This window comes from Dromaius novaehollandiae, chromosome 9 (assembly GCF_036370855.1).
Source record: "Dromaius novaehollandiae isolate bDroNov1 chromosome 9, bDroNov1.hap1, whole genome shotgun sequence".
NCBI lineage: Eukaryota > Metazoa > Chordata > Aves > Casuariiformes > Dromaiidae > Dromaius > Dromaius novaehollandiae.
This window is the reverse complement of record NC_088106.1, coordinates 13,506,221-13,575,718: the sequence shown is the minus strand read 5'-3', so window position 1 is coordinate 13,575,718 and position 69,498 is coordinate 13,506,221. Positions and strand designations below refer to the sequence as shown.

Genomic DNA, 69,498 nt, shown 5'->3' with positions numbered 1-69,498 from the left:
ATTTAATTTCTATAAGTACTCGTCTTCCAAGAATTTTTAAGACCTTGCAATAAACACAGCCAAAGCCATCATTCAACAGATTGAAATAACTGTTGTATTAATGGGGTTGCTATATTCAGATTAAATTTACCCCTCATGACTTTATCTTGTAATCCAGCAAAGTGAGCTGATCAACAGAGTTATGATCAGAGAGCTGAGTGGGCATTTCTTCCCTGACATTTCCTCCCCTGCTTCCTTGATTTAAAGCACTTCCTCCAGGACCCCCTCACCTGGGCCAAGGGCACTTGCTGTGAATGTTTTGCTTCCACTGAGAGAGTGCCTGCTGGCTTTCATGCATCACATTAATTCAATGTCATTTTCTAGGATCTGGTTATGGGCCTGTCCCTTTGCCACAGTGAGTGTCCTGAGAAGGGTGAACGTTCCACCTCATGCAAACAAGTCACAGTAGATGTCTTGGAAACAATGTGGCTATGGAAGTCACTTTTTTGCCATCCATGGTCCTGATTTTCTTCCATTGAAAAAGCATAACACAAGGTGCCCTCCGAGCAGCTCAAAGAGCTCTCAGTGCAGATAACTTGTAATGTGCATGCCATGCTCTAGTAGCTGAGCTCACACAAGGTGAAAAGGAGCAAGCTCCTACTATCAGAGACTGGGGGGGTTGAAAATAAATGGCAGGGTATTTCCTAGCTCCATGACATCTAGGCAACAGGCTTTTTTTTTTTTTTCCTTAAAATAACTTAAAATAAACTAGGGTCAACTCAGCTAAATACAATGACCAACAAACACTCGCTAGTCTAGGAAGGGGCAAGGTTTTCCAAAGGTTCAGCTCCCCTTTCAGGTACAGCTGCTCGGCAAAATGATGAAAGTGTTTAAGTCATCAGAAAAAGAAGGCAGTGACCTGCAGTATAATACATGGCCTGGTGAGATGCACAGCATCTTGTTGTACAATAGGTCCTCAGAGGCCCAGCAAGGACAATTTAAACCTTGGATAATAAGAGCCAGGAGCACTGATTCTTCAGAGATCCGCCCACAACTTGTCAAGAGCATAGTTCAAGAGAAATTCAGCGTTTGCTGTCTGTTGCCTCTGTTGAGTTGCTTATCCTTTCAGTCACCAGAAGGAAATAGAGGCATCAGTGAAAGGACTGAAATTATATGGACTTCTCGAAGTTGTAAAAAAAGCTTGGGATTTCGTTCAGTCAAAGATTTGAGCTAGGAGTTTGGGGACTGTTGTAAATTTTACCCCAACAAGCTCATCCCTTCTTTTGGACAAAGCTGGCAGTTTTCTGACCTTAGCACATGGCACTCCCTAATGAGGATACAGAACAGGCCAGACCAGAGCCAGCCTTATGCCTGGTCCAGGAATCATCTTCTGGCATGGAGAAAAATGGCTGAGAATTGATGGGTTGGGAACGTGGCGCCAGACACATCCTGCTGCTCCAGCTCCTTTCAGATCTGTCTGGATGCCCTTCCTCTCTGCCCAGCTGGCATACTGTATCGACTGCAACAAACCAAGCTGGGATAGGGCAGAGCGTGTTTCCCTTGCAGAATATGGGAGCTAATCTCACTTCCACAGAGAGTGAAATCTGGTTCCCAGGAGGCTTTTGTTTTAGGCCCATTAACCAGTACCCACTAAGAGGACAGTTTGGAAGTGGTCCAGAGCATTGCCAGGTCCGGTAAGCTTAGGTGACATGTAAGCGGCGGAGGCCTGACAGCCACCCAAAGGGGTGTCACTGGATCCTGAAGTCCTCCTGGGTGCCAGGCTGGGATTCAGAGTGGTTACCTTGAGGAGGGAGGCACCTAAGACATTTCTGCCCCCCCAACATATCTCTGCAGCACAAGTCTCAGTTTGGCACAGCACATATTGCTAAATCTACACACCTTGTAATCCTCACCTTCTCTGGAGAGAGAGAAAACACGATGCACGGCAGAGATGTGCCACGCACAGCCCTCCCCATCAACAACAGCCATCTCAGCTGTCTTAGCCAGGGTGCATCCTATCGCCCAGCAATACCCCCTCCAAAAAAATACCGAACTTTTAAACCTCAGGCCTTGGATAAGGGGTTGGGGGAGGGTTGGAAATGGCCCCATTGCTTCACGCTGCACATTAGCAGCCGAGTTCACTTCACAAACACAAGGTGCGCTGTCAGAACAGCCCGGGGCAAAGTTTGTACTTTGCTTGAATTCTAACTTTTGTTTACCAAGGTAATAAACGAGTCTTCTCTTCCAGGTGTAAATGCTATTATGAAAAGGCATATTTGTGTTTCATCTCACCTCAGATGTACAGTATGTGCTCACATCCTACACTGCGTGTACAGCCCACATTGCTCCAGAGCCAGGGAAAGAAAGGGAAAGGAGTAAAAATAAATACCCTACTCTTCCCACAGACACAGTGTCCCAGAGGATTTGGGAGTCCAACTGAATCTCTTTCCCTTCAGATTTTGTGTGCAGCCATGGCTGGACCCTGTGAAGGTTGGCTCAGACCTCTCTGGCATCTCTGGGGTCTTCCCCACTATCCATGGGGGAGCTCATGGAGACAGCCTGCTCACCTGCAGACAAGCTAGTCTCCAAACAGTTGAGTTTAGTTTCCACCACACTAGTTGGGTCGCCAGTCTGGCTCCCTTTCCCTAAAACTGCCTGCTTCCCCATCATGCCACGTGCATTCAGATGAGTTATATTTGGTGCAATCTCACTAAAACCGAGGAGAGAGGAGAAGGAGGTAAAAAAGAAAAACCTGGCAATGTTTTTTCTTACACTTCACCTCCTGTTCCTGGTGTCATGCCCACTTGGCAAGATTTAGAGATAGCAGACTCACTCTGGATAAAAATGACCTAAATGTTTCCTCATCCCTTCAAACCTGTTCGGTGGCCTTCTGTCTCCAACCCACTAGTAATTTGGCCTGGCCGCTGGGGCCAGCACCCGAGTTCTCGTGAAAAGAAACGCCACAGGATTTCCAGCGACTGAAGTGGTCAGGGCCCTGGTGCAGAGTGTGGCTCACATGGCACCACTCCACGGGCGCTGGGCACAGGCGCCCGCATGGAGGGAAGAGCACCGCCTGCTGAACGAGCGTGCCCGCTCGCAGCACGGCTCCCGGCGTTTCCTCGGTCGTCTCCCATTAAGGCACTGACCTCACCTGCTCCCACTGAGCTTATAAAATTTCATGAGATGACATCTTGAAAAGCTAAGTGTTAAATGCTGAGCTTGGATGGAGTCCTCACAGAAGCTGACCAGCTGCAGGTCAGCAATAATTTCCTCCCTCATCCATTGTAGCCCTTTATGAGCAGATTTAAGAGAGCAATAACTGTACAATAATTTTTTACATGGACTATTTATTCTATTAAAAGCCCCTGCCCATAACTCCATCTGTACAACAGAAAGCTGCAGGAGAGAGGCAAGGGAAGGGGTCAGGGATGACTGTGGTCTAAGAGGTTGCAAGCAATTGCTGCGGCATTCAGCATGTCCAGTATCGGTGCTTTCTCAGAATATCTTTGCTCCTGAAATCAGAAACCCCATGGATGCAGCCCGGCTGCCAGCGCAGCACAGGCCTGAGCCTGCCCGCCAGCCCAGATGAGCTCCCCACCCCGATGTTTACGCTGAAGCGCTCGCTCAGGTGCAGCCCGGATCAGCGCCCCGAAGCGCCTGTGTACCACACAGCCCAGCACACTCTGCTCCCCACCACAGCCCACACGCTCTCCAGGCACACCCCTGCCTGCTGCCCACCCTCCAGACCCCTGGCTGGCCACAGCACTGGACCCAAGTGCCAGCCAGATGAGCAGCCGTAGCATGGATGCAAGGGATGTGGATCCTGGGCTGCGCGTGTTCACGCCTCCTCCTTACTTCTAGAGCCCATAGCACTTGCCCTGAAGCTGATTTTAGTTCTTTCCAGTTTTGCTCAAAAAAATCATTAAAGGTTCTTAATAGTTTTTGCATGTTTTAATTTATTTTTCAGCTTCCACTATTCCTTTCTGCTTCCATAGCCTGGATAGAAGGGAAAACATCCATAGAAAAGCAGTCAAACTCAAGCTTTACCAGAAACTCTGGTATCCCTTCTCACCAGGTTCCCACATGACCTGTGCTCCAGAGCACCCTGCATGTGGACTGAGCAAGAACGTTCTCAGCAGCAGTGTGACTTAGAGCAGGGCCATTGGAGCAGCAGGATGAAGGGCCCAATTCTGGCATGTCTTTGCCCTGGGGGTGCAAAGTAAGGGGGAATCAGCACTGCTCAGGCAACTGTCCTGCACTCACGTCCTTGGCTCACAGGCAGGCAGCCAGGACTAACTGCAAATGAGCTGCTCACAAGGGTAGTGGAGGACTGAAACAGTGGCTGTTTCCCCACATGCCTGTGAGGCTGCAGGTTAATTCCTGCAATGGTGCCTTCTTCGATTCGCCCACCCTCTTAAGCCGGGTGACACAGAGGACACCACGTCTGGGTCCACACATGCACCTCCAAAGAAGGATCGATATGTCACCCGAGTTTGGTAACAGGTGTGTTCAGTAGTCAGATCAAGGTGCATTAAAAGGCCTAGAACTTGTCTGACATGGGCTATTATTTCATGGCATCTTGAGTATATTCCACATGTCCTTTAAATGCTCCAGCAAAGTAATGGCCCAAGCCAGCTTTTCCAATCATGTTCTTCTAACACGTCAGTTTGGTTCTTCCAGAACAGGGAGGGGGTGGCATTTTGCCAGGGTTATGTAAGAAGCAAAGTGATTGCATAAGTTCTGATGGTCGCAAAGGTATAAAATAGGCTTTATTGGTAGTTACTAGAGGTAGAAAATTTCCCATGGGAATCTGGGCATATTTTACACGGAATTTGTCCTTTTATGGATTTAGACTGCTTTGGGATCCTCTTTCTTCTGAAAAATTTTGCTATCACAAACCTTTGCTCAAAAGAAATGTTTACTTTTGTGCAGAAAACAGTAGAAGGACATTGTGTGAGTTTCATTGGAGCTACCTGAAGTGCTTGAGTTCTACTGATGTTCAATCCATGCAAAGTCAGAGGCAGACACTTGTTTTAAATCAGTCCCCAGATGCAAGTCTGGGACACTTGATGGGCTTGTCCAGGCCTCTTGGGAGGAGCAATTAAGCAACACTGCAACTAAGCAACACTGTGATCTTCCTAGAGAATCCAATAGTGAATAACATCTGAGGAAAACACTAGTTATCTGATACAATCTGACAAGCAGGAAAAAATCATTGCATTCCACATGTCCAGATGGGGTGGGATCTGGTGATTTTCAGGGAAGGGGAAGAATTGTACAGCATGTAAATGTGGTCAAAATGTGGCCCGCTGCAACTCCAGTGACACAAAGATGTATGGCAAACTTAGCCTTCTTCCTCTGAATTTCTCCTGCACACACACCATTAAACATATGGAAAAGGCTTTGCAAGACCAGAGTTTGATCAGTAGCTAATGCATTCCCAGGTTCAATAACAAGTACACTTTGTACACTGGCGGAATGGCAAGCTGCCCAGAGCTTTTGGGCAGATGCTGTTTCTAAAGAAATTAAATGCATGAATAGATAATAACCAAAGAAATCCCTGCTGGAATAGAGAATGGACAACCTCCTTCTGATAAAATCAAGTTCTTTCTCAATCACTCCCCACTTGAATATGAAGACCGAACAGAGTCAGTGCTGAAGGTCCTGGATTCTTCAAGCAAGCAGTTGGGCTTCTTTCCTGCTCATCACATTGTAGTTTGTCCTTGGAACTGGCAAAACACAGCAAAGATGACTCCTCTCTGTCCCTTCCTAAAAGAGGGTCATTACAGAAGGTCAGATGGCTCTGTTAGGCTAAAGAAAGAGCCACCTAGTTCCTCCCCAGCTCATTGTATCCTACTTGAAAAGGACAAGAGGGACAGACGGGAGGAAAGAGTGTCTAGCCTGTGTTCTTGCCATGCAATGCGGGAGGAATTGAGTGACGACTCAGCAAGGAAGACCTGCAGAACCGCAAGCGGGAGCAGGGGCCCAGTGGTGAGAAGATGTATGTGAGATTGGTGAGGACTGGCCGAGCTCTGACGTGAGAGTGAGGTGAGGATCAGGGTCAGAGAGTTCTGCAATTGAAGAGAGGGATAACCTCAAACCACCTAGATATTTCAAGAAGATTCCAGTCATGACGCAAGGTCCATTACTCAACTGGCCTCCCCCAGCTGCTGAATCTTCTTTCTAGACTGTTGCCAGACCCTGCCTTTGCTGTGTGCTCACTTCAGCCTGAAACGGTTCTCACCGATCCCTCTGGGAGCACTGTGGGAGCCAGACAGGTACTTGGCTATGCTGAACAGGCCTCCTGGCAGGGAGAGCAGCTGATACCTACAGCAAGTCTCAGAGAGAGGGTGATACAGGTAGAGTGTGCCTGGTGGAGCAAAATACAGCACCATGATGATGGGGTGTTGCTTTTGATATCAGTGCTGGCATTGGTGGGGGGGAGGTAGTCAAAGGCAACTATTTTACCAGGTTGTTATCTTCTCCCAGCAGTGCAGTGGACACTGCTGCTTAGGATGTGTACTGCCCTGGGGACATGTACTGTGTCCTCCTGTGCTGTGTCCTGGGGGCCAGGCTGCCAGCACCACACAAAGGTGCTGGAAAGTGCAGAGATGCTTGGCCAATCCTCTTCCAAGGAATAGGGTCCAAGTCTTGTTTCTCTAAGTCCTCTTGTCCCCCATGGCCCTGGGGGTCGGTGCAGCCCCATGAAATCTCCTCCAAGGCTGTGGGGCCTGACTGCAAAGGATGATGACTCTGGAAAGCAGGAGATGGAGCATGAGATACAACTCAGGAGTGGGACCCTAAAGCATAGCTGTAGCTAAGAGGCAGGCTGAGCTACCCTGAGCAATGGGTAAGACACCTTTGGATATCAGACAAGTGAGACAGGTACCCATCAAACCTGCAGGCCGATCCTTTGCCTTCTGGTGAAGGTGGCAAGCAGGGACTAATTGTAGTTTCGTTGCCAAGGCATAACCCTGGCATAGACGACAGTGTGAGGATGAGAGGGTGCTGTGCACAGGCTCGGCGCCCCATCCTGGGTTGGGCACTGCACGTGGCAGGGATTTGGCTCTTGGACTTTAGGACTGCTGGGGCCACCCAGATGATTCTGAAATGCCTCATGGTGAGAGCAAAGTTGGGCTGTAACCAGTCATCCAGAAGGACAGCTGCAATATCTAATGTACCTGGATCTCACTCAGCATCTCAAATACATTTCTGGTCTATGTGACAAGCGGTTTATTTTCAACACCTAGAGCACAGAAGGCAAGTGAGATGATGGGCTGTCATCTAGGGCACTTTATACTCCTTTCGTGCCAACTATGTTACAATATCATTTTGATGTCACCATTTCTTCCTGCTGAAATAAAAAAATTTCCATTGCCAGACAACATTTCTCAGCAGGGAGATCTCTGGGTTTGTTTTCTATTATACCTGCTTTTTATGACTTCATTGGCATGTTCAGAAGAGAAGGAGAAAGAAAGTGGAGGGAACAAAATTAATACTTTTATATATATTTATAAGTCCTTTTAATTAGAAAGGATCTGAACAATCCTTTAAAAAAATATCTGACTTTGGTGTGTCAACATTTAGTTGATGCCATGAAGTATTCATGGGGGTTGGGATTAAAGCTGACATTTTTTAGGAGTGATTAAATTTGAGAACCTGTTGACTAGAGCTGGGCTTTCATTATTCCTCTGACATGAGTGGAAAGTTTCAGAATTTGACAATTTCTAAGATTCCAGCATGTCTCTGTAGAGCCCAAACAAATGGGCTGGGAAAAGTAATAACAGGTAAAACCCAATGATGGGTACATGTTTTATTTTGCTGTATCTCTAAAACCCAGTTACTCAAATGCAGCATTTTTTTCTTGATCCGTTCCACAGATATGTTTTGCCAGGCCTTGCAAGCAAGCAATGGGCCCTCTGTTTCTAGATGTCTCTTGGGGAGCAGCTGCAGGTGCCAAAGCATTTGCCAGCTGTGGAGGGAGCAAGCAACGCCTCACTGGGCCAGCCTAACTGTAGCCAGCTCCCTGCTTTCTGCTCTGCGACTGGGGGACAGCCACTTTATACACAACAGACACATTTCTGAAAATCCTCTCTGGTTATTTGCACTGGATTTGCTATGGTTCTGCATGTGGGACTGGATGAAGGCTGCTACCGTGGAAGTAGCTGCCACGGGAGATGTGATGAACCCAGAGCCTGCATACCCTTTGGGAGGAGCTGCAAGACACACAGGAAGTCTGAGTCCTCTTAGAGGAAGATTTTTCCAGGCAAAATATTGTCCCTGCTTGAGTACAACAATCCAGTATGAGCTCAAGGTCCCTCTCGGGAGACCTACCCTCAGGAAGAGTTTCGTTCCCAAAAGAGAGAGCTCTGCAAAAGATATCTATGAAAAATAACCTATCATGAGGGCTTATCAGTGAGCTCTGCAAGGACCAACACCTCTATTGGGCAACACTGAGGAGTTCACAGAACGAAAAAGGCCCAAACTCCCTGCAGGGAAGGCTAGAGGTTAACTGTTGAATTGCTGAGCAGCTTTAGCCAAAACTCCCCCCTGATCTGACAGCAGGATTTGGATCTGACACTTCAGGAGCCCAGTGGCTTAGCACTGGTAGGGGCTTGCTGGCTTTTTCCAGGCAGTGGCAGAGAAGGCCAGGGCTGCTCCAGTACAACCTGGGAAGACAAGACATGAATTTCTGCATAGTTCTGAAGCAAAACTTAGATGATAAAAGCACCTGGGGGACAGGGGAGACTTTCAGGCCTCAAAAGGACAGCAACGGCCTTGCTTTTATCCACCCAAGCCTTCTCTGCCTTAGCCGCTCTGCCCTGCTGTCATGTGCCCATGTCCCCTTCCCTCTCTCAGGGCAAGGGGAGCTGAGCTGAGTTGCTGGGGGACACGTGGCATCGACCTGAGAGAAACTCCCCAAACTTCCCCACTCCTCCTCCTGGCAGCACTTCTCTGCAACGGCCGTGTACTGACAGTGCCTTGGCATTTGCCTAGCAGTGTTCCCGCAACTGGCGTTTCTGGGCACGGGCCTCATGAGTACGCCCATCCTAACTGACCCACATCTTTCCACAGGCTGTTTCTGGCACAGTGTCAGCATGTTTTGCTAGTGCTGCTCACATTGCCTCTGCCCTGCCAGGGCAGCTTTCCAGGCAGGGCAAACATTTCATCAAAATCTTCCTTGCATTATTTTCTCTTTCTTTCTCACTTCTCTTTGCCTCCCTGCCCACTTCCTTTTCCTTAAACATTGCCTTCTTCCCAGGCAGTGTGGTGAGCTCATCATGCCTGGTGCTGCATGCCAGCCTTGGGGGCCATGCAGAGCCAGAGCGGGCCCATGGGACCCACTGCAGGGTCCCTGCACCCCCAGACGCCATCTGCTTATCTGCCATCTGCCAGTTACTTATCTGCTGACGCTGCTGCACATCCAACCATGGCACTGGATGGAGGAAGCTGAGCCACTTCCACCAGCCTCCCTGACATGAAGGGACAGATCGCTAAAGAGCAAAGGAAAGGGTAAGCCCTGTTGTGGACCTCATCTGCTTTCAACCTTCAGAGCTACTGTGCAAGAGAGACCTCTTCAAAAAAGGCAGATTTTCTCACGTTCCCTTCTGTGGGAAGAGCGAAACAGCATTTCTACGGGGCTGGTCACCTGGGGATGGGTGAGGCAGAAAGCACACAAGAAAACCACGTGGTTACCCGGGGCAAGCCAATGGCTTCTTGCACCTTCTGAGCTTGCTTCTCCCAAGAGACAGAGCAGGAGCGCTCTGGTGACAGAGCTCATCAGGAAATGGTACTTTCTGCAGGAAAAAGCACGTTTTGGTTTCATTATTATTTTTTCTGCTCTTACTTTTTTTCAAGAGGGAGGGGAATTGAGCTGAGGGGTTGCACTAAAAGTATATATTACAGGGGGGAAAAACATTAGACATTTTCTGTCTAATCAGGAGGATTTTCGTGATGCAGACAAATATCTCTGCCCAGAGAGCTGAATTGCTTCTGTTTCCAGTTGCTAAGAACTACACTTTGTTAGATGGGATTTTGATGAAAATCTTAAGTGGTGGCGAAAATGGAAATCTGGCAAAGAGATAGCTGTTGGAATCCTCAGAAAGGTCTTATTTTGTTGCTGAAAAGACATTTTACACCTTTCTTTGGACCAGATCTATTAGCAGGATGGCTTTTCCAGAGAAGACAGTCATGGTTTAGGGAACAAGGGATGACACCACTTTCTGGGGGATGGATGCAGTGAGGAGAGATGGGGTAAGAAATGAAGGTGTTCAAGTGATACCGCACAGGCAAGAATGAAGACTCCTGTGACTGGTGGATGAGAGCCTGGCTGAGGTTTACCTGGAGACTTTTAGCCTCCTAATTCTAGGTCTGGTACCAGTAACTTGTGTTTTCTCCCCCAAAATATTGATATAGTAATTCAGAGTGTTACAAAGGTGATGCTATGCAAATTTCTGGTGGGAAATACAGCTATCTTAAAACACTGATAGTCTGTGGTTTCATTTATGTGGTAGATGTTAATGCATCTAATGGTTCTGAAAACAGCTGTATGAAAAAATGAATTTGGAGTTGTTTTCTTATAAATAGTTCTGAAAAGTCAGGAAGGAGGGTATTAGTTCAGATTGCAACTAGAAGTATTTATTTAAGTTACAGCAAATGTGAAAGGCAAGGACAAAATGTTGCACTTTGATTTGGAGCAATTTACAAGTAAAATGGAGGGGAACTTCAAGCTGAAATAAACACTGCAAATGTACTTTCTTGGAATGTTTTTCTCAGGACAAGCAATTTAGTAAAACCAGCAATAATGCTCAAAACTATTTGACAATAAATTTGCATTTTTCACACAGGGGAAGTTTCAGGTGAAAAAATGTCACCCATCCCCAGCTCTGAGCCTGGGATATCTTGCAGTCTGTTGCCATTTGGTGAACTGATTCAGCTGGACATTTGCATCCACATCCATCAGCTCACTGCTAAGGACACGTCTCCAACTCAGGCTCCACGTGTTTTATTTGGGCAAGTCTGCCCTTTTGATATTTGGCAAGGTTTGCCCCAGATCTGTTCTCATGTGGGGAGCTCTGAAGTGACACACAGAAGTCCTCCTCCTGGTGCAGCCCATGTGATGACGCTTCTTCCCATGATGGCAGAGGGTGCCAGTCACCAGTCCTGAGGCAAAGGAGCCCATCTCCAAGCCCTGGCTCTACATGAAAGGACCTGCTGCCACCATGCAATGACCACTTCAGGGATCCAGAGACAAAAACGTCACTCACAGGTGCCTGACGCAAGGTCAGCCCCGTGGGTGCTGTGCGGATTGGAGACTTCTGTTGCCCTCTCCTCGCCTTAGAAAGGTGGATGTGGGAGAGCCATGCTCTAATTCCTCATTCAGATCTGCTCTGATTTTGGCCCCCAGGTGGCTGCACCTCAGCTTATTTCCACCACAATATCCCTGTCTCAACAGGGCTTCCCAGCCTGCAGTGCTGAAACGTCCCGTTCTGGCCCCTGCTTGGATGTGCAGCTGCAGAGAATATCCAAGGACCTTTGGTGCTTTGTCCACCCCTGAAATTTGGCTCCTCTGATGTGGGATACAGCAGCCAGTCCCCAGCCCCACAGCAGGGCCACATCAGGGCACGAGGGGAAGGGCATCTTATAACTGGAAAACAGGAGGCAGTCAGACATGGACATCCTAGGTGGATCTGAACACCGCAGGTGGATCTCAGCCAGGCTCTGCCTTTTGAAGTCCCAGTGAAAATGACAGTGGTTAATAAAATCAGGCAGCCAAGGTTAGCAGCACCATTTTTCTCAGAGGTAAGTTAAGTAAGAGGAAATAGTTTTTTAGCCAAAATGACCTGAAAGTCTATTTTACAGCCATGTGCATTAACTCTTAAGTGGCAGCAAGGTTTGGAAGGGCCTCTAATGGCTTTTATGAAACTTTCAAAGTGGGCTGTAACAGAGCAGCTTTGGAAATGGCTCATATTTTCTGAAATGACTCAAAAAGGCACCATTAGAGTAGCCTGAATTTCCTATACTCCTGAAGCTAGGCAAAGAAACATTAAAAAATAGACATTTTTAAATCCAATCCTCCTTCTTTTCTGTAGTTTTAATCATTCCCTGCGGTACCTGCAACCCAAACAATGAAGCACTGTACTGTGGTTTGAGAACCGATCATTAATGTTTATGAGACACTGAGATAACAGGGGAAGAGAGGCATAGAAATAGTGCGTCTGAATAAATGAGAGAAGTAATATGTTCAGTCTCTGCAATTACTCATGTTCTCAGAGCCAAGGAGGTGCCCAAGTTTTGGTAGGTTTGGGCCTCGACCTGATCCAAAGATACTTTCAGATCAGCCTGTTTGCTACATGATCAGAGCACTTCCAGGATCCACTCTGCTTTTCTAGGTAGCAACGAGAGAAGCTGTTGGACACCAGGAATTTGGCATTATAACCACATTACTTCAGCTGCATTAGTGATACAGAGGAAGGCCAGTCATCAGAATGCTGTGTTGATAAATAACACAAAAATATGGAGCTAGGGAGGTCTGGAAGGATAAACAGCATTTAGGTTTAACAGTGCAAATTTCATTAGAAATGGATAAATGTGCTTCCATTTTCCTGATCCCGGACATTCCTGGGTGCATAGGCCATGGCTGTTCTATTTTTAAAATCAACAAGTTCTTCTGAGGAAAAGAAGGATCTTGATCTCGTGACTGCCACAGTAGACTGCCACAGCTGCCACTCCTGCAGCCAAGCGATATACTTTCTGCCAGCTGGACTTAATCTCTCCCTAAATTCTGTCCTCAAGATGCACAAGCTGTCTTTTATCTGGCACATCGGTCTAGACCAATGGCATTGAGATATTTCAAGATATCATCTGGGAGAGCAAGATAGATCAAGGTGAGTTGATTTGTCAGGTGTATCTTGCACACTGCAAGGCACATACCTGTGCATTGCCCTGGCAGCTTTGGCTGTGTGGTGCCTTGCTGTAACAGCTCCTTTGCAGCATGTTGGACCATTCACTGGCTGCAGGTCCCTGGACTCTTGGGGACCAAGGGGCTGCTCTGCGAGATCCAAGTGCTGGTAGATCCTTACCTAGCACTCATCACACACGCACACACACACGCACATGCATACACACTACTATGCATAGGAAAGGCTGAGGCAATCCTTTCTAACTGCTCTGCATTTGTATCCCTTGAGCAATCCTGAGGGCATTGTTCTTATTGGAGTAGTTGTATCAAAGCTGCATTTTGATGAGAAGAAACTTCTTTCCCTCATAAAGCTGGATCCACTGTGATGACAACTCTGCACATTGTTTTGCATGGGAAGGTGTTTCACCCCGAGAAACTGCAAAACTGTGATCCTGCTTCCTTTTCCTGACTGTGTGATTGTTCTCCCTTGTCTCTGCATTACAGCGTGGCACACCATGCCTGACAGCTGCAGCCCCATCACCAGGGCACACCACATAATAAATGCAACCTTCTATTATCTTTAGTCGAGTTTTAAGAGTGCTACTTTGTACCAGCTGAAATATCCTATATCTCCTTTGCTGGATCAAGGTCTCCCCTCTTTGTGTTGCCATTAAACAGCTTTTTGAAATCTCAAGTATCAGTTAACTCCAGCTATTCTGGGTCTCTGCCCTCAACACTGCGCATCCCTCTGACTTGATCACTTTACAGACTGGCTTAAGCCCCACTTATCTGAAATATGATTTCAGCACTTGCTTCTTGCTAAGCATCCATTCAAGCTCTGATGGGTAAGGGTGGAGTTATGCATGGGTTTCCCTGAATAAGGACCTAAGTGCAGAAATTCAGCTTGACTTGAGGGGCCAGGAGAAGTGACATTTGGAAAGCCCAAGGAGGCAGGAATAGCCTGGAGGCCTCATGCTGCCTCTGGGACATGGACAATTTCCACTCACAGGGGCAGAAATCCCTCCACTCCAGAGCCAGAGGGACACATGGACCAAGGCCTGGTCCCCAGCCTAAACAACAGAGAGGCACCTGAGAGAAGAAGGCAGAGTTAGATGGACAGAAAGCCCTGACATCCTGCTCTGGGTGAGCTGGACTTGCTGTAATCCACAGTTACTGCAAATCAGATCTAGCAGAGAGATCTTGGCTAAATGCAGCTGTGCCTGAGTGCCTGGATCCCAAGAAAACAACATTTGTGGAGGTGGGTTCAAAGGGGTTTTCTGCTCTGCTGCTAGACTGTACCATGCTGGCCCCAGTCCCCACAGCAGCATCTCTATAAGAGTAATGATATAGAACAAAGCAATGATCACTATAATAACAATACCATCCCTTGCAGTGGCCTCCATCTGGAGATCTCAAAGGGCCCTATGGCATTAATTAACCCGTCCATCCACCCTGGCTCATAAGAAACAGTTATCTATCTTCTGCTGCAAGGTCAACAAAAACAGGAGCTGAAGGCCCATATTTCCTAAACCTGTCCTGACTTCCTACAGTCCTGTTTAGCTCTGGACACAGAGGTGCTGAGTTGCCACCACTCTGCTGAGAGCCCAGGGCATGAAAAATGCCCTGAGCTGCTTGGCACGGGGCCCAGGCAGCAGCTGTCAGGATGAGGCGAAGGCACCTTTGGAGCACCTGGATTTCTCCACATATCACAAAAGCAGTGCAGCTAGCTGGCCCCCATGAAGATGTTCATGCCACAGGGGTCTGTCCCAGCTCACATCATGGCCTAACAGAAAGTGCAGAGGGGAACCAAACCATGCTGTCTCCCTGCTCCCCCTCTTTTCAGCCACTCATCACCCCAGCAACTCTCTGACAGTGAGAAATTGTTCAAGTCTCCAATTTAAATGCTCAGTATTATCATTATCACCACAGCATTTAGAGGGACCCAACCAAGACCAAAGGACTTGTTTTGCTAGATCCTACCACTGCATGGTAGGAGGGGGTTTCTCTGCCTAGTAATATACCAGCTAAGTTCCTGGTCTCACAAACTCCTATAGACATTAACATTAAACCTCCAGGTAACTACATGGAAAGGAAGATGACCAGGCCCTAAGGAAATTCTCTGTTTCTGTCCGTGACTTTAACCTGTCCACAGGCTCAAGCTGTTCTGTAACATCTTGTGGAAGACAAATGAAGGGCAGGGAGAGCTTTGAAGGAATTAATTACCAATGCAGAGCACTACTGAAACAGCACAGGGGCTCTGCCTGGTGTGGTCCCCTGGGCACACAGTGCTCTGGTGCCTTCACATGAGGCCAATGTCTCCGCTGAAAGATTCTCCTGTCATGGATGCACTGTTTCCTTGTTTTGCATTTTGCTGCTCATTGTGCAAAGATTTTCAATGTTCCTAAGAGCTGTCTTCTGTAGACCCAGACCCCTTCATAGAATGGCTGCCTTGATGAATCCTCCAAAGCAGGATTTGCAGAGGTGCTTGAAAGCCTGTGCACTCCCTCCTCTTAAATGCAGAGCTCAGCTCTAAGGGAACCCGCTGGGAGCCACCAGACCAGTGGTGCCTGTCCCACATCTACATGCTAAGAGGTTTCTCTAGCCAGTTCTCTAGATGACAAAGCTGGACCTAATCTGTATAATAGACCTGCTGCCTCCTGAGGGAAAGCTCTACATCTTCATCCTTACCTGGACAGACAGACTGATGAACTTTGTAAGACACTGGGAATGCTGGCTAACAAGGCTGGCCAATGTTTGGGATGTCTGGGGGCTGTAGACTGAGCTTTTCCTGCTCTTGAGAAGGCTAATTAATCAGCTCTGCTATTCTGGCATTACCCAAAAGTGAAAATACTTTCTGGCAGAGCAGCAGGCACAAAATTAGATGCTGCATTAAACTGCCAAATCTCCTTTACTCCTTTATTAGTTGCATTTGGTGATGATGAGGAGTGAGGCATTAACTGGTCCCTGATGGATAAAGGAACTATTACTCTGCTTTCTCTTTGCAGCAGGGAGGAGGAAATAGGTTTTATTACTGAGATTTCCTTGAAGACATTCACTTGACTTTGTGGCATGAGAGATGGAAGAGAAATGAAGAACACAGAAATCTTGGCTCAGCAGGAGAGATTGCACACAGATAATAAAAGAAAGAAGTACTGGGTCAATTGGGATCTGAAATATACTTAGGTGATTGAATCCTTGGGTTGGGTCAAAGCTGTGATGATCTGCTGGGCTCTACTGATTTCAGCATTAAAGTCAGGATCGCAGGGCTGGCACTGTGTGCATAAATCGTGAAACTTGCTGGGGACATACATTTGCGATTCACTGGAACGGAAGAGGATGGAATGGAGTGGAAAAGAATAGAGTATTAAGTCTTTTTTTCAAAATCAGGTCTTGAACATATTTACCCCCTTCTTAGTTTCATGCCTTGTTCCCTGTGTAATGCAGTATGAGGCCACTAAAGTTAGAAAAAGACTGGAAGAGCCCTTGAGTCATCATATCCAGGCCCTGAAATCTCAAAGGGTTAATTCCTGAGAGAACCGTGTACATACATCCACATGTATGTGCACATATATCCATGAGTCACATCTCAGATGGAACAGGAATCTCTTCAGCCACCACAGTGATATCCGGCAAGGGTCATGGACCAAAGCCCTGTGTATTAACTGCAGAAGGAGGTGATTACAGAGGAATACAGTAAGCTGCCAGTGTGGTAGCTGGGTTGCAGGATATGCAGTGCACTCTGCCACCTCTGCTCCAGGGACCAAGAAGGAGACAGGGACAGGTCAGTCAGAAATGGGCAGTAATCTTTTAAATCACTCCAGAATTAGATGCTGAATTTCCTAAGGCATAATCCCAATTTCTTGAGTTTTTCGCCCGTATCCCAGAAAGGCAAATGCAGGCTGGAAGCAAGTGTCCAAAAGGCCTACAGCAGACAGGAACAGGAAGGGCACAGCTGGCTAGGTCTGCTGCCTACAACCCCTGTGCAGTGGGCTGACAGGTAGGAGTGGGAACTGCCTCATGTCTGCCACAGGGCTGACTTGCTGGGGCATCAATGAATACATGTAGGGTGGAAATTGGAAGAAGGACTCTAATCACAAGAGAAAAGAGCTCCTGCATCAGACAGCCAGAAGGATGGTGAGTTGTAGCAGCAGAGCAGGATGTGGTTGCCCAGAGCAGCAGGGACCATGCACCAGGTCTCCTTAACTGAGGGGCGTCCTCACCTCATGGAATCTTGTGTGTGGAGACGGGCTTGTATGAGGAGGGCTTGGAGGGGGAACAGCACAAAACTATCCTGCCTTGTCACTTCTGACACTAAGGGGAGACCACACAGGCTGTAAAGCTAAAGAAAACCCTCCTGGTCAGGTGGATTTGAACCTCCTGAGTGGAAAAGCAGCAGTGGGGGACCCAGCCCAACGCCTGTGGCAAGCGAAGGGAAAAGTCACACTGAGTGACGCAGCACCATCAAGCAAGGAGGCCGGTTCATCCTGGAGGCACCCTGAGGTCTGCGCAGCTCTCCCCTGCACTCATCCCAAAGGACCCAGGGCAAGGAGAAGCAGAAAGGGCATCTGAATCTGCCCATAATGCTGCACGCAAGGTGAGCACCACCTTGGCTTAGGAGGTGGCCCTAATATCAGCACAGTCTAGTGAGACGAGTTTGCCTTGCAGGACACATCCTCCTAGGAGACCAGACGTGGCTGGAGCTTTCCTTCTGGCAGGCCTTGCTGGTCAGTGCTTGAATCTCAGGCTCTGGGATCATTCCCACCTCTGCTATGGCCTCCAGTGCCAGTCCCCTTCTTTGGCCTCACTTTCCACATCTACAACGTAGAGATAAAGGTAATTACAGCCCCTAGAGCAGAACTGCACAGCTTGGCTTTGTTCACGTGTCTAAAATGCTTGGAGATGAAAGGTGTTCGACAGAGCAGAGTATTGTTTTTAGTAATAATTACAAAAGCTAATCAAATATTTGTCTAGCAGCATCCATCCCTGCTGCTGTCTTTTTTACTTCAACTACACATATGCCCTGACTGCCAAACCAAAGCCCCAGATTCACTACATTAGCCCTACAGTAAAAAGAAGGGGGGCAAAAAGCGCCTTGGGTCTAAAAAGGGTTGTCTGTTCCAGCAATTAATTTAATTGGCCTAAAAATAACCCAGGTATACTGCAGTTCCAAATTGCTCACTGACAACAAACCCAAACAGGGCCCACGGGCTGCAAGGTAGCAGGTTAAACGCTGCCTCTGAAGCTATCGGGCTGATCCCGGCACTCTAGTATTTTTTCTCCTGGTATTAGCCACTGCTTGCTTCTGTGGAGTCGGGCTCTTGTAAAATGTTTATCAATGCCTGGGCATCTTCCAAACTGGGAAAGGGTGCATGCAGAGAGAAATCTCCCCTTGCAGTCAGCCGGGACTGGATTTCATCACTCATTTTAATTCACGTCTTTATAATTTTATTGCCTTTTTTTCCCTGTTTTCTAATAAGCTCCTCTAACACCTAATAAAATCAGTCCTTTTCCCTTCTACTTACCTCCCCCTGCTGCCATTGCGATTACCTAGACAAGAAAAATACAGAGCACAGGGTCCTGTGGGCTGAGGTTTTAGTGACTGATTTCAACCGACGTGAGCAGAATCGGGAATAAACTTCAATGTCATGGTATTTTGATTCCTCCTTCTTCTGTATTGCATGAAATATCTGAAGGGGACAAATGCCAAGAAGTGAGAAGAATTCTTTCGGGTCGTATAGCCAAAACTGAAACTAAGAAAGGAGCCATTTCCAGAGAAGGAGATGCAGTCAGCTGTGCAGTAGTTATCTGTAATAGATGGCATCTCTCCGACGTGATCTTTATGATCCTTGTATTGCAGCATCGCACGGTCTTTAATGGATTATTCCTTCCAGTGCCTTTGCAAAACCATGCCATCCTCTTATACACATTTTACCAGTTGGGACTGGAGGCACAAACAGGCCACGATCCAACTTCCCTAACCTCCTTCGGCACCAAATTCCTACTGGTCATAGTTTAAAAACCCATTTGTAATCTGGTCACTATACTGTCTAACCATGGGTTTATTGGAGAAGGTAGATAAAATGCTCTGTGACCACAGAGGCAAACAAAGCTCAGTAAAATCAAGTTTGTTATTTCCTGCACTGCTTTCAAAACAAAACACAATAATTTTAGGAGACAATTAGGCTCCCTGACTTCCACGGGAGGAAGGCTCACAAATACTTCTGAGGATCTGAGCCCACATGGTTACGTAAGGCATTAACAGGAGGGAACCAACCCAATTGCTAGACCATCCTTGCAGAAGGGATCTCATTGCCCCCTCAGGGCTGCTCTACAGGAACGCAAAATCTAAATCCCAGAAACATCTAAAATTTGAACCAGAAATTTCGAATTCGTCTGACCTGGCCCCTCTCTATCCTCTGCCTGGCGACCCACTGCTGCCCGCGCTCCCCAAGCCCGCAGCCGGCACGACCCTCGCAGGTCACAGGTGCCCCTGCCGAGCGCGGGGACCCCACAGAGGGCAGCCAGTCCCCCGGCGCTCGCAGGCAGCACTGCGAGCGGAGCGCCATCGTGAATCTCCGGAGCTGCTCCCAGCCGGGCGAGCGCAGGGACGAAGCAGCAGCACAGCAGGATTTCCACGTCTCGGCAAGGAGTGCGCATTCCTCCCTCCACCCCGGGGCTGCTTGCTAAATATGCTGCCATAATAAAAAAAAAACTACATGCAAAAAAAAAAAAAAAGTAGAAGCGAGCAGGATTCGGAGGCGCAACAGGGAAGGTTGTGGGCCTAATCCTGCTCTCCCTCACTCCGGTGAATCAGGGGTGGTTTGGGTGAAGCCTCAGGCAAGTAGAGTGAGGCAGGTTCGAGTCGGGCTCCCTCACTCTGGCTTGGGGGGGATAGAGAGGAAATCTGGCCACTTTCCCACATTTAATGCTGTCACAGTGAAATTTATTGCCCTCAAACTGGTGGAATTGTTTGTCTGAACGAGGGTTGTACTGACAGCCCTGGAAATGCAAAAATCAGCCGGAGGAATAAACCCTTCTGCCTGGGATGGATGCAGCTCCGAGAGCGGAGCCGGCAATAAAAGCCTACCTTTCCCGGGCAAGCAAAGTCTGTCTGAACTGTCACTTTAATTGAAACCTTCTGCAGTCATATACTTCACCTTATGTTTAATGATTCACCTCCTAAGCAGCCCACTTGTGCCTTTGTAATCTTTTTGAAGGTTAACTTGTTGATCCTAGAAACTTGTCTTGAGAGAGAGATGGGCAATTTTCAGAGAGGTTCGGAAGAAAAAGTATCATGTTTTCTGATGAAAAGTGCTTTTCTTGAGGGAGAAGGAAGGAGAAATAAATTGCAAAATTTGGAGGAGCTGGTGAGACTTTGGAATAAATAAAGAAAAGAAGAAAAAAATTAGAGAGAAATGTCCATAAAAAAAAAGGAAGGGGGAAGCAGTTGGATTTAGTTTCCAGCTCCCAGGAGACGTCTTATTTCTGCTGAAGAGGAATTAAAATACATTTGTCATTTACTAGATTAAATAAAAATAATCTTAGAGTTAAATTATTTTTAGGACATTAAGAGTTACATTCTTATGGGTAATAATCTATTTGTAATACTTTAATGGAGTAACTGGCAATTTTATACAGCTTAAAGATTGATCCTTCCCTATTTGCCACGTACCTATGCAAATAAATATCCCATTAGATTCATGTCCATATCATAGAATCTGCCTAGTTATTTCTTACTTCTTTTATATTTAATTATTTAAAACAAGAAGAAATCCCACAGGAATTTTTGTCTCAAAAAATAGCTGACTTATCCTTGTCTTTTGAGAATAACAGAAAAAGATGAGAAAATCTAATTCTTTTTAAGTCCTAAAACTGAGACTCAAATAAGAAAAAAAGGACAAGGAAAAAAAATTAAAAATGCAGAAATCAATCCCCCCCTTTTTGACACATGAATAATCTGTTTTTTTTACTGTAGCTATTCATAGTTATACCTAAATGTACTTCATAAATCTGTTTAATATATTATTTAACACTCTAACTACTGGTATAAAAATTTATAAAATATTCTGTTGGCAATACCTTTAATTGAATTCTTTTCAGATACAGTTTGTTTTTGCCAGACATGCTTTTAAAGATAGTACAGAGGAATAAAAGACTTTCAGGAGGAAGTAAAACAAATAATTACCATTTTCACCATTACTTCCAAATACATTCCCATCCAGTCACCAACTCCCTTAAGTCTAAATCAAAGAGTTTCAGTGAATGAAACTGTATCAATCATTTCAAAGAATATAAAAAATATGTCGATGTTTTATTCGAAGAGAGAAATTGAAATTCACGTAGCCCTCTCCTGGCTGAGATGTCCGAGGAGTTATTAAAAAAAAAATACTGGCTTAGCCTAAACTTTGGAGGCCTGTTTCAAAATGATCAGGATTGAGGCAAATCCCTCTTTTAATTTCAACGTGCTTCCACTCAGGCTCCCGGGAAAACTTGGAGCCGCTTGCCACTTTCTTAGGTTATCTTCTGATTTTTGATATTGGGGATCTGAACGATTCTTCTAGGCACAACAGAAATAAATAATACTATTAACCACCTGAAGCAAGCACTGCCTTTATTCTCTTTTTTTTTCCAACAAAGCAACCACTTCCAAACCAGGTTTGAGCTACCCCAGAGTAACTCCTTATCAGGAATTGATCTGTAGGGTTAGTGAGGTTTTTTTTAATCTTGAAAGTTGACAGATCGTCTGAAAAAGAAAGAGGTCAATTTTACCACCCGGTGCCAGGCAAGGGAATCTGAACTTCCCCGAGTCACATGCTTCATGTTCTCCAGGGTGCCAAAACGGGGAAAGCAAGTGCACGGCGCAGGGGGCAGGCGCGGAGGTCCCCGCCGCACTCCCTCCCCACGCACGAACCACGAGGATTTTCCCCCGAGCAGCTGCAGCGGGGGCGCGCGGAGGCATCTGCAGACTTTGGTCCATAACTGGTTAAAAATTGATGGGCACCGGGGAGGGGTGGAAGGCGATTATCAGCCCCTGGCAAGGCGCCTGTGGCAACCTGGGTCTGCAGTTTCCCTTTCAAACCAAAATCGCGTGCAGACGGCACGGGGCTGGTGGAGCTCAGTTACGCGGTGTCCCCGGGAATGACAACAAGCCTCACACACCTTCGGTGCAAATGATGTTTACTCGCCCTCGTAGTAAGCATTTGCGAGATTAGGTAAGCAGACAGGCAGATATCGCGCTCCTTGGGCGAGGTGGGAGGAAAGTCATTTTTGACAGACAAGCTTGCACTCTCTTCTGGCAGCAACAGGCATGCAGATATGCCAGTTATTTCGGCAATTTCACAAGAAGATATCCCAGGACTTTATCTGAGCTGAACATGACCACAGTCCTCATTTACCCGAGCTCTCCTTGCTGCAGGAGGTGGACCCGGGGGACCTTTACGAGTGCCCAGTTTGCCCCGCACCCTCCGTGCCCGCAGAGGTTGGGAAGGGATTTCGGGCCGGCAACCTGCAAAACCATGGACAGTCTGAGCATCGCCCCCTCCGCCTCTCCATCCCTCCTCTCCTCCCCTGCGGGTCCAGCCCGGACACCAGCCAATGCAGACTGGTGCCTAGGGCCCTCCAAGGGCTCAGCCTGCCGTGGGACGTTAAGTGAGAAAATTTGGCCATGGGATGGAAAAGCACTGGGGCGGCTGGCAGCACGGTGCCGGGCGGGCAATGCGACATGACGCCGGCGAGAGCGGGCTGGTATGGCCAGGTGTACCAGGGCGTGTTGGAACAGCCAGGCCCACCACGACATACAAGTTTTTCCACTTCCAGTCCTTTTGCTAGCAGTAAGGACCAAGCCAGATCACAAACACTTCAATTAAATGGAGAAAAAAAAAAAAAAGAAAAAAAAAAAGGGAAAAAGCAGCAAGAAAAAGAGCACCGATGAACATAATCTCCCACTCCCTGCCACGTCCCAACGCGGGGCTGGTGCTCTTGCGTTTCCTCCTAGCCGGAGCCGATGCCTCTTCCGATACCGAGGAAAACATTTTCTTCTTCTGTGTAAAGGCTAAAAGAAACACATGACCAGCAAGAGGCAGCAGTTTGTTTAGCTCTGGGAGTTTATTTTAATTGAGGCCTTGTTTTGTAATGAACACAGCGGCAGCAGAGGGAGCCTCCTGGGATCAGGGGGGCTGTTCCGGGGGATTTTCCTTATCAATAAAAATAAGTCTCGTATATTTAAATGAGCAAGAACCGGATGGGATGCGTGCTTGGCTGCTTTGTTTCCTTGGAAGTTAAACTGACACATTTGCTTATTAAGGGTTTTAGTGGCTGCCTGAGATGCTGGGGCAGGGACTGTACAGCCCTCGCAAAGCGCTACCTTTAGCGTCTCCGACCTCAATGGGGGAGGAAGGAGGGGGAGAGAGACGAGCCCTGCGTTCATGCTGACAGGCAGAAACCAGCCCGGTAAACTCGAGTAGTTTGTTATGATGATGCACAAAAAAAGAAAAAAAAAAAAGAAAAAGAAAAACCATGTGATTTTTATGCAAATCAGGTGAATGGACGGTTAAAAAAGCCCTAAATGTCAGGTAGATAAGATCACATACACCTAGAGCAGTGTCATGATACTCTTTGTACGTTACATTCATACTGGAAACCAAAACGTGTTACAGAAATCAGACACCCACAAAAAGCTCAGAGATTGCACTGAGAACAGGTTCCTGCAAAGCACCAACCTCTGACAAAAAAGTAGGTTAGATTAGAAAACAAGATAATTCAATTGAACCAGGGAATACACTGTCCCCATGCAGCGTGCAGCCTGTCCTTCATGCACGCACATTAATATGCACAAAACTCCTCTTAAGTAACATCGGTGCAGCAGCACCCAGCTCTTAAAAAGACAGGCTTCGCTGGGCCACTCCGATAATCCATCCTCCGCTGCCACGGGGAGGGGGAGAGACTCAGAGGACCTTTCCTTTAAGGCTAAACTTTTGTGCCTTAGACACGTTTTTCAAAAGTCCGTGCAGCTATTTCGCATGGGCACGGGGAAGCCTCGTGGCCTGAAGGAGTTAATTTAAAGAGAAAAAATTATAATGGATCTCTGTCTATTTAAACAGTGCTTCGTGACAGGCGAGGCAGCTCTTTCCAGAGGTGCAGTGTACCTGGAAAGAATACGTGCTTGCATCCGTAGCGCCCAAAAACCCGCTCCTGTGGGGACACACAGCACTGCAGACCGGGCTCCCTCACCTTCGGCGGTCAATACGTCCAGCTCCGAGGGCCTTAAATATGAAACCGTGGCTCTGAGGGACGGCTAAAGAATTTCATGCCGGTTCGCGTCCTTAACACCGACGTGCAGGTAGAGCTGCTCTCCATCCTGCACGGAGATGCGGAGCAGCTCCGGCGCGGTGCCTGTGGGGGCGGGAAACGCCACGGCCTGCCGCACCTGCCACGACGCAGGCCTCGCTCCGGCTCCCGCTCGATGGCCCGGCGCGTCACCGGCAGCCCGGGACCTACACCTCTGCTCCCGGGGGCCGGGGGTGCGGCGAAACTTCACCAAAGTCCCGCAAGGCTGTTGGCAAGGAGCACGTCCCCCCGCCACCATCCCCCCAACACTGAGCAGCACCCCGGGGTTGAGATCCCGGCCTAGGCCCGGGGCTGCAGCCCCAGGCGCTGCACGATGCCGTTGCAGGCGTGAGAGTGGGGGCGATGTCCCAAGGCCGAAGGCCAGAGCCACAGCGTTGACCTCCTCCGGCTCGGGCACAGGGTGCCGGCATCCCCCCGTCTCCACCCTGCGCCCCTGGGGACCCCCCCAGCACGGGGTCGCCCAGCTCCCCGCACCACAGCTGCCCACACGCCCCCGGGAGCGGGGCCGGAAAGGGAGAGGGCAGCAAGGCCTGGTCTCACTCGGCACAGACCCCTCGGGAATGACCCCACAAAATGCCCCCTCCGCCATCACCCCATGGCCCCTGCGAGGCGCCGCGGCAGCTTTTCGGGGTGAGCAGGCTGCAGGCGCTGCGGCGGGAGCCGGAGGAGGCTGCGGCCGGGCCACCGGTTACGTAGCAGGGAGGAAGAGGATATATTAAAGCGCGAGGAGAAAGGCACGAAAGCCCAGGGCGGCTCGCAGGCCGCGCGCGCGCCGAGCTCCCAGCCCAAAGGGCATGCTTGCGGCTGACTCGCACGTCCTGGTAAACAGGGGGTTTATAATGGAAACTCTGATGCAAGTCCGCGCTTGGCAGCGGCGAGACGTAACGAGAATCTCCTCTGTAAAAGTGCTACTTATCCAGAAGTTGTGATCAACCTTGGATCGCCACAAAAATACAACAACAACCCCTCTACCTCCTCCCTAACTTATTGCAAACAGTGCATGCAACCAGTCACACAATCCAGCTAAAACGAAAGCGTCAGGCTGCAGAAAAAGACAAACAGAAAGGATCTTTTTTTTTTCTTCTTCCCCTTTAATTTTGTTGCTGTAAAAAAACAAAATCCCAGAGGGCGGTTTATATTATTTGGTCCATTATTCGTTCGTTTACGAGCTAGCCGCTTTGCGAGCGCCTGCCGAGGCACCCTCCCGGTGCCCGGATCGTGGAGCCGACCACGTCGAGCCACACTCACTGCCTCGGAATCACATATTGCTTTTTAACTACAGGAAAGACGTCTTTCAAGCATGTCTGTACATCTCAAGTGTCTCAGCAGCAGCATTTCTATTTCACCACCGGGCTATTTTTAATGATAAGAGTTGCATTAGCAGAATGGCTAAATTCTTCCTATTTTTCTCCTGTTTTAAAGCAGGTTCTGAGTGTTTCCGTTCAAGAACTCTGCTGTGAAATAAAAATAAAAGCAGCATAAAGCATACAGTTACTTGGCGTTAAGGCTGCACATTTCACAGGACTCGTGAGTAATTGAATCAGTAGCTCTGAGCAATTGTATTAGCTGGATCGAGGGCACGGTGACCTGTGGTGGTTATTCTTGTAAACAAATTTCTATTAATTGTAATGGCCCAGGAATACCATCACACACCGAGAGCACGCCCTCCCCTCCTTTCTGCCACACCGAAGTGGCCACCGGGCATTCACAACGCCCTGCAGCCGAAAAACTGTCAGGGAAAAATATGAGACTTCAAAGCGGCTGAGATATCTATGACACAAACGCGCTGCAAGCAGGCCCGAGTGGATGCACAGTCAAAATAAATACGCAACGCTTGGAGGTGCAGATGTACAAATCTCGGCAGATCTACATATAGGGTGATAAATTTACATAGAGGACTAGAATAATGCGATCGTAAGGTCCCTTCTCCCGCCTCCCCCCCACCCCCTGCACATCTATCTGTAATATAGATTGGAAAGTCTTTGCATTTTCGCGGCTGCCCGAAGCCTCCTCCAACTGCAAATGCAGGCCTCCACAGCTCCCTCCGAGAGATCGGAAATAAACGCGGGCTAAAACTACTTAAAAAAAAAAAAAAAGCCTTCCACTTCATCTCACAAGGAAAACCAAACACAATTTTGCATACGACCGTAGTTAGACATTTACATACAAACAGAGCAATTCAGATATTTACAAGCTGCTCACAATCTATTTTGCAACAATAACAACAACAACTACGAAGAATTCACCCACCACTTAAGAGTCCTGGAAAGAAAAAGAGAAAACGGATAAAAATAAATCAGAATCCTTTTTTCGAGAACAAGCATACTCCTCGCCTTAAAGCGCAACGCCAAAAAGGAAAAAGAAAAAAAAGGGAGGGGGAAATGCACCAGGGGGTGGGGGGAAAGCGTTTTGATGTTTAAGGAAAAAGCTTCTTTCACCGACAGTAAATCCCTTCTAAGACCGTGAGAGCCGAGTATGGTTATGTATGTAAAAGAAGAATGGTGACTGAGGAAAAAAAAATCCAGTGCAATGCAGCAGGATCCCGGGGTTAGTTTCTGTTTGGTTTTTTCCTGCCTTTAGAAAAACAAAAAAACAAAACGCGAAACTTGCCAAAAGAAGGGGAAAAAATAACAAAAAAGCCTAGTTTTCTAATCTCTTCCTTTCCTCCCTCTTGCACCGCCCGAGACGCCTATCTGCCCGCGCCGGCGGGGCGCGCGCGCCCCTTCGCCCCCCGGGGGTGGCGGGCCGGGGCGCGGGGCTGCGCGCCTTGCGCCGTGCGCCGCGCTGCGCCGCGCGGGGGGCCGCGCGCCGGGACCCCGCTTATGTCACCGCCGCGCCAGCCCCGCCGCGCGCTGCCAGGGGCCGCGCGCCGCACCGCCGCCGCGCCCCACGTCACAGAGCACCCGCCACCACGTGACCCGCCGCCCGGGCGCGACCACTGCGCGCGCGGCCAGAGGGGGGGGCGCCGCCCCCACGGACCCCCGCTGCCGCCGCCCCCCGCCCCGCGCCGCGGCGGCGGCGGGCGGCGCGGGGACGGCGGGCGGCGCGGAGGCGGCGGCGGGCGGCGCGCGGCGCGGGGGGGCGGCGGCGGCGGCGGCGGGGCGGCGGGGGAGGGCCGCGGCCCTCCCCGCGCTGGGCGCGGTGGTAGGGTCGGCAGCTCAAATTCCGAGAATTGGGCTCTGTTGATTCTTAGAACTGGGGTTCTTAGAAGTGGTGATGCAAGGAGTTTCTAGGAAAGCCCGGAGACCAGGTGATTGCTGCTGCTATTGTCGCTGCCGATTTTACCCTTTAATTCTCTCGCTCTCTCTCTTCCTCTCTCTCTCCCGCGCTCGCTCTCTTTTTTTTTTTTTCTCTCTCCTCTCCCTCCTCTTTCCCTCCCTGCCCCTCGCCGCTGCTGCCAGTCGTCCTGGCGCCGCGCCGCCGCTATATATTTCTACCGATTTTCGCCTCCCTGCTCCGCGCCCGGCGGCAGGTGCGCGGAGCCGCCCCGGCGGGGCCGCGCGGCGTCGGGGCTCTTGCGCTTGGTCCCCCCGCCGGCACCCTTCGCTCGCCTCGTTTTTTTTTTTTTTTTTTAATTCTCCTTTTTTTTTTTTCCCCTTCTAATTCTCGCTCCTCTCCCTGCCTCCCCCCGCTCGCCGAGCCGCCCCGACGGGGCGCCGCCGCGGCCGCGGGGGGGAGTGGGGGCTCGGCGGCGCGGGACGGGGCGGCCGCGGGGGGGTCCCCGCCGCCGGGACGCCGGTCACCGCGGATCGTCGGCTTCGCCGCCGGCGCGGCGCGGCGGGGCCGGGCAGCAGCAGGGGCGGGCGGCGGCGGCGGCTCGGCACCTGCGGCGGCCGCGGCGCGGGACGGCGGAGGTCGCGGCGCGGGGTCCGTGTGCGCGGCCGCGGCGCACGGAGCCTCCGCGTGGGGAGGGAGGGAGGGCGGGCGGCTGCGGAGCGCGTCCCGCGGGCAGCGGCGCCCCTTGGGCCCTTTCCGCATTATTTTCCCCACTTCCCCCACACCGCAGCACCCGCTTTTCTTTTTCTTTTATTTTTTTGGAGGGGGGGATGCTTGTTTGCCTCGTCTGCGCGCCCGCGGAGGGGCCGGAGCGCTCTGCAACCTGCGGCCGCGCAGCGCGGGGCCGGAGCGGGCGGTGATGGAGAGGCCGCGGCGCTGCGCCCCGGGCAGCGGGGAGGCCGCGGCGGCGGGAGGGGGGGGGGGGGGCCGGGGCGGCCCGCGCACCCCGGCGCGGGGACCCCCCTGCGCCTGCGGGGCACCCGCCGCCCCCCGAGGCTTTGCCCGATGGAAATAATAACAGCAATAAAACGGCACAGCTCCGGCGCTCGCGGAGGCGAAAGTGCGTGAAGCGACTCAGACTATTACGAGGAAGACTTGAAATAATAATAATAACGCCCGCGGGAGTGGGGGCGGGGGCAGCGAGCCCCGTGCGCTCCCGGCCCCGCGCTCGTCCTGCGCAGAGCTGCGCGGTCGCGCAGCGCCCCTGCGCCGCCGGCCCCCCTGCGCCCCGCCCCGCGGCTCCCGAAAAACAAAAGGGGTGGGGGAGGGGGGGACGGCTTTTTTTTTTTTAACTTAAAAAAAGGGCAAAACAAAACCGAAAAAGCCCAACTTTTTGTTATGAAAACTTTTTTCGTGCTCGGGCAGCAGCGACCTCTCCCGGCCGCCCCCTTCCCGCCGACCCCCCCGCCCCGCTCCTGGAGTTTGCAAAGTCACAGTGTGAATGTTATGAAATCGCTTCTTGTGAAGGAGGGAAGCGGAAAGCAAGCCGCTGGTTTAGAGAAATGCGCGGCGGCCTCTCAGATGTGCCTAAAAAGCCGCCTTTGACCCCTGTTGCATTTCCAAGGAAGAGGCGAATCTGGGCTCAAAATCATGAGTCAAAAACAACAGAAATCACCCCAGACTCGGTTCGTTTTTTCCACTGGCTGGAGGCGGTGCAGGATCGGCGCTGAGCGGGTCTGGGGCAGGCACCGAGCCTCCGCAATGGGCAGCGCCGCGGTCTGATATCGGTCCGGGGCCGAGTCCTTACGGGCGCCGCTGGAAGGGGCACCGGGGCCGGGCTGCAGGATCAGGCCCTCCGTCGGTCCGCGGATGCGTGTTGGTTGCTGTCCTGGGCTTTTAAAAATTACTATTTGCGATGTTGTTTCGAAGGCTTACGGGATAAGTGCTTTGAGAATAAATGCGGACTTCCTCGTAGCGATCCTTCGAGATGGGGATTCAGTGCAGAAATTGCTTTGAAAATATTTTAAAGCAGATCTCTATTTCTTTATTTCTTTCTCTCTCTCTTTCTGTGTGTATGCAAACACAGAACTTGAGGTTCTGTTATTTTCTTTTAATGAAGGGATTACTGGCTTAGGAACTTATATTATAAATGGCAATTTTTGCCCGATGAAACAAATCATCAATCTATTAAAATATTCAAAGGCTGTCTAGCAATTTTCCAGAAGAATGGATTATTATGTTGTTCCAGTAAGAAAAGACCTCGTCTCTGAGTGTTCAATTTTGACTGGCAAAACAGATCAAAGATCTCCCGGGATGCATTTCAATTCCAATTTCCAATCCCCCTCACTTCTGTCTGAGTCAATATTCAGAGAGGAAGTGGAATTTAACTGGTTACTTATTATTGCAAAGGAAGAAGTCGGAATGAGAAGTGATTCTTACAAATCCCACCAAAAAAAAAAAAAAAAATCTGTCAAAAGTCTTTATGATACTTCAGACATCCCTGTTCGCAGCACTGGGAGGACTTAAGTCCACTGTCTGATGAGGCTAAAATAAACCTAGCAGAAACATTAAGTTTTGAAAAACAAGGCTGGAAAAGCTCATAAAAATAATGTTGCTCAGACACATTTTAAGAGAAACAGAATTACATCGACAAAATTATATGTTTTCCAGGTTTGGTTGGGGTGTTTTATTTTCCAAGGGGAAAAATTGCTTTTGCAACAAAGCTAACTGGTGCCATCTAGTGTTACGTATTTTCCTCCTTCTCTGGCCGGGGCAGCGGCTGGGCTGGAGGCTTGGGAAAGCAGGAACACGTTTATTAGCGCACTTGTAAAAAAGGAAAGAAATGCTTGCTAGCTGGGAGGAAGGTGGCAAAGCAACTCTGGATGCCGCTGAACTTACTTAAGGAGCGTAATTGGAAACAACCGAGCACTTATTAAAGTCACTGGCATTTCCATATGGAGTTCTCTGGGTCTTGTCATAAAATCACATGTGAAAATCTTTCCAAGTCGTGGTGTTAATCTACCCTTGAATTTCTGCCTGATTTAGGATGTATCATAGAGCTATTTTTTTTCCTCCCCTCCCGCCTTCCAGCTATGATGGCAGCAGCCTAATATTAATTTGTAGGAATGTTTTTTAGGAAATACATTAACATTGTCCTCATAAACCCTATTATAAATGCACATGGTAAAATTTAGTGAGGCAATGCTATGTTTTGGGAGCAGGGATGAGTGTGCCTCTTTTAATGCCCCATTAAAAAAAAAAAAAAAAAAAAAACTTGTTCCATATAGTGTAGATGAGTAAAACAAAACTCTAACCAATATGTGGACTTGTCACTGTGCAATTTATGTACCTCCTTGTATTTCTGTCACTGTGGTCGACTGAACCATTTCACGCCTCTTTTAGTTCATTGGCTGTAATGTTTGGGCTGCAAACTGCACATGAAGAGCATTTACTCATTCAGTTGGAGCCTGAAATGTTGTTTTCAGGTTTCTTAAAAGTTTGTAAAATCTAAATTTGGTGAAAAGTTGACTGCCTGTCCGTAACCTCTCATTCTGTTTTATCGTAGTGTGAGTCTATAAACGGGAGTCATGTATACTGAGTGCCTGTATACTTTTCTAGATCTATTTTTAAACCATTCTTCTGTTTGGCAAGAAGTGGCACTTGGTTTCCATGTTTACAGCAGGCATTGGCAAACCTCAGGAGTTCGCAGTTTGGTTAAATGAGTATCCAAAAGTTAGCTGCTGACCAGTAAACTCCTTGAGACTGCAAATTTAGACTGCAAATGTAGTCCTTCCTCCTCCTTTTTTTCTTCTTCTTTTTTTTTTTTTTTTAATTTAAAATCCATGCTAAATCTTGCATGTACTCAGTTGCAGCAGGATGCTGAAAGTCAAAAATTTCTCCTCCTCCCCATTGGGGAGCGTGTTATTTTCAGGGCCACGTAGCTCCCTGGCAAGGTCAGTGGAGCTTTGCACCTAGGACACGGGGAGAAACTTCTGGACTATGTTATTTCTCTCCTCTCCTTCTCCCTGGCCACATTCTGCCTTGGGTTTACTCTACTGTTCAGACGCATGAGGAGCATGTGGTGGTTCTGTACAGTGAGGAGAGCTTGGGACAAGTGTGCTGCAGGATGGTGGGTGCTGAAGAACGTGTTTCGTGTTGGATGTGGCACCCTCTGAAACAGATCTCCTTAAACCCGTTTGGCTAAATAAATATAGTGTGCGGTGGGGTGGAGGGATCTCTGCTCTAGCCAGCAGATCCCAAGCTGCATATGTGTGTCCCCCCGGGTGCTGTGCCACATCCAGGCTAGATTCCCAAGCGACTCCTTGCTGCCAAAATGGGCTGTTGCCACCCTTGGTCCCAGGAGTGTAGACGGAGGGGAGGGGATGTGCTGGCTTGTGAGTTATGGCCCTGGAACGGGGTAGGGATGATGGGACACAGCTCAGCCGTGCTGGGTCCCGGTCCCACAGCAGGGAGTTGCTGAGCACCCGGGCTGCGCTCCACTGTCGGGGCAGCACCTCGGCACGGGGCTTGGCAGAGTGCCGCCTCAGCCTCCTGCTCGCTCGAGTAGCTCCCTTGACCTCAGATGAGATGGGATTCCTGCCTTCATTTGAAAAATTAATGTGCCGAATTGTTTGGGGTCATTTGAAAGGCTGAAGAAGGTTTGACTCCTTGCTTGCCAAGGGCACTCGCTGGCTCTGCCTTGTAGTTGGATCTTGGCTACATAAAGGGCAGGGGGAATCCTCTTGGTGGAAAACAGTGGAGATGTTTTTAGTATCCCCCCCCCCCCCCCCGGCCTTTTCTTTTGCAAAGACCAAAACAACTTGAGCTGGGCCCACTTTCAAGGGCAATCCTTTTAAATCCTCTTTTGAAGTACAAACTCTGAAGTTCCCTGCAGCGCTCGAGAAAATACACCGTTTTCCTGGTTCCAAGCGCTGATAATAAACCCGTCCAGATAATGTATTGCATTTCCTAGAAACATTTGTTTGCTGGCAGGAAATTGGATCAGACTGAAAGTTAGCAGAGACCGCTTGATAGAGCGAGTGCAATCCACTCACGGAAGGGTACGATGGAAAAAACTACAGGGCTTGCACTAGCGATGCTGCTTTTGATCTGTGTTGACGGTGTGTGCTAGGACTCCTCTCAGGCTCGCCCTTCTTCAGCTATTATTAACCAAGCCACGTTTTGGCCTAGACACCAAACAGAAGCTGCTAAATTAATAAAATTTTGCTCTGACAGCTAAAGGATGCTTGGTGCCCTCTGACTGTGTGACACGGGGAAATCAGAGCCGCGCACTCGCCCAACCCAAGTGCAGAGCATCCTCTTCCCCAAGGCTTAGAGGACCCATGGCTGTGCCTGGGGCACCCCCTTTCCCCTCTCCCACCTTGTCCCTGTGTGGGAGCACCCAGGTGTCCCTTGGTGGGGTGGGGGGTGCTGGCAGGGGTGTCCCCACGGGCAGCCGGTTGTTCGCACTGTGCTGGTGCCCTGCAGCAGGGCAGGGATGGGGGAGTGGGGGCAGGATGGTGCTTCCCCTGGGCGGGCAGTTTCGGAGCACTGTGTGGGATGGAGCTGTGGGGAAGAGAGACTTCACCCGGCCACCCCTCCAGGGCAAGGAGAGGCCCGTCGGCGCCGCGGGCTCTGGAGCACTGCAGGGTGGCGGGGTAGGAGAGCGGGGTGCTGGGGGGTGGTTGCTGCCCACCCCCGACTTGATGTGGTGGGGGGGATGATGGGATCTCCTCCTCCATGCAAAGGGAAAGGGGATAGAGGAGCAAGGGCATCTCCCCGTGCATGGCAGGGGCTTCCCTGTGCACCAGGGGATGACAGATGGGAAGGGATTCGCTACAAATTGGAGAGAGGGTGGATGGGGGGTACCAGGGTCTCCCCCTTGCGCAGGGGGAGCTGTGGGGGTCTCCCCTTTGCGTGGGTGGAGCGGAGCCGAGCAGGGCTTCCCCCACGCACAGAAAGCGCTGGCCGTGACGCTGCCTGCCAAGCCGGCTGCCGCGGGCAGGACAGCGCCAGCCCCGGGCTCCCTTCCAGGAATGGGTTTTCTCGGGGAGGTGCCGGCAGGGAAGGGCCGTTCCGTGAACCGCTGGGGCAGACCCGCAGCCTTCCTGGAAGGCAGTGGTGGTAATAGTCCCATGCCGCCCCCCCCGAAATGGGCTGTGCACCTGGCCCAGACCTTCCTCTCCGGGCACAGCAAGCCCTGGCGTGCACCGCCACGCAGCACCGAGCGCCGCGGGCTGTCCTGCGCCTGCAAGGTACCGAGCAGGAAAACTGGGCGGGGGGGGGGGGATGGCCCTTGGGGTGATGCTCCAGCCCCAGCCAAGCCTCCCGCCACCTCCTGGGTTTTGGCAGGGGAAGTGGAGAAGGCCGTGCTCGGCCACAGCGTCATTTCTGCTTCCCATCCCTGTCCCCTTCTCTGCTGGTCCCTGGGTCTTGGCGTTGTCCTGTGCTTGGGGTGCGGGGATGGTCCTGTGCAGAGGCCGGGGAGGGCAGGGTTAACCCGGCTCGGCGCAGCGAGGGGAAGGAAGGTCCCTCTCCCTCTGCGCGCCCACATCCTGCAGCCAGGAGCGCTTGGGATGCACCTGCCCGGCTCCCTGGTCCGTGGGCGGCACAGGGGGCTGGGCAGCTCCCGCGGTGGCGCAGGCAGCTCTGGGGAGAGATGGTTTTGGAGGGTAAGGAGGATGTAAGGAGGTGGGAGAGGAGCGGGGTGCTCCCTGGCTTGGCAGCTCCGTGCCCTTACTGCAGGAAAGGGAGTTCAGCAACGGCGGCGGCTCCTCACGTGACGTTCAAGGGCGCAGAGTTCATCCTGCAGTTCGTAACTTTGTTAGTTTGTAAATGGGTCAGCTTGTGATGGCTCGGTGACGCCAGGGTAAGGCTCCGGGAGCTCGGAGGAGTTCGCAGCACGCCTGCCGGCACGGCCGAGGTTGGGACGTGACCCGGCCGGCCGGGACGTATGTGATCTGCTGGTGCGGAAACGCGGATGCGTGCTGGGCTCCTTACGGAGCACTGTAAGTCCCTTGGCTTTCGATTGGAGGTAGCGAGCGGCTGGCAGCCAGTGTGCACAGAGAGGTCAGAGTCTGCAGTATTTGGGAAATGAGTCACTTTTTGTGTGTGTGTCAAGCTGTAAGCTAACAGGGCTCCGAGCAGCTCTGAAGATTTGCATTTGATCTCTGGAGCAGGGTTGCAGGATGCCCTTCTGGGTTTTGCGTGCGATACCTTGCCTTAAATCACACCTCTTCTTCCCACCCCAGTGTCTCTGGGGACCTGGGGAGAGCTTGGGCTCTCCATCTGAGCATCTCCTGCAAGGGAGAGGGAAGGGGACGCTTGTCCTTGCAGGGCTGGATGGGATCCCTGCAAGTGCCGGAAACCATCTGTGTCACTTTGCTCCTGAGAATTTCGGGGTCAGTCCTAAAAATAGTGTGATGATGTGATGAGGGTCTCAGGGCGCACAAAGTTTGTGCGCTTATTTATTATGATTTTCCTTGTTCCTGTCAGGGCGGCTACCTGAGAGCCCTCTTCCTGGCATTGGTACCGGGTCAGCTGTGCTAATTATTTTTAAGGAAGTCGGGAAATAATAGCCTGAGTTTTGGAAGGCATTTAACTCCTGTGTTTCCTCGCTGTGCAGCCCCAGTCATGTTGCCCACAAAGCCAGCAGGCGGAGGCAAAAATTGCAGTTCTGGGGAAAGCTTTTCCCCTAGTCTGGACAAGGCATTTGTTCTGGGTGTGCTTCTGTCTCTGCCACTCACTTCCTATGTGATGCTGGCCAAGTCACTTCAATACTTCGTGTCCGTATCTTCCAAAGTCTGCTTGGGAGTACCATCCCTGAGCATTTTTGCGGGTGTCTGAAGTGCATTGGTATCCTGAGAGGGGCAGTAGCTATTCTGGAGGACTGAATTCAAGCTCTTTCGAGGTTTTTGAGCAGAGTGACAGCGGATGTGTAAGTCATACCTGTTAATGAGGTGCTGGGAATATGGCATTGGTATTGGATATGGCACTGGCCGGGAATTTGGTCTTGGCAGGGGAGAGTTATCTCCAAAAGAAGTGGTGAGAAAATTCTTGCTTGACTTCCCTTCCCCACCTGCCTTTAAGTTCCTGAGTCATGGAAATGAAAATCTCCTTGGCATACGCCCATGGTTTGGGCTAGAGGGTGTGGAAGAAGCTATGATTGGATTCTCAAAGCCTGTGGTTGTGATAAGAACATACTGTACCGGAAGAAACAAATGCTAACCTTACAGGAGAGTAGAAGGTTGGTTATCTCTAGCTTTTATACCACTGATACTCTAGCGAAACAACAGGCTCATCTCCTTTCATGGTCAATTCATATTTTTCAGCTAATGTGGCATTTGTTTTCTTGTGCTTTATTTGTAGGTTTGAAAGAAACTTTTGGACTGTGAATTGAGGCAGTGGGTATGTAAATTTAAATTTTGTGCTCTCTCTCCCCCCCCCCCCCCCCGCCCCTTCCCTTAAACATGTTGAATGAAATGTTTCATTAGACCCAGCTGGAATTTGTTTTCAGGAGAGCAGCTGCTCTGTAGAAAATACTGTACGTTCATATCCCGCTGGGAAAGGAGGAGGAGACGGGGTTGTGGGAGGGAGTTGATCATTGAAGAATTTGGCATTTAAGATGCATGTTCCAGGCCAAACTTCAGGCAAAGGGATTTTTGGACTGTCCTGGGTGCTGGGTGGCAGGCTGCTTGCAGGGCATCTCTGACACAGATCAAAGGGCCGCTGTGTTGTGAGAAGGCTTCATATTCCTCGACTAACCCAAGCCTTCCTCGCTTGGAGAGACTGGGCTGAAGTGTGGGTAGCAGTGCAGCAAGTTAGATGAGTTCTCTTCCTGACTACTGCCACTGATTTATTGGGAAATCCTGGACAGGTCTTCTCCAAAGTGGCCACTTGGGAGCAGGGAAGGTACATCAGTAGTTTTGATGGTGGGTGAGGGTTGGTGCTCCACCATGGGCTGTTTTCCAGATGTTGAAATCTTTGCAGCTTCTGTTGAGACAAAACTGGTTTTGATTCCCGTGGCTGGATCTGCAGCCAGCCAGCAGATGTGTGGGGGAATGGTGCTTGAGGAAGGTCTGGAAACTGGGAAGACAGTGTGTTGGGAGCTTCATGGAGGCAAACCCAAGGAGCAGTCCTGGTGGGAGGAGTGGGCTGGGGTGGAGCCATCATGGGTGAGGCAGGGAGAAAGAGGAGCCGGTTAGCTAATTGTCAGGAGGCTCTGGTTGCCTTTGCCCACGCAGCTCGCTAACCTGAGACCTTGCTGGGCAGCCTGGCAGGCACTTGGGGTGGAAGCTGAAATGCAGTCACGTCCCCGTTTGTTGTGTCTCCTGGGGCTGAGAAGCTGGTGCAGTCATCACCAACAGCACTTCGCCATCTGAGCCCTTCCCAGAGTGGCAGCTGTCTCTTTGCTGGATTTAGGGTGCTTTCCCAGCCGTTTCTCCATTCCCATCCTCCTCCACCTTCTGTTTTGAGCAGACTCAAGATGGCCTCACCAGCAGACAGCTGCATCCAGTTCACGCGCCACGCGAGTGATGTCCTCCTCAATCTCAACCGCCTTAGAAGCCGGGATATCCTGACTGACGTTGTCATCATCGTGAACCGGGAACAGTTCAGAGCCCACAAAACAGTCCTCATGGCCTGCAGGTGAGTGCAGGACCCTGTTCCTATGTCCCTCTCTGTTCCCTCTACTTTTGGCCAACTGCAACATGGCTGAGTCCCCTGGGAAGCCTGAAAGTTTTACAGATGGGGAAACTGAGGCAAGGAAACAGAATTCAAACAGGCTGCTAAGAAACTTTTACTAGAAAAGGAGTTAGAGCTGGGACCTTTTATCTGTAGCATGGTGCCCCGACCTCTCTCCTTCTTGCATGCGTACATCTGCCCACACGCAATCCCTTGAGATAAACAGGAGCACGGCAAACGTGGGCTGCGTCTCTGAAGGCAGAGCACAAACGCTCCATCGGGACAGGGAAGGGGAGGGAGGGCTGGATGCTCACTGGGGTGAGCAAGTCCTTTGTGGCTGCAGTGTCCTCTGTCACTGCTATTTTTAGAGGTGTTCCTCTCTGGCCCCCAGACTGCTGACTGCACCCACCTCTGCTGATTTTCAAGCCTAGTAGGATCTGAAATCCCTTTCCAGGTCCAGGATTGCTTCCTAGCAAACTCTTAATTAACATCCCACTACCACTCAGTTGAATCGCTGCAGATGCCTTCCAGGGTCTCCTGTTGACGGGGTGTGGGGATGTGGAAAAGCAAGGATTTAGCTATTAGAACATTTGAAAAATGCTTTGCCAACATTTCCTTTTTTCTGGTTAAAGTGTGTGCGTGGATCTCCCAAGAGGCTTTTGAAAGAAATGAGACGCAGCAGGAAGGGGATAGTAAGAACAACAAAAAAGGGGAATTTCTAAACCAGGGCAGTGGAGAGTTGTTGAGCAGGTGAGATCTAAAAGCAGGCTGTTCCAGTTGGTAAAAGTGCAGAGCAGAAGGTGCTTACTAAGCTGGGAAACCAAGCTTAATAATAAGGGGGAAGCTCAGGGAATGCTGTAATTGCCTCTGGCTCCTTTACCATTCAAGAACCCCTCTGTGTTAAGGGATTTCAGACCAATGCTTTCTTCTTCTGAATTGTCATCACACTCATCTTCTCTCTGTTTCCTCTCTTCAGTGGCCTCTTCTACAGCATCTTCACTGACCAGCTCAAATGCAACTTGAATGTCATCAATCTGGACCCTGAAATCAACCCGGAGGGGTTTTGCATCCTCTTGGACTTCATGTACACATCCCGCCTGAACTTGAGAGAGAACAATATCATGGCTGTGATGGCCACAGCGCTGTACCTGCAGATGGAGCACGTGGTTGATACTTGCCGAAGGTTTGTCAAATCTAGGTGAGAGCCGTGAGTGAATTTTGGAGAGCCTGGGATGATGTGTTTGGATGGGAGGGGGGACAACTGACATAGCATCTGTGAACTTATCCTTGAGTACAGAATTGACTGTCTGTCCTTTCTTTTTGCCTGGTTACAGTGAAGCTGAGATGGTGTCTGCTATGAAGACTCCAAGGGAAGAGTTTTTGGCTGGCCGGATGCTGAGCCACCCAGAGGTGATGGCATATCGGAGCAGAGAGATCTCAGAGAACAGCATGCATCTCCGAAATGGGTCCCTTTGCGATGGGAGGGCCTTTGCACCTGGCTTGTTCAATAATTTGTCTGGATCCTCCATTTCCTACCCCGGATACAGCCCCCTCCCTCTAAATGGCTTCCTTGTGGATGATGAGTTGCGGGAGATGAGGATGCCCCTCTCCGAACTCTCAAGGGCGAGTGCCTTCCCGAAGGAGAGGATTCTGCCATGTGACAGCTCTCGGACAATCCCCACTGAGTACATGAGAACCATCACCGACATTTCGGCCAACATGTGTCACGCCACGATCTATGCTCCGAAAGAAGCTGCTGCTGAAGAAGCCAGGAGCGACATGCACTACAGTGTAGCCTCTGGCCCCAAACCCGTTGTCCCCTCGGTCCGGAACAACTCCTACTTCTCTTGCGACAAAGTGGCCAAAGAGGAGGAGCGGACATCCTCAGAGGATGAGATCAGCCAGCACTTTGAGCCCACCAACACCCCCCTGGACCGCAAGGGACTCATTAGCCCCCAGAGCCCCCAGAAGTCAGACTGTCAGCCCAACTCACCAACCGAGTCCAGCAGCAGCAAGAATGCCCGTATCAGTCAGAGCTCCAGCTCTCTGGTCACCAAGAGCCCCACAGACCCCAAAGCCTGCAACTGGAAGAAGTATAAATTCATCGTCCTCAACTCTCTCAATCAGAGCACCAAGCAAGACAGTGCAGACCAGAATGAGATGGGAACCCTCTCTCCTCGCACCTACATGCCCATGTCCACCTGCCAGCAGTCCATGGAGCCAGAACATCTCAATGTGCAATCCCCTACCAAGATGAGCGTGAGTGGAGAAGATTCCACTATCCCACAAGCGAGCAGACTCAACAATATTGTTAACAGGTGAGAAGATTCCCCCGAAAGACAGAACTCCCCTCGTTGTTGGTGAGGGTTTGGAAGTGTGTGAAATAGCTGTAGCGTTGGGCTGGGGAGTCCGGCTGCGACCAGGTGGAAACCTCTGCATTGATGGAGCACTGCCAGTGACGTCGGCTGGGTGCCAGCCATCCACGCGGTAGCAGTGCTGGCCTGGTCCGGCAGTGAAATTGGGAACATTGGGTCAGGAATTCCTGGCTCACTCTGCAGCTTTGGATGGTTTCTGAGCCTGGATTCACCCAGCCTGTTTTCACCTGAGTCCCTATGCCTAGAGCTTTTGGTTGGCTGTGTGCTCTGGAAAGGCCTAACTAGCTGGGAACAGTATGCTATCCCCCAGACCTGGATGTTCCTAGAGAGCTTTGAGGTCGCTTGGTGATGGGCACCTGAAGCATGAGGTGCAGGGACCAGTTGTTGATCAGGGCTCTGCTGTGCATCTCACCACAAAAGTCTCCCCATAAAACATGGATGTTCCACGTGTCTGGAAGGGTGCAAACATCAAGGGCCTAATAGCTCAAGCACAGCAAGAGCCTCTCACAGCTCTGTGCGTTGCTGTCCTTCCACAGGTCCCTGGATGGGTCCCCTCGGAGCAGCGAAGGGCAGTCCCCGCTGTACATGCATTCATCGAAGTGCAGCTCCTGTGGCTGCCAGTCCCCACAACATGCTGAGATGTGCCTTCACACCCCTGGCTCAACCTTTGGAGAGGAGATGGGGGAAACCCAGTCTGAATACTCTGACTCCAGTTGCGGTGAGTCTCCCATCCCTGCTTGCCTTTCCAGCTGGCAGGCAAGGGGGCTGTGCAGTCTGGGGACTCATGCAGTCTAGGAACCTATCCACCCAGTGCCTTCATCCAAGTGGGCAGTCAAAACTGTCTCTGATGCTGATGGGTCCCAAAGTGCTTTACAGTGCCCTGCTCACTGGCTGACCAGCTCTGTGAGTGCACGTGAGCAATGCACACACATGGGAATTGCTTCTGCTCTCCTCCTGCTTTCCCCTCCCAACACCATCTAGACACTTTGTGCGAGGAGTTAGTCACCTGCTGCTACCTTGGCAGCTAAGGACAGGAAACAAAGTGCACCCCACCCCACCAGAATCACAGGAGAACAAGCTTGGCAGATGTAATGACCCTAATGGAGATTGGGCAATATAGTGTGTCTCATACATCCGTCATGGTAGCTTCATTATCAGGGAGCCTAATGTGCACATCTGGAGAAATGCAGATAATGAGGCTTGCAATCCTGTTGCAAAACTCCACAGGCCCAGAGACAAGTATCTTTGCACCCATCTGCCCGTAGCTCAGGGAGGGGGAATGCAGAATTGTTTGTTTTCCTGTGGTGTGGGATGAGATCTACAAAGGGGACCCAGGTGTGGTGATGCTCAAGGCTAAAGCATTTAAGAGTTAGGACCCTTGTACAGGGGGACCTGCCTGGTGCTCCAGATGTTGACGATCTTCCCATGCTCGAGGAAGACATCTATGCACATAAAGGTTTAAGGCCTCTAAAGGTGCTGGAATTGCTCCAGGGCTGAACATGCATCCTGTGGAGGATGCCTGATAACTTGGGTGCCTTTGTGGACCTCCCTGAAAGATGCCTAGGTGAGATGCCTAACTTCCTGCGCTGTGGGAGCAGCTTTAATAAGTGGTAGCTTGTGTCGCGGTGAAGGAGAGGTGGCTAAGGATTACTTTGCCATCTTAAGCCACACGTGTTCTTGCTGCATGTGCAGGAAGGCAGCAGAGGTAACAACGTGGTGCAGGTGCTGCTGATCTCAAACATCTGGGCTCAGCATCTTGTTCCAACGTTTTCTCTGTTGGCTGCCCCTCTCCGGCAGAACCCCGGCCCACAGCCCACCGAGGAGCTGGATTACCCATCTCATTGCTCTGCTCTCTGCCCTCCCAGAGAACGGAGCCTTCTTCTGCAATGAGTGTGACTGCCGGTTCTCTGAAGAGGCCTCTCTCAAGAGACACTCTCTGCAAGTCCACAGTGACAAGCCCTACAAGTGTGATCGCTGCCAGGCCTCCTTCCGCTACAAGGGGAACCTCGCCAGCCACAAAACCGTCCACACAGGTACGGCATCGGCCTTGGAGAGGACTTCCTGGGGAGGCTTTGAGCTGTTGGGCTGTGGTGCTCAGGTGTTTATGGCACAGTTTGTCCCAGATGCAGCATTCCCTGCTCTGTGTTGCTAGTTGTTTGTGCTGGGAAGAGCAAGGTGCTGGTGTGCTGGTGCAAAATGCTTTTCTCAGTGCTGCCAGGGAGCCCGGATGCCTGGGTTCTGCCACTTCTCGGGCAGAGTGCCTAACCTGTCCGGGATTCAGCTATAAATAGGGGAAATACTGCCCTACTTTCTAGGGTGACTGGAACTTAGTTGTTGTAAAGCACTGGGTGCTGCTGTTTTTAAAGGTGGCTTGCAAAACACATGGCTGGCAGCAGACTCTTGCCCTCTGGATTACTTTGTGGTGGATAAAAGAAGGATTCAGAAGCTCATTTAGAGAGAAACCAATTTTTTTTCCTACATCCTAGAAACTCAGATCATATGAAGCCTGGCAGAAACGCTGCTGTTGGGAATATCTGTGAATGGATGGACTCTCAGTAAATCAGCACAATGAAAGCCGAGAAAGGAAAGGGATATTAAGGGTTTAGTCATTTGCTGACAAACACGGGGATTTCTTCTTGCTTTTATTAATGCTTAACATGCCATCAGCCAGTTTATGTGTTGGGGAAGGGAATTCTGTGCTAAAGATTCAGTGTTGCTGTATTCAATTTGACATAATGCCTTAGAGTCTCACTTAAGCTTGATGAGGCCTGCACAGATGAATAAAACGATACATGTGCTGGGCTAGGGTTTGAAGGTGCAAGGGGGTAGAACGCCTCTGGGCTGTCCAGGTCCTCTGGATACATCAGGGAAGAACTGAATTACTGCTCTGATGTTCTTGAATCAAAAGCAAAAGGAGAAGGCAGGAGGAGAAATGATGTCCGTTCCCCACTCCCTGCTGAGCCCATCTTTATCCATCCTAAAGAAACTTGTTGAAATCTCTTTGCAATTCTCTGCTGGCCGTGAGAAAGTTGGCTGAGGCCAACAGCAGTAATTGTAACTGAATAATGACTTGGTACCACTGTCGCTGGATGTGCCTTGGCTTTCCACTCTGTCAGCTCTTCTCGCTCCTCTAGAGAGGTGATGAACAATTGAGATGGGATGTGCTCAAGACCATTAGAAGACCGAAACGAGCCAGGCGGCTCTGCATGGCTTACGGCTATAGTAGTCAGGGTGCCAGACTGTCGCTGGGCCAGGAGGAGTGAAATTGTTAATCCTCGCTGGCAGAGCTGGCTGCCGTTTTCCTTCATGTCAAAGGCTGCACCTCCCAACCCAAAGAAGACAATAGTGGCATAACCCTCTGTTCCTGGGAGGAGCTGGGGGACAGAGGCTGCTCCTGCCTAGACTTCCCTGCTAAAAATACTCATGAGCTGTGCGTGCGCCGCATGCCGGAGGGCAGGCTTCACGGTGCCCAGCTAGCTCCCTCGCTGCACTGAGCTCTGGGATGCCCTGGGCTGACCTGGCTGCTGCCAAGCTCCAAAACACATGACAGGAGTTGGAGTCTGTAGGTTGTGCCATGGGGGCTGGCTCCTGGAGAGGTTGGGCTGCAGGGGCGGCAGCTCTGGGGAGCGCTCTGGAGAGCAGGTGCTAAGCAAGTCAGTATTTATCCCCTCTCCCTTTCTCTTGGTTCAACAGGGGAAAAGCCGTATCGCTGCAACATCTGTGGGGCACAGTTCAACCGGCCAGCCAACCTGAAAACCCACACGCGCATCCACTCTGGCGAGAAACCATACAAGTGTGAGACCTGCGGAGCCCGATTTGTCCAGGTGTGCGTTGCCTTCAGTAGCTGCAGTGTCAGGGGAGGTGGAGATGGCCAGAGCCTCGTGCCTGAGACCTGCAACCCTCTTACCATGAAATTGCGGAATAAATAGGGGCTTTGAGCTCCTAGAAGGGCAGTTTGCTGGCTTACTAAGAAACCTGATTTCTGATTTTAACTTCTCTCCTCCATTTCCTGTTATGGATTGGAGACCTCACACCTCAGGCACTTGTAGCTCTGACTGCCAGCCAGAACGTATGGGGAAAAAAAAAGCCCACTCTGAGCTTTGGCTGAGCAAGGACTGAGGGACTGAACTCTCAGCCAGGATTTGGGCTGTTGTGGTGGGAGGGCGTACTGGTCTAGACCAGCCTCGTGTGAGGCCACCTCCTGCAGAACCCCTGAGCAGTGCCGTCCCCAGGATGGCTGGGTAGAGCCATCCTCCCCGACGCCCTGCCCACTCCAGGGCTGCTCCTGTAACCCCGCTGCTCTCCCACAGGTGGCTCATCTCCGTGCTCACGTGCTAATTCACACCGGGGAGAAACCTTACCCCTGCGAAATCTGCGGCACGCGCTTCCGGCATCTGCAGACACTCAAAAGTCACCTTCGAATCCACACGGGAGAGAAACCATATCATGTGAGTGACCTTGTGGGGAGCTCGCGGCTGGGAGGGGAGCACCGCCAAACCCAGGGGGTGGGAAGGTTCTTGGGCATGCGCGTGGGCCTGGCTCGGCATCAGCTCCCGAGGGCCCTTCACCGGCGTCGTGGGGCCTTACAGGACCATTTGCCAAGGTCACGTCTGCTCCCCATGCCCTGTCCCTTGCTCACGTGTTAGCTGATGCCAGCATGGTATTTTGTCACTACCGGCTGCGCTGGAAACTGGCTCTTGCTCTGACACGTGTCCCAGCCTGGGTACATCTTAGCTGCTCTTTTTTCTCTCGCCTCTTCTGGAAGAAGGTCACGCTTCTCCAAATAGCTATCGCTTAAATTACCGCCCCTTGCCGTGCACAGGGACGGGGCAGAGTCCTCTGAGTGTCTAGGTGAAGGAGCTTGGTGCTATGCTTCGGGGGAGCCAGTGTCCCATCCCGAGTGACCTTGGTCTTTGCACATCTCTTAAACCGAAACGTACTGGGGAGCACCCCAACGTGGTGCATCATCGTAGGAGAGCCGACGGGGTGCCGGGGTCAGGGTTAAGAGCTTGAAGAGGGGCAGCTCAGGACCCCTGGCTCGTGCTTCGGCTTCTCCACGGCAGCCCTGGCTAAATGCCCCAGCTGCCGGCGCTCCTGGGGCAGCCCGCGAAGGGCAGGCGTCTGCGCGGGCGCCATCGGACCGCGGCCTCTCATGCCCTCTGCTTTGCCTCTCGCCACCGCAGTGTGAGAAGTGCAACCTGCACTTCCGCCACAAAAGCCAGCTGCGGCTTCACCTCCGGCAGAAGCACGGGGCCATCACCAACACCAAGGTGCAGTACCGCATCTCGGCGACCGAGGTGCCTCCGGAGCTCCCCAAGGCATGCTGAAGGCCGAGGATTTCCCCAGAGGCGTCGCGGTGGGGAAGGGCAGGGAGGGAAGTTGTCCAAAGGATACTTGCAACACTTTAAAAAATGAAAAAAGAAAAAAAAAGTAGAAAAAAGAAAAAAAATCATCACATGATGGAGTGCCTCTAAACCCATAGTGCAGATAGGTGGAAAAACATTAGAAATAAAAAAAAAAAAAAACACGGGTTTTATTTTTTCCCAGTTATGTGAAACAAATAAAAATAAAATAAAATTATTCAGATCTTATTGTATATAAAACATAAAAATAAAAATAGTCATTTTAATGTCAGTGCAGTGGAGTGTTGATAAACTCTGGAGTCTAACCTTCACAGCCTTTGCCGTTTGAAGATGAGGAATGTAATGTTGATTTATGGGAACAGATTTTTTCTTTTGTATGCAAAATGTGTGTTCTTTTAAAGAGAAAGTATGCTATTAAAGAGAGGGCTTTAACTTTTTTAACCAAAGGTGAAGGAATCTATGGCAGAGTTGTAAATATATATAGATATAAATATATAAATATATATATAAAATAAATATATATAGACCTTTAAAAAAGCTATATTAAAAATATATAAAATGCATTAAAGGCTCAGTTGGACTCTGCAGGCAGAAGCCACTCTGAGAATCTTTATTATGATAGAGCACTTAACGAGATATTTTAAAGTATTGCATCTGTACAAGTAAGAAAATATTTTGTCTAAATGCATCAGTGTATTTGTATTTTTTTGCAAGTGAAGGTTTACAATTTACAAAAAAGTGTGTATTAAACCAACAAAGCTGCAGAAGGAATTTAAAATAATAATAAAGTGTAATTTTTTGTTCTAGTTCTCAGTCTGTATATATGTAAAATGTGGTTTCGCACGGTGCCTTTCTTTTCAATGGAAGTTTTCAATGTATGGACTATATTGAGCTCAGTTTCTTCTTCAAGGTACAGCCTGACGTTGCAAAAGGAGTTTTGGTGGAACTCTCTACTGGGGAATGTTTTATTTTTCATTTTTGTTTTTTTTTTTTCTGGTCTTATTTTACATGCTTGTGTTATCAACAATCTCGGGAGACAGGGTTTGGGCTGTGTCTAAACTGCATTAATGCGTTCTGTAAAATATAGCTGTACAAATAAAAGAATAAAATGAAGAAAAGTGAAGTATGATGGAGTGGGAGTTCTGTTTTTGCCTGTCCTCCTTAAATGTCTCAAAGGCGAATCCCTGCCCTGGGAAAGGGCTGAGCATCCCAAACCTGGGCACAAGCCCTTGGCTCAGCACAGCTCTGGCCCTGCATCAAAAGCGGCCCTGGATAAAGCAGCTTTTTCCAGGCTGTGGGCCTTCCCTGGGAGCAGTTTGAGGAGGCAGAAGCTGCTTCTCTGTGGCTCACCCATGAGGACATTGGCCATGAGGATTGCCAGCAGACGAGGTTATTAAAGCTTAGTGCCCAGCAGCACAAGGGTGGGCGGTTGGCAAAGCCAAGAGCTGCCTCCTTTAGCCCAAATACTCCAGCACTTGCAGCTGGGGCGAGCGGAGGTGGCCTCTGGTGCAAGGTTGGAGCAAGACTCAAGCTCGCTGCACTGGATCCTGGTGGGTCTGTCATCCTCTTCCATCTCCTACTTCATGATTTTAGGTGATTGCAGCCAGCAGAAATAGGGCAGAGGCAGGAAGAGACCCTTCGCTGGGAGTCCTAGGGCCTGTTCCAGATGACCGGAGAGTTATTTATATTTCCTGGAAACTGGTGTGCTTGCCAGAGTTGCTCAAGGAGGAAAGCTGCCTGCCATAGCCGGCAGAGCTGCTGCTTTCCAGCACCGGTTTGCGCAGGGGCTCCCTGCATGGGGCTGGCAGTTCAGCCACGTTGCGCAAGGGTTCAGTGGTGCTGCGTTTGTGGCCCCCTCCAGGAACTCGCTGGTCGATCGCATCTCTGGGCTGCGAGCCATCACATCCTGGCTTCTGGCCAGGGGTGAGAAGGTCCAGGCTCGTGGGAGTTGAGAGCGCTGCGATGAAATCCCCAGGCCCTCTCCCGTTAATGGGGGGAAAGCAGTTGAGTTCATCTGCATGGCTCTGTGCAGACCTGGGAGCTGAAGCCAATGGGTGATCAGGCCCCCAGGAAATGGGGATGCTCTGGAGCACGTGCAAGTATCCTGCTCTGTGCAAGCATCGCAGCATGTCTTTGCTTGTGAAGGCGCACTGTTTGCACAAAGCCAAAGAGCCTCATCCAAAGGGCCTCCCTCCGAATTATACCGGCCAGACTGGCTGCAACCAGAGCTGGTGTGGAGCGGGGCCACGGGTCAATGCAGTGGTGAGGTCTGAGCTGGGTGGGGTTTATTTCATTTTTACTTAAATGTCAATTCATGGATCGTTTTAGTGCAGGGCTCAAGGGTGGTTCACAGCTGGTGGACTTTGAAATATTAGTGGGAAGGGGAGGACCCAGCAGGTCCATGGTGAAGGGAAAGAGGAGGATGGGCTTTCTTATGCACTGTGGGACATAGATGAGCACAAGGTGACATGGAGCAAGCCTGCATGTGAGGGAAACACAGCATCTTGCTTGTATCACTGCTCAGTTTGGGCCCATCCCACATGCCAAGCATCCTTTCCAGGGAGCAAGGCGGACCGGAGGGCTGGCCAGGATCACCACCTGGGCAGCCTGCCGCCGGGTGCTCTTGGTAGGGGTGAGCTCCTCTCACCCACAAAACCTCCCTTCTTGTGCCTCCTTCCCAGGCAGGAGTGCATTTCTCATCCCCCCAGGCTGAGCACAGCCAGCGTATAGCACCGGAGGAGTGCGGCCGCCGTGATTCACCTGCAGGGCCAGGTAGCACCAAGGGACGAGCCCTCACCAGCTTATAAATGTTAGACAGAAATTTGGAGAAAATCCCCCCAAATAGGGCACTGCATGAGCAGTGGAAACAGGAAAACCTGCTTTACAATCCTCCTGTCTTCTTTTCTCCCCCTTGCCATGCCCTGTAGGTTCGTTAGCTGAATAAGGCTGGCTGTGCTTGTGACTGCTTATGTGTCATTTGGGACACTTGTTTCGGTTCCTCCCCTCTCTGTCAGGAACTCACTGTCTTTGGGCCCTCTACCTCTCTGATTATTGAAATCATCACTTTTGGAAGTTGCTGAGGTTGGGATGATCGCCCCAGCTTTCAACAAGCAGGCTCCATACTGGGGACCTCCATTTCCCATTGGCTTGCTCAGTTGCATTTGCAAAACAAATACTGTATATTCCTGGATCATGGCTGTGTTTCCTTCTCCTGGCAGTTTTTTTTTTCTCTCTAACAATGATGTCACGGCTTTTCCTGGCAGTTCTGCTGACGCGATAGGAATCTTTCCCTTCCTATCCGCGGGGCAGAGGTCTGCAGTCATCTGGCACAGCCAGGCCTTGCTGGTGAGCTTTGTTCAGCACTCGCAGTATTTACAGAGGCGAGGGAGCGTTCAGACATTGGCCCGCGGTATGAACGTTTTGCGGCTGCAGAGCCCGCAGATAGTGAGCTGATCAGGACTGCTGGTCTCCGTGCTGCAGGGTTACTCACCCTTTGAAAACCTGACTCCAAATACATGGTTTCACTCTTCCCAGGCCTAAGAAGAAACACCACCACTGAACCGATAAACAGGGCACTTTCCAGGAAATTTCCCAGAATGTGTTTGAATAGCTTTTTTGGTACTCATCTCCACCTCCTCCCATATAAAGTCATGCCCAAAAGGTGAGGATATGGTGGAGTTCTCCTTTTCTTCAGATTTCTTCTGCACTGAAAAAAACTCACTTCGCTTCCAGCTCCTTCCCCATTTTACTTCTTGGCACAGGCTGTTGGAAAGTCCAGCAGAGAAATGGGATTCAAGTTTTTCTGGGACTGAGCAGGGCATTGGGGTGTCAGCAGCAATGCTTTGAAGCGCTCTGGCCCAGCTCTTGCTACACTTATCAACTTAGCGTCTAGTTCCTCGGCCTAGCTTTCGTGCTGAGAAACTTCCCCTGAGCAAAAATTACGCTATTTAAAATAAGGAAGGTTGAACTGTAGGTGCATAGCCCTGACTTTCCAAGATGTGAAAGTTGCCCTCAGTGGCATAGATGGACTCAATGACACTGTTTGCACTTTATTTATTTTGGCAGCTTTGCGGGACTATTTACCCATGTTTTGCACAACTTGGTTCACGCTGCCCTTGTTTCTAGAAGGCCATCGATAACCAGCAATCCGTGGAAGTGCTGGAGGAGCATTTGCATTTCAGCTCCGGCCGGGCCACGCAGCACTCGGCACCGGCTCGCTGGCCACAGTGCCGGAGCGGTGCAGCGCCGCGGGCGCGGGAGCCGGGGGGATCCGCGGAGCATCTGCGGAGGAGCCGTTGTATTCTGCTAGGTTTCCACGAGAGGGCAGGCGAGGCTGCAGTTTCAGCGAGGAGCCCCTGTGCTGTGGAAATATCAGGGCCTGCTTTGTTTTACACATTTCCCCGTTAGTACCCAATACGCATGTATGTAATTCCATTCCTGACCGTGCTTTGCGATGCATTTTTAGCCTCTGCTTAGATAAAGAAATCAGAAAAAAAAATTGTAACCTGACTGGTGACATCCGTTGCTCTTGGGGATCCAAGAAAGGGAGGCCAAACCCCCTGCAAACTGGAGGCAAGTTTGCAGGCAGAAGACAGCTGCTTCCCTGCAGCTGGTCCCCAGATGCAGCCTGTACGCCAGCGTGGATCCACTGTGGGGAAAGACTGATTTCAGCAAGAGGTGGCTGGGAGCAGCCTGAGGACCGCTGTGCTCCTGCGGGCCGGCTCCTCTCTGGCTGGGATGCACACTGGCTATTTTAGGGAGTTGGACCCAGGTGTGCAGGGACTCACCTGGAGTCTCCCGTCCTGGCCTTGCTGTACAGAGCCCAATGTCACAGCTGGAGGGCACCCCGAGCACTTGCTGTGGAGCTGGTGTTTACAGAGGAGAGTTGAGAAGGAGAGAGAAAATGGACCCCTGTATTATTTCATAATTTTGTGTGCGTGCCTATCTGCATCCATCACATCTTGCCTTATGCTTGTAACTCCTTATAGCATGGGCCCGCATCTCTTCATACAGCCCCTGAAACTGCCCCATTCATGGCTGCTAGTAGTTGTGCAAACAGATAAATACACTGGTACTTTCCTAGTTCATCTTGCTCACCTTCAATTCTGCACATGGATGTGCTCATCTTTCCCATGTCTGACTTCAAGGTGGCTTGACCAGATGCCTTGGCTGCATCCTAGGAGGCTGAGTCCAGGAATAAATTTTAGCAAGCAGCAAATGAAATCCTGATCACAGCTTGGACTCTTGGACATACACCTAGGAGATATTAGGTAGCAGAATCCCTCAGGTGTGAACCTATGCAATGTGGCTCCCCTCCTTTCCAGCCACTTTGCTACATGGACTAGAAAAGCTGGGAGACTGTAATTAAGGAAACTCTAATACTTTTGGATTTGTGTCAAGTTGTACTAGCAAAACAGCACTTTATCCAGAAAACTCTCAGCACAAAACATCCCCTCAAATCCCAAACACAGACACACCAACTTTTGGGGTGAGTCTGGCCCTTCCCTAGGCTAAAAGCTGTGAGCTCTATGTCACACTTGCAACCCACACAAGGGAATCGCAGCCAGTGCATGTGGTCAGAGAGGACATGGCACACTATGGCCAAGAGATGGACCAGAATACCTTTGTTGTAAATGATGTGCACAGCCAAGCAATGAGGCGATGTGATCTCAACATATACACACACACAGACACAAGGGCATTTTATTTTGATGATATTTGTCGAAGACCCTCTTTTTCCCATGGGAAAGTATGTGCCGATGTGCTGTAAGATAGTTTCTTTACCAGGATATGTTGATCATCAGTTCAGAAAGCAGAAGGGGGCCTGTTGCATGCTACAGAGCTGGGTCTGTTCCTGGCATCCTGAAAAGGACTGTTGTAGTTCCTCTTGCTTTCCCAAAACTGCTGTTTGCTGCATGGCCCATCCCAGGGAGACACAGTGTCAGTCAGCAGGAGTTTCTCTCCCTTGTTTCGCTCTTGTTTCTCATTATCATTCAGGCATGACCAATTGCACTTCCTATGCTCATCTGTATCTCCTGGGGCAGCACCAGCCCTCTGCAAGCAGGAAGCTGCTCTGTTGTGCTTGCAGCAAGCTGCAAGAGATGTGGGGCTTTGGTGGGTTTCCTCGCCACCCTTCAGAGCAGGCTGCGCTTCCAGAGACAGGGTTTTCCCGCAGGTGAGGGATTTCATGGCCCCAGCTCTCAGAGTGCAGCTCAGCACTACAAGGTAGCTGAGTGCTGCAGCATAAAAAAAACTTTTTTCACTGCTGGCAAGGCAGTGATATGTAGCTGAGAGAGTCTAGAGAGCATTTTGTAGGTGATAGCTTGGGAGATGAGGTGCAAAGAGAGCCAGTCTTGTGGCCGCTGTGACAGCAGAGGGCATGCTTTGCCAGCGCAGTGCTGCATGTGCAGGCTGCACGCTCAGTCCCATGGACTGCCGGCCTCCTCTGGGTTTGTGGAATGAGCTGGGAACCTGGGTGTAAGGAATTCAATGCAACTCAATTGTTTGCAAAGCCTCATGCCCCACAGCGCTGTGGCAGAAAGAAAGGAACACAGTCGTCGTCACTGCAGCTGAGGGGATGATGGATTTATCCAGCTGGAGAATGAACTGAAAAAAATCCAGAACATGCTGGTACCAAAGAGGACCTGGGGGAATGGGGTTGGTAAATGCATCTGCACCTTCCTCACCCCTCACTGGCTGGGCTGGAGTCGCAGAGAGGTCTTGTACTCTGGCTATACCCCTTCCCAAGGAGTCCATGTTGGGAGAAAGTCTGAAGAGGTATGGGGTAGATGGACTTTCTTTCTCCTTTCTCCCACTGCTTGTTTTCCTCAGATCAGCACAAGACAGTTTTCTAATCCAAAGTGCATGTTTTACATCTTCAATTAAATTGTATTTTTCCTTTAGGTCTTTTTTGAAATGAAATGCCAACATTTTTCAACTGGAGAATACCAGGGTGATTCTCTCAAATTCTACCTGAAGGCACCAAGAATTTTGTTTGTCTCAACATTTTATCCAGGAATGATGCTTAGATCTAACAGGAACTAAGCTTCTTTCCTTTAGAACAGGTCAAGACATCTCTAAAGAACTTTTCCACCAGACCCTGGCTCTGGTCCTGCCTCCACCAGCTGCACAATCTCAGGCTAATCCCAGGAGGGGAAAACGAGCCTTCCCGAGGCTGACGGGGTACAGGACCAGAGAGCAGCAAACAAATGTACCTTTGCTTTCCGCAGTTAAATGTCTGAAGTTCAGTGAGCCAAATCTAGGACATTGCCTTGCATTTATATTTTTCCTATTGCTAGAAGGCATCAGCACAATTCCTCCAGCCTCTCCTAGGCAGAGGTGGGAGCAGGGGCACAGCCGCTCAGCTCCAGTGAAGCACAGCCTGGCAGAGTCACAGCCAACCTGGACTTTCAACCCTGTCCTCATGTGACTGGAAGGGCAACAGTAGCCAGGGACACCATCAAAATCAGGCACCCCCAAAGGGTCTGAGGGTTTGCACTTGCCTGGGACTAGTCTGTAGGGACCACACATCTCTCCAGCTGCAGGGACATTCCTCCTAGCCCAAAGCCCTGTGTGACATTACTGCTCTCCAGGCAAGGTGCTTTGCACTGCCAGATGGCCAGGAAAGATTGACAGGGCAGGGTTGGGATGGATGGACGCTGAAATCCAAGCTAAGGGGTGGGCGATGACAAGGGCCATCAAGGAACAGACCTGGGCTGAAAGCCTTTTGCAGGGCTGAACTCATGCAGACAGAGGTGCTGCAGGTAACGGGCACAGAGCAGTCTGGGTTTGGGCAGGATATCAAGAATGGCCTCTCAAAGCCCTCTGAGAGCTTGAGTCTGAGATCCCGTCCATTTTACACCAGTACGACCATATCAGCATCCTAGAAACAACCCTGCTGACCAGCCCAGATCCCACCCATCTCAGATAAGCTGAGCTCCACACCTCTGCAAAATCCCCTGCAACATCTCTGAGTCCAGCTGGCCCCACACAAAGCTGGAAGGAAACAGAGGATGGGGAAGCTGTCAAAGAGTTCATTCCTGCACTGTGCCAACTCCTGCGGCTTCTAGGACCATACTGATTTGCAGAACAGCCCAGCTGGTGCTGAAACAGAGTGCTGCTGTCCTTCCCTCCCATGAACCAGTCTGAGTCTGTACTCCAGCCCTTTGCTGTATCCTGGGAAAAACAAACGCTGAACTGATTCCTACTGCAAATCAGTGTAGAACTGCTGCAGCTTAAGGAGCTGGTAACCATTCCTCCCCAGCCAGGAGTGATGGGTGATCCTCATGCTCCCTTCCCTGTGGGGTGGCAAGCTGAAAGGCAAAAGAGTGCAGGGCTGGCAAGTCACCTGGTGTATGAAATAGCAGGGGACAATTGGTAATGGCTTTCATCAGCCACTGGGAGTTTGAAATAACCCAGTGCTGTTCCCCATTTCCATCTCTGCTCCTCTTCGATATGGCACCTGAGTGGGCTGCTCTGCCATGGGATACGGGAGCAGCTGTCTGGGAGCTGGAGCTTTTGCAAAACGGGCCCAAACAGGCATTGCAATGTGGGCACAGCTGAATTGTGCTGTGCCAAGGGTGAAGGCATGGGGGCTACAAACCCAAGCCTTTTCCAATGCAGGCAAATTGGAGGAGCCCAGCTTGCTGCTACTGGCACAGCTAGGAGGAGCAGGGAAATTACTGCTGCTGCTGGGCAAAACCAGCCCTAGAAAATCCCTCTTGAAGGCAGCAGTGGCCAACCTGGCACTGCAGGACTTTGGCATAGCAAGGGAGACAAGAAGGCCAGGGTAGGTTAGCTGCCCTGGCATCTGCTGCCCATGGCCATTTGGCATGCCCAGGAGGGCTCCTGCTCCTTTGGCTGCAGAAGGAAGGAGATACTGGTCCAGCTGCTAGCACAGGGACACAGTGGAGAGGGCAGGGGCTGGGAGTCAGGACTTTTGGAGCAGTCTGCCCTTCTTGGATCCAAATCATTCCTGTTGGCCTTGGCAGGAGCCTCTGTCCTGTGTCAGGGGCCTGAAACAAGGGAATGTGCCTGAACACTGAGCAAGGGCTGACTCCTCTCTACCACCTCCTCCCAGAGTGAGACCAGTGAGTCCCAGGAGTGCGGGGCTTGGTCCTGCTCAGGTCAGGCAGCTGGTGAGGCTGTGAGGAAGGCTGGCTGTGAAAGCTGCCTAAGTCAACTAGCCGCACAAGGCTTCCTGGGTAACCGTGGAAAGTTGCAGACACCTGTGTAGAGGAAAGAGAGGCATGATCTTTGGAGGGTGGTGCCCAAAGGTCTGTCTAGTCTCCTAGCCAGTGGCCACCACCAATTGCTCTAGCTGGACTCTGAAGCAGAGCAGGAATATCTTGATACATGCTTCATGAGCCCAACCTCAGCAAATCCAGTCAGCAGCACTAGGGTCTGGGGCAGTTGGGAGTGGGGGGATTGGTTAATTGAATATGAAATGAAAATGTCATTTTGGAGATTTCTGGAGAGCCTTGCACTGTACTTGGGTCCTTGCCTGTGCTGTACTGACCCCACAAGCTTTTGACTTTCCCCCGCTGGAATCTAGGAGGAGAGAAAACCTCTGATACCACCTTGTCCGGATGGTGGTGAAGACCCTTTCCTGCACAGCCTGCTCTGCCCCTGCCACCTGCCTAGATGGGTGGGAGATGGCTGGAGAGGCACAGCCTTCAGCGTGACAGGGCCTTGCAGCCTGTTTCCCCAGTGGGGCATCAGCTGACCTATGGGGACAGGCTGGAAGCCTGAGGGATTTTTATCATCCCATCAGACCTGACACATCCCCAAATCTAATGGCCACAGGGCCTCCGGGGGGATGGGGGGACATGTGCCCTGCAGACTCAGCTGGGAGCCTGCAAGCCTGATGGAGGCACCTGTTTGGCATTGCCTTCCCGAGCTGCAAAGATCTCGCGGAGCCAGACACACTCCAGGCAGGCTGTGGGCTGGGAGTGCAGCTGCCCCGATGGCAGTGGCAGAGCCGGCCTGGGTGGTCTGGGCAAGGGCTGGTGCCCGAGAGCCCTGCAGGGGCCCAAGAGGCAGAACGAATCGGGGGCAGCTCAACTTCCCTCACTCCCTGCTAGACCCGGGGGCCAATCCCCCCTCAAGAGGACCTTTGGGGGCCGTTTGCAGTTTCCTGGGCTCTGCAGACATTTCTTACCCGATGCGGTGGGCAGCCCAGCCAGAGCTCGAGGCTTTGGCACCAGAGCCCCTTGGGACCCAGCCCTCCGGGAAGGAGGGAGGTCAGACCCCTGGCGAGGGCTGCACACAGCCAGGGCTCCCCCCACACCGCTTGTGGTTGGGGAGAGGCGGGGGGGGGCAAGCAGTGTCGGGGACGGGGGGGGACCAGCCCCCTCACCGCGGGGGCGGCAGTTCAAAGAGAAAACCCTCCGGGGGGCTCCCGGGTGGCACGGTGGGCGCCGGGCCGGCCCCTCGGCTGAGCGGAGCATCCCCGGCCCCCGGCCCCCGGGCAGGGACCCACCCCCCGGCGGCGCGGGGCGAGGGGGGCGCCCCCGCCTTGACGTCAGGAGAAGGGTTTATAAAGGCGGCCGGGCGGCCCGGAGATCCCCAACGCCGGAGCCGGAGCCGGAGCCGCCGCGGAGCCGCCAGCGCCTCCCCGCCGCCGCCTCTCCGCGCCCGACCCGCCGGCGAGATGCTGTCGTGCCGCCTCCAGTGCGCCCTGGCCCTGCTCTCCCTCGCCCTGGCCCTCGGCACCGTCTCGGCCGCCCCCTCGGACCCCCGGCTCCGGCAGTTCCTGCAGAAGTCCCTGGCTGCCGCGGCCGGGAAGCAGGTGAGAGCCCCGCGACGGGGCGGGCTGCAGGCAGCCCCAGCCCGGCAGCTCCCGGGCACCCCGCCGGAGACCCCCGGCACCCCCGCTGCGGACCCCCCTGCTCCCCGCTGCAGACGCTGCTTCCCGCCGCGGCTGAGCCGGTGCCGAGCTGCCGGGCAGGGTGCCGAACTGGACGGGCTGGGGGCAGGAAGGGACCCCCCCACCCAGCCCTATGCTGGAGGGACCAAGGAGCAGCCGGGGCCGGGGTGGGGGGCAGAGCCTGGTGGATATCCAGGGGATCCTCCACGGTGCTGAACTGGGGCAGCTGCTCAGGGGAGGTGGGGAGGGTCTTGGGCCATGGCAAGGGGGCAGCCAGGGCTTGGAGGGAAAAAAGGAAAAAGATCCCCCAGGGAGAGGGTACCCCCGGCTCAGCCTGCCCTGTGAGCACAGGGACCTGCACTCGCTTCCCCACTGAATACCTTTCCCAAAGACCTGCCCCGTGTCGCAGTAGCAGCAAGGTTCAGCCTCACGGCATCCTTGTTGAGCACAGCACAGCGAGCAGGACCAGTGGGCAAGGAAGAGGAGGCAGGGTGGTGTACGGGTGAGTTATTTCCCTGCCACGGCCAGGGTGTTGGTTTCTTTGGGAAGCCAGGTAGATGGCAGCGCATGGTGGAGGTGCTTGGTGATCATTTATGGCTTATTTTGCAGGCACAGCAGCTTCATAACAGCTGTCGGTCTGGACTATGTTTGGAAAGATGTGGCTTCCCTCTTCTTTAAGAGCTATGTGTGTCTCTAATCTTGGTGCAAAGGTGTTTTAGAGGGATGCAGCACTGAGTTCCCTAAAGTCAGAGGCTAACTGTGCTCTCTCTCTTCCTCTCCCTCTTTCTTTCTCTTTTCCCGAAGGAACTGGCCAAGTACTTTTTGGCAGAACTGCTCTCAGAACCAAGCCAGACAGAAAATGAAGCCCTGGAGTCTGAGGACTTGTCCCGAGGGGCTGAGCAGGATGAAGTGAGACTGGAGCTGGAACGTTCGGCGAACTCAAACCCTGCTTTGGCACCCCGGGAACGCAAAGCGGGCTGCAAAAACTTCTTCTGGAAAACGTTCACATCCTGTTAGCTTTTGAAACCCACCTTTCCTCCTCATCCATCCCTGCCTTCTTCCTAGTCCCCAACCCTGAGCAGAACCTTCACCATAAAAGGCGAAGACTGTAAATACACGATCCACAACAATGGTGAAATTAAACAAGGAAAATTTGAGTTTGATTTCAAGTTGTTTTAATAAAACTTTCTGTTCCAATTGTACACGATGTGCTTGAGTTGTGATTTCTGACTAGTTCTTTAATGACATGCACCCTGCAACTCTCTCAGATGTACTATTTTTAATTCTTTGTTGCAATAAAGTTTATGTTTCAAATGGTGATGCTGAGAGTTGTTGGTCACTGACAAAACCGAAGTCACTTCTTTGAAACGCCTGTCTTTGAGATGCCACCCATCTCTGGGCAGCAACAGCAAACAGCCGTGCAGCCTCCATACGTGAGCGCGCACACACACACAAACACACACACACACATAATCTCTTAAAGTGAAGGTTTTTTTGCTGGGATTTTCCCAAGGGACCTAGAAGCACGGTGGTATGTATGTTAGATATAAAATGCCTGTAATTGTGGTTGAGTCAAACATACAATGCTGGCACTTCTGTCCTCCTCCCAGTCTAGAGGATTTACCCACATCACCAGAGACATCATTGTAAAACATAGCTGTGTACTACGAGTGACAGGGATCATAAAAGGGTTCCTCGTACGAGTTTACCCCACACATACATTATTCATTCCACAGCGACAAACACTAAAAATGTTTTCTTTCCTAGTATATTTTACTCCTGTAACATCCCTGACAAACCCTGCTTCTAAAACTCTTTCAGAAAGTTTTCCTTTGTCCTACCTACTGTGCAGGGGGAGGTTTTGCATCCCTGTAGAGTCAGGCTGTTAAACCCATTTCTATCGGCCTCTCTCCACTGAATAAACTGTCTGCAGCAGCTTTCCTACACGCTACATCATCATTAGCGACAGCATTAGAAGGGTCAAAAAGGGCAGGAGATGCTGTCAGGAAAAAGAGGCACTTTTCTCAATGGAAAAGAAATTCTTCAACCTTTTCCAGAAAGTCTCCTCTCTTTCTAGCCAAGCTGGTTTGTGGCTCACATAATCACGAGCAAGTTAGAGATGTAAAGTATGATCCTGCATGGGGGCAAGTGTCATTTTGATGAGAATCCATCACTAGGGAGTAAAGATAAATATTTTGTAGCCACCACTTCTGAGAGGAATAGGAGATCTTCAAGAGGTATTCATGGGCAGTGGACTGAGCATGAACCCACACGGAGGTGGATTTCCCAGCTGAGTGCAGGTTAAGTTGCCGCTGGTATGTGCTGAACGTGGCTCTTTGTGGGGCATCATACTCAATGGATCACGGGCTGTTGTCTTCATTCTGAGTCGGCGACCCCTTTCCCTACAGGTGGGGGCATCTGAGGATGACATCTGAGAATGGGGAGTGTGGATCCCTTGTCACTGGGAACTGCAGGGGCACCAGTGAAGAAATCCAAGCCCTGCCATGCTCACTTGCAGCAGGACTCAGCTGGGCTGAGCCAAACCGCAACAGGCAAAGGCTGCAGGGGATGTACATGGGGAGGGGAGCTGCTGGTGCTGGCACGACCGAGCACCAGGGGCAGGCCCAGGGCTGTCCTCTCCTCCTGGAGCAGAGCACACGCGGCTGCTGCCTGTTCCCCAGCAGGGCTGAGGGCTCCCAATCCCCACCTGACTGCTGCTGGGGAAGACTGTTCCTGCACCAGCAGAAGCTTTGCTGTGGCATGATCCTGCTCCTCCCCGGCTCTGTCCTGTTGGCTCTGCTGAGTCCCGCAGGGTGGGCTCCAGTCAGGCAACTCAGCAGTGCATGGGGACAAGCAGTTGGGAGAGAGGCTCTTCTTGCCCCTTCACTCTACTGCGTGGAAGGAAAATGTCATGCCAGCCTGAGCCACCAGGTTGTCCCAGGACCATCAGTTCTCCACGCTATCAGGAGAGAGCATAAAGGGCAGAGACAGCTCTCAGCGGGGACTACTGCAGGTGCTGGACTGGACCCCACCAGATTTCCTCCCCTGCAGGACCTTCAGCAAAAAGGAAATCAGAGCCACACGGGAGCTCCTGGGACCTGCCTGTCCTCCCATCCTTGCCAGAAGGGTAGAGCAGGGCTAGGGCCTCCCAGGGTGATCTGAGGAAATGCACTCAGCACCCAGCTCTGTCCCTGAACTTCTGCTCCCCTGTGTGCAGTGAGGTTAACAGCACTACCCTCCTTGCTGGAGCTGGAAGTGTTGCAGACTGGGAGATCTTGGAGACTGTAGAAAGGGATGGTGATTCTCACAGCTCTTTGGGGGACAGGGGAAGACAGCTGTGGTGGCTGGTACACAGGACACACTTTTTACACCCTGGACTGTTGTGGCTGGTACAGCTGTGGCAGATGCAGTATTAACCCATCTCTGGGAGAGGGCAGAGCGGTGAGAAAGGGAGCCCCTTTGACAGTGTGGAGACAGGCTCTCTGAGTGGAGAGCAATAGTCCTATGTCACACCTGATCCCTTTGCTGCTGCATATCATCAAGCGAACAGATTTTAGGGGACTCGCTGAAGCAGAGCATTCCCTATCCCTGGCTGCTCGCTCCTGCTTTAGCAGAGGTTCTCCAGAGCTTCCAAGAAAACCAGCTGATTCTTCAGTGCTGAGACAGCGGTAAGACAGGAGCTGGAGGAACTGAAAGGAGCTGGAAGTGCCAAGGGCTTGAGTATTCTAATGCGCTGAGTCCATCTTTCATGGGATATAAATAGATCGCTACTTGTCTGAGGTTCTTCCTCTTGGTCACTATGCTCAGACAGTGCTTTGAGGGGAGTTTAATCCTGCCAATCGTTAGAGTGAAACCCATCACATATACGGATACAAAAGATCTTCAAGCACAAGCAGGAACTAAATACAGAGTGATTCACATGCTCTAACACCAGCTTGTTTCAGGAATGCAGCTGGCGTCACGGCACAGCAGCGTCTGCAAAGCTTAATGAAGATATACTGGTGGAGGCACAAGTGAATGCCTTCAGTTCAGAGGCAGAAAGACAAACCTGCTATTTCAGCCAACTCAGGGGCTCCTGGAGGCTGGGAAGACAGCTTCCAGGGCATTAAGGTACAGTATCACCACGTGTAGTTGTGCTGCAGCAACACCAGCCATCCCTAGTGCTGGGAGCTGTACGAACACGATGCAGGACAAAGTCTTGCTCTGCAGAGCTAAAAAGACTGGAAAGACAAAGCAAGATGTATTGCTTCTCTTTGATAGATGGGAATTATGGGCTAAAGAGATTAAATGGCTATATTTAATCCCTAGCTACACAGCCATGAAACTGAGCCACTGCACAGTGTCTTGGACCAGGAGTACTCTTGCTGGGTGGGATCAAATCTGGGATGAGAGCACATAAGTATGGGTCAGCTCTGATGGGCCAGAGCTGCCACAGTGCAGTTTTCAAATGAGGCTTTTGAGCGAGGTCTCTACATTGGCCTGACTGAGCATGTACTGAATGGGAGGAGTTAGGGGTTGTGATGTACGTGCAGAACTGATTCATCTCTCCTGTTGCACTTGGTGTCACCAGCAGACCCAGAGCAATCCCCGCTCCAGCAGGTATCCTCAGCCCAGTGATTCATCTGAGACAGTGCAGGGAAATGTCTGTGAGGAACCACATAAAAGGGCTTGAAAAGGATGGCCAAAGAGTGGCATTAAATGAAAACCAGAAAAGATTGTATAGGGCCTGGAAGCAGACATCTCCCTAATGGGAAGTCAGTGATGATTTCAGTCCTCCCCAGAAGCAAACCCTCCTAGCAATGATGCCAGGGAGGGTCATTCACCCTAGCAAACAGGTCAGTCTTCTTTTTTTTTTTTTTTTTTGGTGTGAAGCCCAAACAGGTTGAAATGGTCTTTGCAGTGGTCCACAAGAAATACTTCTGCAGTCTAAATTTCATAGCATAGGTGCACTCTGCCATCAGGTTACTCTTTTTGGCTGTACACCTCGGCTGAGATCTGCTGTCTTCAGTGCATATGTGATGACTCACCTACTTCCCATCACAGCCCTACAGTGGAAAGGCCGAGCAGTAGCTGCCTTTCCCAGCAGCTGGGGGAGGACTGACACTGTCAGACACTCACAGTGGGGCACTGACCCTCAGTCCGTCCCATCCCTGCACACGCTGCACTCGCTGACATCTTTCTTTGACAACAGTGCTTTTGAGGTTATACTTCCCTGTGGACTTCCAGGAAACCCCCTGGGCTTGTTTTAGCTATTTATACAGTCATCACAAGAAAGGAAACCTCAGAATTAGCCCCGTCGCATTTCCATATCGAGGAGCACAGATCCTATGCTGGGGCACAGCTGGTTATTTCCAGTCTCCAAAAGGCCCTGCTCAGAGCAGACATATCCAATTGCTTTGCCATCTTGTTACCAAGCACAGCGATGAATGGGGCTCTCAGACAAGCCTGGAGCAGGCTGCTCTGAAAAGAGCGAGAGCCTGGACCTGGACCCTCGAGCCTGACTATCTTGCACTGTAAGAGGCTCCATGCTGTCTTTGCATTTATTCTGCCTCTGTAGCTCCTAGCAAGCATTAGAGCCGACTCACCATTGCTCTAATCTGCAGCCGCCAGGAGAGTCTCAGACTCCTAGGGCTCTGCTTTCACCACAGGAATCTTCTTCCCTTTGATCCTGTCAAATTCCCAGCACCTCTGGAGAGCACTGCAGCAGTCTCCAATCCCCCTATATGGGTTGGCATCAGGTGTTTGGAAAGAAGCACTTGCTGCTGTGACCGAGCCCTAATTCTCTGAACACAAGGCAGCAGGATGTTTACTGACCAGGGCGAAAAGCTATACCTAGGCAATAAAAGTTATTATGATAAAGGAACAGACTGTACTTTTCTCCTCTCTGAACACCTTCTGATTCTTTAACAGCTTCTCACCAAAATAATGTAATAAAACTACTTTACACTGAGCATTTTCTTCTCCTTTATTTTATTAGTGAATCATTTGGTACTTTTTGTCAACACCTAATTATACACCCTACAATAACTATTTGGTCAGATGCTGTGAGTACCTCAAAAGACTTTTTGGATCCAAACCTCAGGAGATTTACCCCATAAATGACTCACAGAATGCAAAATATTAACAGGGTCTCAAAAAAAAACCAAGTTCATTTCTTTCTTATACAGATAGAAAAGAAGCTACTTTGTGCCATGAACTAAGATTTCCAACATCGTCTGACAGAGAAACACACAACTGGAGCTGAAAGTCATTCAGCTGACAAGAAGAGTTTTGTGAAGGCCCTCCATATCTCCTCTGGAAAGATTCCCTGAGAGAGAACAAAACGATGCACCCCAAACCAGGGTTTGTTCATCACCTGTGTTCCCTGCAGGGGCAGGCAGCGAGAGACGTGGTGCTGCACACACCTTCAGAGCATCCCTCCTGATGCCCTTGCTCCCCACCTCGTCCTCATTTGCAGCCTGTAGTTTGACACACTCCCGTCCTCTCAGGAAGGAAACGGTCTCTGTCTCAAGCCCTGTCGCAGTGACAAAGCTACCCCTGGAGATGAGCGGAGAGATGTCCCTAGGCCTCCCTTGCTCCTGCCTCAACCTTGTTAGGCAGGCTCCCCCCCAGGGCTCAGCAGAAGTCGGTAAATCCCTCACGCCCTGGTAATAAGCTTGGGGCCGCTGTGCCAGAAGGCAGAGGGTTTTCTGCCCAGTTCCCTTACACAGTGCTGGCTCTGTGTTCTGCCTTCAAGGAAAACCTGTCCTTTTGCTCAGGATTGGGGTTTAAGAAAGAAAAGGATGCTGAGACTCCTGGAAACCAGCTGTCACATTTGTGAGGCTCTTTCATAAACCTTTGTGGCTGCCTCTTTTCTTTCCTATTTTACTTCTTATGCTCATCATAGTCTGTGATTCTTCCCAGAGGCTCAAATACAATATTTCTTTCCCTGTTGCTCTGTTCCCCATCCCCTGTTGCTGAGAGGGTGCAATGTGGGGGGACTCCCTGTTGAGGATGTGCTGAAGGATGGGGTGCACTGCAGCCAGCAGAGAGAGCCAAAGAGCACAGATTGTCCTATTTATGGTCTATACCCATGTCTGTAAGAGCAGGCACTCAGGATGGGTCCCCTCTGCGCCAGGGGCTGTACAGACCCATGACTACACCCCAGCACAGAGAGCAGGGATGGAGACAGGACTTCTGTAAACAGGAGCTTTCCCTGGAGCAGCAGTTTCAGAGGCCAGAGCTACGCGAGGAAGCAGGCAGCGCTGGTGCACCACCAAAGATTTTTTCCCCAAATTAAGTGCCTGCTTTTCATTTCTAAACAGCATTTCTCATGGCAAATTTGTCAGTTTTTATAGGTTAAAAGGAAGTTAAATAACATGAAAATAAGCAAACTGTTCTATCTAGGATTAAACCCAGTAATTTTTATTCTTGTGATAACCTTTAAAAAACTGGTTCCATCCAAATCTTTTTTTCCCTTGGTAATTTTGTTGTTGTTCAGCCACCAAAACAACTCCTTATTTACTCAGTTCTTCCAAAACCTCACAGTCTAATCAGGAATGGCAGGGGCAGAGGGAGGAAGGTTTGTGTCCATTTAAAGGATCAGGGAACCAGACGGTCCGTCACGGTCACACTCTGACACAATGCGTGGCAGTCACAGTTTTCTGGGAGCCAAAGCTCTAGGCTGCAGGGAGACTGTGCTGCCAAAGAGTTGTGTTGCATTTAACAAAATCGGCATGGCTGATGAACACAAGCTGTCCATGCCTGGGGACAGCGAGAGCCTGGGGCTGGGCTGGGGGCTGCAGCCCAGTCCCGGCACTCCCAGAGTGATTAGTACATCACAAGGCAGCATCTTGCATAGCTTGAATAAACAACCCGCTGGAGGCAATGACAGCGGGATGTGATGCTGCGCTCATGCCTTGTGCTCCTGGCTGCAAGAAACAGCTCGATCTTGCAGTCCCAGGTCTGGGTGGCCAGGGTGAAAAGGCAGCCCTTTCCTCTGAACCTCAAGGGAGACTCAGCCTCATTTTCCAGGAGATGGGCCCCAACAGCAATGGGAAACCCTCTACCACCATGTGTAGTTGCTGTGGGTCCCCAGCATGGTGTCACCAGGCTGGCACTGAGGTCAAAATGGCCAGTGGTCACCATGTCCTGCTCTGCACGTCCTGCACCTTGCCAACAGGGGCCCAAAGCTGCTGCCCCAGCACCTCCATCTCCTCCACATAGTATGGGGGGAAGAACACCCAATGATACCCTCTTGCTTCTGGTTTAGGTCCTTGGAAGGAAGCCTGATCATCCCCAGAAGGATAGAGGCCAACAACAAATTAGAAACTTGGGCCCAAGCACCATGTTTGAACTTGAGCTCTCAGCAGAGGAGTGTGAGGAAAAGGCAGCAGCTGTTCTCCCTGAAACCTGCATGCAGCATTTGGAAAGCAGCAACTGGAAAGAGCGGATTTCCAGTATGGAGACCCTTCAGAAGACTGTTAGAGAGATGAAGAAAAGCAAGATACCCTGCCAAGCCCTGGTGGGATTGCTGTCACAGAGAAGCAAGGACACAAAGCTCCAGGTGGTGCAAAAGAAACTTCACACCATCACCTTGCTAGCTCTGAAGGGTAACTTCTCCAGAACATCTGCTCAAATTGTCCTGGAAAATGTGGTGGAAATGGTGGGAGATGTGTTATGCAGCAATGATGCAAAAGAGGCCCTGACAGCTATAGCAGAAGCATGTTCATTGCCTTGGACTGCAAAGAGAGCTGTGTCATTGGCTTTCTCTCAGAATAACTACAGGACCCAGTCCATGATCTTGAACTGGATGGCAAATGCAATTATGGAGTTTGGCTTTGAGGGGATGGAGGTTAAGACGCTGGTCAGTAACCTGAAGGTTGCTCTTGCTGCTGTTCACCCAGATGTGCGGACATCAGCCATCGCCCTGCTGGGGGTTATTTACCTGTACATGGGAGACTCACTGAGAGCACTGACAGAGAATGAAGAGCTGCCCCTTCTTCCTCAGATAAATGCTGAGCTGGAGAAGGTGCGTGGGCAGATCCCAACAATTCCCTGTCGTGACAACCCTACACCATGCCTGGATGACAGGACCCAGGAGGACCGAGGGTATCACAGAAGGACTGAAGCTATAGACATTGGTGACAGGATCACATCGGAGCTGATGTCAAAGCTGCAAGAAAAGAACTGGGAGGTGCAAAAGGAAGGCCTGGAAGAGGTTTCAGGCATTCTCAAAGATGCTAGATTCATCCAGCCAAACATAGGAGACCTTCCAAGAGCCCTGAGGGCTTGTCTCTGTGACTCCAACCCCACCCTGGTACAGCTGGCCCTGGGGGTCCTCCAGCAATTGTCCATAGCCATAGGTTCCAACATCAAACAGCACATGAAAGACTTGGGCTTTCCCCTCATTGCTCTATTTAGAGACAGCAAGAGCAGCATGAGAGCTGCTGCCCTGGCTGCTGTGAACACCTGGGCTGCACAGACCAACATACTGGAGTGGCTGGACAGGGAGGACATTTCAGAGGATCTAGGGAAGGAAATGCCTTTCCAGAAGCAAGAGCTGGTGCAAAGGCTGGCTGAACAGCTGCCCACCCTCAAGTCAGCTCCCTCAGACCTGCTTCAGTGTGTGCCTCACCTCTACTCCTGCTTGCAGGACAGCAATGAGTACGTGCAGACAGCCTCTCAGGCAGCCTTGCCTTTCTTCATAATGCACCTCGGTTTTGAGAAGATGGTCGATGTCACGAGCCAGCTGAAGGCAGTTGCAAAGGACCATATACTTGCAAAACTGCAGAATGCCAATACCAGCCCATCAACTAAACCCCCTGCTCCTGCTCCTGTTAAATCACTTTCCAGACAACCTGGAGTCACCACTGGGGCCACCTCCACCTCTGTCCTAACCAAACCACCTGCAGGACCAGCCTTCTCTTCACAAACACCAGCTGAAGAGCCAGTACCCAAAAGCAGTGGAGAGGACAACCAGGGTCCAAAAGAGCCCAAGTCAGGAGGAGCAGTCCTGAAAGACATGGGTGCAGCCGAGGGGAAAGCACAAATGAAGTCCACTCTGACGGATGGTGACAGTAAACTGGGACCCATCTTCATCATTGTCCCCAGGGGGAAAGAGCAGAGAATGAGGGATGAGAAAGGCAGCAAAATGCTGAAGTGGAACTTCATTGCTCCTAGCAACAGGTATGTCGAGCAGCTGAAAGCTCAGATGAGTAACTGTGTGTCCAATAACCTTCAGGTAGAAATGTTTCACTCCAGCTTCCCTCACCACATCAAAGCCTTGTCCATCATGGCCAGACATTTAGAAGAGGAGAAGGAAGGAGTCATCAGGTGCTTGGATCTGATCCTGAAATGGCTCACCCTGCGTTTCTTTGACACCAACACATGGGTGCTTATCAAGAGCCTAGAGTACCTCGATTTGCTGCTAACCTTGCTGAGCCAAGAAAAGTATCAGCTGATGGAGAATGAGGCCTCTTACTTGTTCCCATATCTGATCATGAAGATGGGGGAGTCAAAGGAAGCTGTGCTCAAATTGGTGCACGCTGTCCTGAAAAGGATATGCCTGGTCTACCCAGCCAGCAAGGTATTTGTCTTCCTCATGGAAGGGGTCAAGTCCAAGAATGCTAAGCAGCAGGTAGGATGCCTGGAGGAGGTGGGTTATCTCCTTGAAGTATATGGCCTAGATATATGTGAGCCTAGCCCTGGCAAAGCCTTAAAGAGGATAGCTGCCTTCCTGAGAGATGACAACAGATCTGTTTGCAGTGCTGCCTTAAACATTATGGTCATAGTTTGCAAAACTCATGGGGAAGCCATGTTCAAAATGGTTGGGAATCTTCCCAAAAAACACATGAAGATGCTGGGACAAATTGCAGAACGGATACCCACTAATCCAGCAGTCTCTCCAGCACAGCATCTCTGTGAAAAACCTCAGCAGGCTTCAACCACAAGATCTGAAATCACCTATCAGCAGGCAGGAGATGCACCCTCAAAGCTTGAACCGACCTGCTCTCAAGGAGGAAATGTGGATACTGTGGACGTGGCTCCCCAGACACTGCCACCAGATGTACACGAGCATGAGAGCAGGCCGGTCACCAAAAAATCCAACAGCTTTAAACTGAAGGATATTGTTCATCTAGACACCATCCCCGAATTTCAGACCCTGCCCATCTCCCCAGACACTGATAACACATGTCATAACATCACCTTAACCATAAATTCCCTTATTTGTCACATCAGCAGTGGTGACACTGACACCAGCATCCAGGCAATGGTAAAAATTGAGGAGATCCTGAGACAGAATGACAAAGTAGAGACCATGTCTGGACACATTAACCAGTTCCTTGAAGTGACCTTCCAGCAACTCAAGTTTATCCACCAGCAAAAGGAAGCAGAGGAGAAAATGGAGAAGGACCAAGTCATTTTGCTGTGTAGCTGCATCATCCAGGCCATGATGTCTCTCTTCCAGGAGGAGAGACTGGCCCAGGAGGCCTCCATGGAGGTGCTTAAAGATGTAATCCACAATCTCATTACCTTAATGCTACACTCCCTAGTGGGGGATCTGGAGGAAGATCAGAAGCTCATCCAGTCCATTAATCTCCTCTTGAAGAGGATTTTGGAAAAATCTGACCAGACACAGATCTTTCGTGCCTTGCTCAAGCTGCTCCAAGACAACCTGACAACCAAGGGCAGCCCAGACAAGTTCTCTGACCTACTGGCCAAGTGCCTGTGGAGGACCACACGACTTGTCCCAGGCACCATCAGCACCATCAACCTGGACGAAATCCTGCTGGATGTCCACGTACTCATGAAGGCTCTCCCAGATGAGAAAATAAGGGAGTGCACAAACAAACTCCCACTGCGGGCTCTGAAAACTCTGCTGCACACCTTGTGCAAGCTGAAAGGTGTGGGGATCCTGGACCACCTCACTCTGATTGAGGACGCAGCCGAGTCTGAAGTAGAAGCCTACCTCAGAAAGGCAATCAGACCTATTGCCAAGCGGGTGGCAAATGAAACGACTGTAGGGACAGAGAAGGAAGCCCCCCAGAGAACTTCAGGGGTTAAAAAGGACAAAGCAGGTGATGTCTTGGAGGGCATCTTCCAGAAGATTTGCTCCAAGGAAAGCTCAAGGGAAGGCCTAGAGGAGTTGTATAAATATAAGAAAAAATGCCCCAAGGCAAAGTTGGAGCCTTTCCTAGGAAAACTCTCCCTCTTCTTTCAGACCTATGTGATGCAAGGCCTGGCCATCATCCAGACAGAGCAGGACACCAGAGAGCGTATTTCTCCTCTTCACTCAGGGATATCCCCTCATGTGGAAGGATCTTCCTTTAGAGCAACAGTAACCCTGGGAGAGACCACAAATGAGGAGAAGGTGTGTTATGGAAGTTAGGCCTGTCGGCCACCATAACAGGGCTTGACCCTAGGTTCCCGCAGAAAAGTTCAGAGTCAAATCAAAACAAATCAGATAATTTTAATCACGCGCGTGCCGTAATTACAGCTCGAGCTGGGTGCCTCCAAAGAGGGACCCTAACATAAACAAATTCTGGGTAATTATAGTCTTTTCGACTTACATTTCCCACCCCTCACGTGATAGTTAGACCAATAATAATTTTTTGGTCTGAGGTCTCCTGCTCCTCATTGGGTCTCATCGTCATTCTGAGGCAAGCTGTTTTTCTCCTTATTCTTGTTTTTTGCAGTCTCTGATGACGGTTGTACCTCTGTTTTTGTTGGGTCTGGCGGTTGTCTCCCAAGGTCTTATTTTTCCCCATTGTTTTGGCGTATTCCCTCTCGGAGTCGGTGACACAGGTGCACAGACTGCGTGTGGCTCCCCTATCTTCCCAGCCTGAACAAGCTCTGAGGCACTATTTTTTATTAAACTAAGTAAAGATTTGTTACTTTTCCCACGCTTGGCCTAAGGCTTCGGCAAATCTAGCCACTCACGCTAAGCAAGTTTTATGTAAGTTGTGCTAAGCAGCCATTTCTAGACAGTTTCAATTCACCATTCTTTAACAAGGTGACACCATCATGCCACCTGGAAAATCTGCCATTTGCCAGGCAGCAGCAATATGAGCTTGAGAACATGGCGGTTCACAGTAGACCCTCCACCAGCCAGCTCCCCTTGGAGGATGGGGATGCCATGCCTCTCCCTCCCTTCCAAAGATGCACAACAGCAAGATCCTTAAGGACATGAAGAACCATGAGCAGAACTAGCACCAGAACTAGCAGCCAGGCTGCTGGGTGTTCTATTACTGGCCTCAGAACTTGCTAGCCCTCTTCCATACACCCCTCAACGGGCAGATGACATGAATGGCTAAAAAATAAAGAAACAACTCCAGCATGAATATCAGGTGGATTATCTATGAAATGGCATGTTGGGGCCTGCATCTGCAGGGCCTGCAGACCCCAAGAGCTGGTCCAAGTTGCTGGTTGATTGCTCTGTTGCTGTTGTTGTTCTGAACAGCCAAGAGCAGGGACAGGTAGCGCTGGGGCAGAAGTTCTTGGGCGGGGAGCATTAAAAGCACGTGCACTCCTAGAAAGGTGTTCCTCAAGCTCTGATCTGGGCTCCTCTGGTGAGCAGACAGAGCCTGACCTGTTCCCCAAAGGGTGCAGCCTAAATAGAACAGAAGATTGTTACACTTCCCAAATCCAAAGAGGGGACAGGTCACAAGACCAGGAGATATGCAATCCAAGCAAAGGGGAGAGGGTTGCCCAGTATCCCTGCACACTGCGTCCACTCACAAGCCTGTCTGCACTCATTGTAGCCTCCTCCCTGTGGGGTTGCCCACACTC

At 50.7% G+C, this 69,498-nt stretch overlaps 3 protein-coding genes and 1 long non-coding RNA gene across 6 annotated transcripts; all 4 read left to right on the top strand.

Annotated features, from left to right (window-relative positions):
• Positions 1-9,734: 9,734 nt before the first annotated feature.
• LOC135329212 (uncharacterized) lies at positions 9,735-13,463 on the top strand. The gene is made up of 2 exons (XR_010390581.1): positions 9,735-9,769; positions 10,827-13,463. It is a non-coding gene; the product is annotated as an uncharacterized LOC135329212 (long non-coding RNA).
• Positions 13,464-27,366: 13,903 nt separating this feature from the next.
• On the top strand, positions 27,367-45,987 carry BCL6 (BCL6 transcription repressor). Of its 3 annotated transcripts, none has more exons than XM_064516777.1 (10): positions 27,367-27,476; positions 35,810-35,848; positions 36,920-37,087; positions 38,100-38,306; positions 38,458-39,441; positions 40,035-40,216; positions 41,364-41,531; positions 43,192-43,322; positions 43,809-43,946; positions 44,682-45,987. In XM_064516777.1, exons 3-10 carry the CDS (start codon positions 36,927-36,929, stop codon positions 44,823-44,825), a joined length of 2,115 nt encoding a protein of 704 aa, XP_064372847.1. In that variant the 5' UTR covers positions 27,367-27,476; positions 35,810-35,848; positions 36,920-36,926; the 3' UTR covers positions 44,826-45,987. The 3 variants fall into 3 exon arrangements, with proteins under 3 accessions (XP_064372847.1, XP_064372845.1, XP_064372846.1); XM_064516775.1 differs by having other exon boundaries at positions 38,100-38,321; XM_064516776.1 differs by lacking the exon at positions 27,367-27,476 and adding an exon at positions 35,445-35,687 and having other exon boundaries at positions 38,100-38,321.
• A 9,457-nt stretch (positions 45,988-55,444) lies between these two features.
• SST (somatostatin) lies at positions 55,445-57,046 on the top strand. Its single transcript, XM_026093512.2, has 2 exons — positions 55,445-55,650; positions 56,533-57,046. The coding sequence occupies exons 1-2, from the start codon at positions 55,513-55,515 to the stop codon at positions 56,743-56,745; spliced, it is 351 nt and encodes a 116-aa protein (XP_025949297.1). The 5' UTR covers positions 55,445-55,512; the 3' UTR covers positions 56,746-57,046.
• Positions 57,047-64,054: 7,008 nt separating this feature from the next.
• LOC112979376 (cytoskeleton-associated protein 5-like) lies at positions 64,055-68,098 on the top strand. Its single transcript, XM_064517175.1, has one exon. The coding sequence runs from the start codon at positions 64,055-64,057 to the stop codon at positions 68,096-68,098; it is 4,044 nt and encodes a 1,347-aa protein (XP_064373245.1).
• The last annotated feature ends 1,400 nt before the right edge of the window (positions 68,099-69,498 follow it).

Bases quoted from the DNA above. Each gene is read 5' to 3' on its own strand.
- LOC112979376 (XM_064517175.1), top strand. From the start codon at position 64,055: ATGTTTGAACTTGAGCTCTCAGCAGAGGAGTGTGAGGAAAAGGCAGCA.
- BCL6 (XM_064516775.1), top strand. From the start codon at position 36,927: ATGGCCTCACCAGCAGACAGCTGCATCCAGTTCACGCGCCACGCGAGT. The intron at 39,442-40,034 runs GTGAGAAGATTC...GTCCTTCCACAG, and splicing joins CTCAACAATATTGTTAACAG to GTCCCTGGATGGGTCCCCTC. The intron at 43,323-43,808 runs GTGTGCGTTGCC...GCTCTCCCACAG, and splicing joins GCGGAGCCCGATTTGTCCAG to GTGGCTCATCTCCGTGCTCA.
- SST (XM_026093512.2), top strand. From the start codon at position 55,513: ATGCTGTCGTGCCGCCTCCAGTGCGCCCTGGCCCTGCTCTCCCTCGCC. The intron at 55,651-56,532 runs GTGAGAGCCCCG...CTTTTCCCGAAG, and splicing joins CTGCCGCGGCCGGGAAGCAG to GAACTGGCCAAGTACTTTTT.